Genomic DNA, 68,935 nt, shown 5'->3' on the forward strand with positions numbered 1-68,935 from the left:
GTCAGCACATGTGACATGACACAGACTTGTGTGACTTTCCCATGTCATTAATAGTAAGTCAGCAAAGTGTACAAAGATTTACTGGATTACAGATGCCAGACACAAGAAATCCAAATTGGAAATAGTCAATACACATCATAAACTAAATCACACCACGACACTAAACATACCTCCACTCTTCAACCCAATGTTCCTTTGATCGCAGATTTCACTGAAATGTGAGGCAGAAAAAATGTTACCATATGTTACAGAACAGAATGAAACAAGAGATTTTTCACTCATTAAAGATAATAGTATACATCTTTTATGAAAAACAAATGCATAATTTTTGTTTGTCCCTGCTTATAGGAATTAATACTTGCTAACCGTTTGCTTTCAAATATTGACACGTTGATTGATATACTTTCTACTCGAGACTCACACAAACACATTTTAATGGTGTAGGATTCAATTCTTTCCCAGCAGACAGGAAGACAACGGTCAACTGCCTACCATTCGTTCCATAACATGTCATTTTTTTTGGATGTTTCGCTAAGTAATTTGTATCTGTTGCATAAAGAACTCGCTTGAAAAGTAAACATAGAAATAACTGCATCGTAATTTGGCATAAATGATTGCTTGTGAAAACAGTTGTGACACTAACCTTTCGTAAAGTTTTGCATTTCCATACAGAAAGCGGCACCAGAGAAACATGGTGAGGATGGTGAACGGTCGAAGGACAGCCATCGAGGTTTAACTTTGATTAGGAAGTAAATAATCGGTTGATTATTTTTCATTGGCATAAAAACACCAAAATAATTGACACAATCCTAGAACAAGCTTTTTATTAAATGTAAAGAAACTTGTATCGGGGAGTAATGAAGGAAAACGCAAGCAGCAATCACCTAAGAAGTTGACTAAGAGCTGCTGTCACCTCGAGAGAGGTCAAGAGGTCAATTTGGTCAAGTGATACAACACAGAACGAAATAGAAGCAGGATAGACTGACAATAAAAGCAACAATAGCATAGAGAATCTTGTTAACGGTGAGGCCAGACAAAGATCCTATATAACAGTTCATGTACCTTCATTTTCTTGTGTGTTAATCGTAAAGTTACCCAAAACATTTTAAAGACTCACAATGAAATGAAGACCACTGTCTAAGAGAATCTGGCAAACACTGTGTGAGCTGTTGTCAACCTACAGGCGATGTCTTCAGCAGCATCTCCGATACCATGACGTCACGTGGCTGTTGGCTGCACGAGCGCGCATGTCATTATTTCTTCTTCCGGTTAAAAACTGACGTCAGTACGCACCGCCAGTCCACAGGGTTGATATGAAGACACGGCACAGCAGACGACACTCTGGTGTTATCGGGGATTAGGAGAAGTGTGTCTTCCTGATTTATTTGCAAGTTTCAAAAAACCGGATGTGAGTCTGATGAGTTTAGCCGTGATGCTTTTCTGGAGATTCTGTGTGCTATGCATACAATTGTGTATTGTCACATTGTGTTAGTGTGTTCAACGAGAGGTTGGGACACACACACACCTCAGCTATATAGCTCTCATTATTTTTTATATCAATGTCCAGACATACTTTGCTTGCACAAAATTACTCATCGGACCACAAAATCAACAAAATGGCGAAAGCGACTTTCAACTCCAACTAAGTAACCGTATTTGTCTGCTTTGAGCCTGGTTATTAATAATAATACAACATGCAAACCTGTAGCAGTGGCTTGACTTGATGTAAACACTATATTTCTGTACACCGCTAGTAACAACGCCTCTTGTTCTTCCCAACGCGGTCACGTGGTACCACGAGGATCCTCCTAGACAAATATGGTTGCATGCCGAGTATTAGACATTTTTAGACTCTTAGCCTCCTCTGGCTCTCCCTGCTTTACAGTATACTATTTACATCAAAAATTTATCTGACTGCTGCATTTGGTATTTTTCAATGATGCTAACATAAGTGATGCTTTAACAGAACTATAATCTTAAACCCAGTAATCTGTAGTGATGATAAATTACCATCTCAATATCTGGCAAAAACGGAGAGATGTTTTTGCCGGAGCCATGGAATGGTTTGAACACGATGTCCATCTTCATCGGCTGCAGCTTTGTCCAACATGAAGTCGCACTCAGCTGATGTTTACAGTGTTTCTCTTGTCCATTTCTTCGTAAGATGTAACTGGGATTAACAACTCTAATCCAGGTCTAAAGTTAAGCCGCAGAATCTTTACATCCTTCCATCTCAACACTAACTCCAATGTGTAATGGTAAGCAAAATGTGTCCACAGCTATCATCAAAACAAAACAAAATAACGCTTTAAAACAAAAAACACGATCCATAATTCAGTTAAACTTTCAGAAAAAAATTTTTGCTTACCTACAACCAGGTCCAGTGTATCCAGGGTAGCAGTCTTCTCCAGAGCATTTGAAGAAAGAAAAGTAAGATTATTCCAGATAATGAGTCAAGCAGAAAAGGAAACAGGTAGAAGCATAAACTCGGAATAAAGATGCAGCGAGTTCTGTTCAGACCTAACACGAATCATGATCTTCTCCTCTTCTTTAATGTTTGGCGCCGTGACAGTTGATGACTGAGGATCGACTTCTGCCTTCACCATCTTGGCGAGCGAACATCGTTCTCCCTGTCCACCATCCCTCCATGTGATGCCATTGTGTAGATTCTATTGTTTCTCTGTCGACCGTATAACCTTCACTGAACAGTCAACACATCTGAGTAAATGATTAGTTGTGCATTTAAAAGGTGCCATGAGATACAGAATTGCTACAACTGTTATTGAGCAGTCACCCCTTGTAGCATGTCCCAACAGGAAAAGGCACAAACAAAACTTAGGACAACATTGGTGAAGGGTAGAAGGATTAACACGAATGTTATTTACAAGGTAAGTAAATAGTTTGCTCTTTACCAATGTTAGAACAAGACACTTCATTTGCGTGAATTCATATCTAAGGAAGCTGACAAGTTTGTAAGAACAAAACTAAATTTCACAGACAGACAATTTATTAAAGTTGTTTTAGTTGGAATTAATTGGTTTTAGCTTTGTTTGTTTGTTTGTTTGTTTGTTTGTTTGTTTGTTTGTTTGTTTGTTGGTTGGTTGGTTGGTTGGTTGGTTAGTTGGTTGGTTAGTTGGTTGGTTGGTTGGTTGTTGGGGTTGGGTTGGGTTGGGTTGATGTGTTTGGGTGGGTGGATGGATGTGTTTGTGTTGATTTTGGTGGTGGTGGTGGTGGTGATGATGATGATGATGATGATGATGATGATGATGATGATGATGATGATTGATGATGATGATGATGATGATGATGATGATGATGAATAACAACAACAGTCGGTGAAATCATTATTTCTTCCGCTGCCGTAAAACTTCGGTCTGTGATGACCTTCCATACGAAGGCGACTCGCGGTAAACATCGCCATTCTCGCACGCAAGTGAACACACCAACGTCCAAGGCTCGATCTTAGCTACAAAATAACCTCCGTCTTGATCGTAAACATTCTAAAAAGCCAGTCGGAAAGAGAGTAGATAGACCATAGGTTGCATGCCGTCCACACTCTGTACAATATTTCGTACTCTATTTTGATATCTTTGTACCAACACTTTTCTCTCTACTCACTCTTTCCGTCTGGCTGATAAGGATCTCTTTTATAATTTGATCACGCATTGGCCCCACATTGTTTCTCCTTGTTTTATGGCTTTGGTTGTTTCTAAGTAATCGTTCATGGACTCACAAGCCATCGAATGAAAATATATCAAATAGTTAAACTTTTAGGGTTGCCATACTTCACAAGAAATAAAGTTTATTTTTCTTTGTTAATTGAGTCTTACCTGTACCAAAATCAGTAGTTTGGTGTGTAAAGAATGGTGCTCTTGAAAACACTTTAAATTTAGAAGTGTAGTTAGAGAGGGAACTTCTGTAGACGAGTAATCTACCGCCGATGGCTTGGTGGTGCAGGAAGTGTTTTTGTAGACGATGTTGTCGAGATAGAAGTTTGTTTCTTGAAACCACGAGTCTTCTATCTTCTCTCCTTGAAACTGTATCTGAAGAGAGGCGGTTAAGATGGGATCAGATCAGTCAAAATATAGTTAGCACATGTGTTCGTGTAAAATCATACACACACACACCATCGTCCTTAACCAAGACACTTGCAAGATGACTGATTTGTTTCCAGTCAGCCTTAGTGGACCTGTTCTCTGGTGCTGCTATCTGTCTGGAAACAAACTAATCAACTCGAGAGTCACCGTCTCTTCCTTTTGTCTCTCTTTCTTTTTTTCGGTCTCACTAGTAACTAAATTATTTTTGCTTTATGTTGTGGTAAGTCACACACATTAACATCTCTACCAGTTGAAATAGTCATGAAATGTCAAGGTAAGTCTGAAATTTTTCCTGGGTTATTCATGCCATTTATTGACTAACCTTTGAAGATGACCTTTTGTTTCTTTGTGAATCGTATCAACAAATATTGTGTCTGTTTGGCTTCTTATATTATCTTCTACTCTAACTATACTTGTGCCTATCTGAATTCATATACTTATTAATTAAATAGCCCATTATATTTTAATCACTGAACTGCAGTAAATAGTAGAAATACTTGTATGAACCATATCAAATTGCTGAAGAGTATCGAAATTTGGTTAAAATGCTAGAAATGATGATAAAATGTAGACATCTAAAATAAATTAATTACAAATAACGAAGCAAGTGGAAGAAAGAAATTTTCAAAAAAAGAAAAATAATAATAACCCTGATATGGTATTAAAACCTATTTACTTTTTAAAAACAGTAAGAAGGCAGGCCTAGAACATTATTTATTTGGGTTTCATTCAATACAGAACGGTGCATTACTCTTGTTAAGAACTTTGGCGGTATACAAATTTTAGCAAAGTTTATTTACCTGAAACTGTCCGTGTTGAGTTAAGGTGACAGTTTTGTTTACTTGGTACCAGGACCATTCATTTTTGTCACCAGAATTAGCGAACCACAAATCCTCACATGCTCTATTGTCGTGACACAGTTTAAGAGTCAGTCTGCCCCCGTCACGGTCATTAAACATGAAACGAAACTGGACACAGATCGTCGTGAAGTTGTCTTCACACATCCACGGACTGGTGAGAGTCGCTATGGCTCCTTCATACCTTCCTTTCATGTCGGCAAAAGCTTCGCTGTCTAACAACAAAGTCGATATAAAGACGAAAAATCAAGTGAAACAGTTAATATTAATTATTGTTAAAATGCTAGAGCTAATAACGAGCTAGCTAATGAGTTACTAAAGACAAGTTATTTTTTAAAAAAATATGTTATATCTCCTCTTCCTTTGCACATATCAACCTCTGCCCATGCAATGAAAATATGATAATTTGTAGGAAAAACGTTAAAAAACCTCGATGACCTGAACACCTAGTTATCGATGGTATAGAAACAAGAAATGTTAAGCCCATGCCATAATGCGATTAAATAGAAAAGTAAGATAAGTAGCGGACGATGTCACAGAAATCATCATTCTTGTTCTGGTAAATTTTATGGTGATGGCGGAGGTCCTCATGATGATGATGATGATAATTACTTTTGTTGACTTCCCATTTTGAGCTTGTCCAGTCGCACCAACGACCTTTATTAAATGTGCAACTACCTGCAAACAGGAAAACATCGTTATTTTATGTGTGACTGTTACAATGAAAACCTGCACTTCTCTACTTACTGACAATTAAAACTCAGCCCAAAGCATGGCGATTTCAATCGGCATGATTTTCATTTAATTTTAATAATTGTTTTAAATCAGTCTCTTTCCAACAATCTTGTTTAGTTAATTTGCATACATTATACACGGTTCTTACACAGCGTGCCTCTCATCTGATGTGTAAACATGTGTTACTTATGTGTAACCTTCACAGCATCAGGAAAGTAATATACAACAGCAATGTCACATCTAAACGACAGCAGCCACTGCATCATCACAAGAGGAAAGCATTAAGGAAATAACAGCTTTTGAGGCCACGTGACCTACCTCCGCTGTCGGCACCAGTGTAACCCTGATAGCAGATTCCCCTAAACGGTTCCACAGAAGAAAATTTACATTATATGAAAGAAGTATATCTATTTGTATCACTACAATCACAGAAAAGGAAACAAACACTGTAGACTTTTAGAAAAGTTACAAAACATGAAATTTAAGAATAAGTACCTGTCCTACTAGCTACCTGGAAACATGTAGCCTTCAAACAAACACACCTGCACACCTGCAGTTTATGTCTACACTCCCTAACCCTTTTCTACATTTGGCTTGAAACTGCAAGACTTCACTGACACTCTGTAACGTGTTGACTAATTACAAGTACAAGAACCAGATGAGCAGTTATCCTTTTAACTACATTTATGGACACTTCATGCCAAATACTTTCAACAAATATAAAAATTAAAAAAAATCCAACAAAAAACAGTATCAATATTAATTTTACGAGACTTGACCCGTTCTAGGGGTCAAACGTTTGTCACAGGTACGATGCTACTCAAGACAGACAAACATGCAGTAACAGAACTAAAACTTTTGTTTGTACCAGATGTAGAAATCTTAGCTTTTTTAACAGCTTTTAAAGTCAAAGTCAAAGAAGCTTGAGTTTGAGAGTTCTCCTTTCAATCACTCCATTGGTCGACATAACTGCTGATCACTGCGTAAAACTACAGAGTTGGTGTAACATGAACAATAAGTAAACTTGTTAAAGCTTCTTTGGACGCTGTTGAGACTTTCAAACAGGATGCATATACATGTACATGTAAACAGTACAGCCTAACATGTCTTACTTACAGGTCGAGGGGATCGAGCCAATCACGCGTTTTATAGACAGAATAGTGAAAGTATGTAGGAGTAGTTTTATAGCAAACTTTCCCAACCTGTTATTCACTGCAGCACAATTTCCGACCAACACGACGCCCCACAGCTTCAGACACACAATGAAGAACAGACTGAAGGCAGCCATTGTGGCTGGACTTTGATGAAGGAAGTTAAATGTTACTCAACTTGACACAAACAGTCGGCACATTGTGGAATGCCACCTAATGATTAATTATGAAGACAAACAAAACCTTCGGCAACATGGCTGTTGATGCCCTGAAATTAAAAAGGAGTAATGGAAACCAGAAACTACTTACGGCAGTCGTTTAGACTGAAGTTCTGAAAATTTCTACATCACTACAGTTATATAAATAATGAAACAACAGAATCCGCGCACCGACAGCCAACGAAAGAGATTTTTTTCCAGATTTGGGGCTAAAATTTGAAAGCCTTCTTTGTGGTACACTCTCTTCAGTTTTTAATATTTAACTAATCAACTCTCTTGTCCATTTTTTGTGTAAAATTTAAATTTTAAACTGTAATTGTTTACTATTTAAATGCGAACACATACTCACATAATGCACGTACATAAATAAATAAACATATGCCAATACACTTAAGAAATCGTAATTCATGGATGCACGCCCTTGGCGAGAGACAAATACTGTGCCCCGCCCACCTCCCACATCGCCTCCCAAAAGAGAACCTTTTATTAAAAAAAATATAGTAATAATTGTACATTTAGGTTTAACTCCCTTTTCTTAACTCAAAATTTAAACAATAAACATAACACATTACTATTCGTGATTGTCGTGGCCTGCCTCCGATTTGCATTGGCGAGCTCACATGCAGTCAAAACATTTACCAGTCATTCGACAAGTCTAAAGACAATGCCAGTTAATCCGTAAAGAACGACTTTTTGTAACGAATGAACATATAACCTAGCTAAATGTGCATCACCAGTACCATTCCTTCCTTCCACACAAGCTCATCCACTTAGTTTTTTCCCCGTTTCCTTCCTCCCTGCAGACCCAACCTGACTGTCACATCATAAAGACTACAGACAGAACTGTAACGGATCCGATCGCTAACAATTCAAAGACTCGTAAGGAAATCCTGGTGTCCAGGTGCTGCCCACACACATTTCAAAAGCTCCGTGTCAGGCCTTACAGAGTTTGTTAAAAATTAGAGAAGTATAGAGCCTACAAGCCTTAATACGTATTTATACAAATATTCTGTCAATAGAGCATAATAAGCTTCAGCTAACGGTAGAATGGGTGCCGGTGAACAAGTGTTCGTAATATGCAAGATAATGAACACCGCTCCAAGTCAGGGTAGATAATGTCTCCTCTTCCCGTGTGTTATCTCCCTTTTCATGTAGCCACTTCACTCTTATCTTCAATTCAATTCACCTCTTAGTAGGTTTCTCTGGTTATAAATGTATATTTTTTTTTCATTGTTTGTCATTAATCTTTCATTATATTTCTATCATCAGCTTGACTGTTATTGTTTATTAGTAAAATAAAGTGACCCGGCTGTATCAAGAAGTTTATGTTTAACAGTCTTAGCAGCAAACACATCTTAAATAATATTTAATCTTTGATACCAACGACACATAAAGTCAAGTAGAATCGTTCAACCACCAATTAATCATTTACTTTCTAATTTCAGTGAACATATCGTTAAAGAAACGTGCAAAGAAACAAAACACAAACCAGCTTTTTTAGAAGTCCATCAATCATTATTTTATTCTGGCAACTATAAGAAAAAAAATTCTGTCTCCCAGCTTTTGTAAATACACGCCATTTCTTGAATGTTTTCTTCTTGATTCTATATTCACGAAGTTCACAGAGGCAAAAAATATTATTGCATTATATTAAGTCTATGTCTTGAAAATTGCAAAACACTGAGTAAAATGATTACTTACTTCTAAGTTACCGTTTACAAATGCAGGTGAAGAACAAATGAATTGGCTTCGTCTTTACTGCAGGGTTGTATTTAATCCGTCCACCAGAGACGGCTATTTTGACACATTGGAGGCTAAGATTGCTGTACCCTGCAAACCACTAGTTGAACTAGTTATTCATTCGTTCATTCATACTATAGACTGTACTAGAGACTGTCGGTGTACTAAGCACCCGATGCCAGAACATCAAAACAACTTTGGACAGCGTCAGTTCATTCATCCTACAAAACAGGAATCCCGCGCCTGATTCTGGAGATTACTTCGAGATTTGATACAGGCATCATATGTTCATAGACTCGTATCCACATTCTGGTACACCCTCTCCATCTTCATCTCTCCTTCACAAGGCGTCAGATAACTCTCGTCCTGATCAAACTCCTTCCCCGGGTGCTCCTTAGCGTCCGTGTTTTGATATATCGTCTCCTCTGTCGCCTCAGATTGCATCGACGATTTCATCGCCACCAGGCTGGAGGTTTGCACAGGCTCACTGACCCAGTAGGGGTTGGCGCTGGCCATCAGTGACCCTTGGTTACCTTTCGGGAGGGTCGTGTCGATGTACACGATGTCGGAGTAGATATTCACTTCCGGTTCAGCCGCCGGCAGTTGCTGTATGCTGTGGATGTCGCGGGAAGGATCGGTGCTGTTGCGAGTAAAACCTGAAATCAGTTCGAACAATTGCACACTTTAGTTCACTACGCTCTACTACTATTATGTGTAAAAGCGAAAAATGTAAAGTGGTGTACCTACCTACACGGTTTATACGAGTAGTTCTTTCTGAGGAAATAATGTGTTCTTTTAAAAATTATAGGTAGTTTTGACAATGTGGATGTGGATGTGGATGTGTATTAGTTGACGTAACAACTTTTAGGGTAGCAGGATTGAACGATAAACATAAAAAGAATGAAACAGTACTTTCAGCTAGTCTACTGAGTAGTTTGAGGAATTCAGGTTATATGACAACAACAACAACAGCAACAACAACAGGCTATATGACAACATCAACAACAACAAAACAGATGCAGACATTTGCTATACTACATGAACTTTTCTTAGTGTCAAAAGGAACTACTGCAGTAAAGTAAAACAATAAATAGTTTATGTTAAATAAATCTGGTAAACAACGATGGGATAGAAACTGTATATAAAAAATGGAAAAAGCTCGAAACAAAATAAAGTGAAGGAAGATAAAGAAAGAAAACAAAAAAACTGGAAGTAATGACGATTAGATGAATGCAGTGAAAAGGAGAAAAGAGAAAATCTCCTTGGCTAACTTTGACGTTCGCTACCATCTGGGACAATGTGTTTGCGTACACTATACTTACCAACCATGTTATAGAGTTGATTAGAGGCTGCGATTGGAGGATTATTTTCAAGATGTCTTCGAGTAGAACGTTTCTTCCTGCATCGACATTGTTTAAAGATGAGAATTTGTGAAGTCGAGATTGTATTGTGTTTGTATTATTTGAAGATGGCAGTCTATAAAAATGAGTCTCCATAAAGATGAGATTGCACGAAGATGAGGTTTCATAAAGTGCGATTGTATAATGATTAGATTGGGAAAAACTGAGAACGTAAGAGAAGATTTATCGTCTTCTTTATATTCTGTCTGATTTTAGGCTTGAATGTTCAAAGAATCTAGTTCTAGTAGTAGTAATAGTAGCAGTGATTGGTGTAACACAGACTAATATCAACACGTAAAAATGTAAAAACGGAAACGAAAAGAGAAATCTCACAGACAAAAACAATAAATAATAGAAAAACAAATCAAAACTACAAATAAAAAATGCAACCAACAACAGTTAACAGATAGCTGAGAAGATAACAAGGGAAAGATGCTTGTTTTAACATATACACAACGAAACTATATAAATGTGCATATGCCAAAAATGCATGATCAGAAGCACAGCTAAAGTTACAGAAGTACTCTTGGAGTTATTTTAATAATGTTAGTATAACAAAAGAAAAAAGCAAGCAAGAGAAAGAGAAGAAGAACAGCAGGACCAACCCCCTACCCCCTAAAAACCGCACAAAAGTAACAATTATAAATATAAAATAACAACTAACAATAACCTCAGTTATATAGGAACAATCAAATGAAAAAACAATCTTAAAAGTTCAAAAATAGAAACCTCTCCTAAGCTTACCGAAACAGAGTCCTGTTACAGCAGGACATATTTTGAAGTAGTATCGGACGACTACAACGACGGCAGCAATGACCATGGCGCTAGCAACGACAGCAGCTGCAGTACCTGTCGTCACCGCGCTGTCCACTACATCGACGACAGTTTCTGCAATTTACCAAAAAGGACTTTACGTATAAATAGTTGTTCACGAGTCCTACATAGATCTCAGTTGAATGCACTCCCAATCGGTCGTACTTTGCTTGCGTTATTATGATTATTTTTTATTCATTTATTTATTTTTTGCTTTGCATCTGGAAAAAAAAAAACAGCCAAACAAAAAAGAATTGTGCTAGTGTTGTTCTCAAAAAATAAGCGTATAAAAAATAAGAACCAATAAGAAACCATTGCACAGATATTAGGAAAGTTATTGCAGCAAAACTGGCAACAAGTTTATTGTGTAATTTGGTCGCCCGGTCGGATAGATGATGATAATGATTATTTTTATTATTAGAAGTTAAATACCAATATCAAACAAAACCGCGATCTTGAACACAAAATAATCCTCTCTGAATCATAAACGTTTTAAAATGTCAGTCGGAAGAGAGAGTGTAGACCTCAGGAGGCCTGTAGTCGCCACTCCACACGGTCAATAATCTTTCGTCCTCCATTTTAATATCTTTGCACCAACCTTTCTCTCTCTCTCTCCAGATTCTCAACGTCTGCCTGACAACGGTATTTATCGCTTTAGCTGTTTCTAAACAATAATTCATTGACTCGCACACAACGTTATAAAGAAAATATATCAAGACGTTAGGCTTTAAGGGTTGTCGTACTTCACAAGAAATATTCATAAAGTTTCTTTTCCATGTCTCACCTGTAGTTTGATGTGATCTTAATATTAACACTGTACTGGATTTTCGAAATGTAGTTAGAAAGGGAGAAGTTGTAGACGAGTAATGTAGCGGTGGCTTGTTGGTGCAGGAAGTGTTTTTGTAGACGATGTTGTCGAGATAGAAGTCTGTTTCTCGAAACAATGTGTCTTTTATTTTCTCTCCTTGAAACTGTACCTGAAAAGAAGCGGTTATAACAGGAACAAACAAATTAAAATGTATTGTGGGACGTGCATATAAAACAGCACTCACTCAGTCACTCACTCTTGCCATCGTCCCAAACCAAGACACTTGCAAGACATGCACAAAAGGACTTTAAATATTTTCTAGTCGGCCTTAGAAGACTCCTATATTATCCGTGGACAAAAACACGCATTTGTCTGCCTTTGGGTTTCTTTTTCCCTTTTCCCCCGTAGGATAGCTCTGACTTGTGTCCTCAGTATCCTCAAGAAATAAGCTGTGAGTGTTGCATACTTTTAAAATCCATGGGGGTGTCATGAAACAGTCATGAAATGCCAAGGTAGGTCTCAAATTTTTCCTAGGTTATTCACGTCATTTACTGGCTAACCTTTAAAGATCACCTTTCGTTTCTTTGTGAATCGTAACAACCTACCTTGTATCTGTTTGACTTCTAACATTATCTTCTACTCTAACTGAAAGTATGCCTATCTGCATTCATATACTTATTAATTGAATAGCCCATAATATTTTAATGATTAAGTATTCAATTACATTAAATAGTACAAATACTTGTAAATACCATTTCCAGAGACATATTTCTGTAAAAACATCGACGGTTTGGTCAAAGGGGAGAAAAATAAAGTTTATTAAATATGGACTTCTAAAATAAATTTTAAAATAAGCAAGGTGGAAAAAGAAGGTATTCAAATAAATAGCCCTGATATTGTATGAAACGTATTCGCATTTTGGAACCAGCAAGAATGCTGTAATACTATTTCTTTAGGCTTCATGCAAAAAAAAAAAAACCGAAAACAAAAAAAAACAAAAACAAAAACAAAAAACACGGAATTACTCTCGTTTAAGAACTCTACCTGACGGTAAACAACCGGCACAGTTTATTTACCTGAAACTGCTCGTGTTGAGTTAATGTTACAGTCTTGTTGACGTGGTACCAGGACCATTCATTTTTGTCACGAGAATTAGCAAACCACAAATCCTCACATGTTCTGGTGTCGTGACACAGTTTAAGTGTCAGTCTGCCCCCGTCATTGTCATTAAACATGAAACGAAACTGGACACAGATCGTCGTGAAGTTGTCTTCACACATCCACGGACTGGTGAGAGTCGCTCTGGCTCCTTGATTCCTTCCATACATGTTAGCAAAAGCTTCGCTGTCTAACAACAAAGTCGATACAAAGACGAATAATCAAGTTGAACAGTTAATATTAGTTATCGATGTGAAAATGCTAAAAGTAAAAGCGAGCTAGCAAACGAGCTTCTAACAACAAACTATTTTTAAATAACCTCCTCTATATTTTCTCTTCCTTTGTACATATCAACCCCTGTCCATTAATGAAAGATAATTATGATAGCTCCTCGGAAAAACGATAAGAAACCTCGAGGTCCTGAAAACCTAGTCCTAAAACTTATAGAAAATCTAATAACTAATAGAAGATGTCACAGAAATTATCAGTGGTGCTCTGGTAAATTTCATGATGATGATGATGATGATGATGATGATGATGATGATGATGATGATGATGATGATGATGATGCGGGCGATGATGATTTAAATGAGGCACATTCAACACAATAAAAAGTGAAGAATTATACAAAAGAAAGGACAAATAATTTACTTTTGTTGACTTGGAATCCAGAGCTTTCCCAGTTGCACACATGACCTTTATTAAATGTGCAACTACCTGCAAACAGGAAAACACCGTTATTTTACGTGTGACTGTTACAATGAAAACCTGCACTTCTCTACTTACTGACAATTAAAACCAAAACATTGTGATTTCAATGAGCATGAATTTAAATTAGTTTTATTTATTTGTTTTTTAATCAGCGTTTCTTCAAAAATCTCATTTGGTGTATTCGCGCATAAAAGTAATATTTCTATAATTATGTGTGCTTATTTATGTCGCTGCGCGCCCCTGCATAACCCTTGCCGTACCCCTAGGGTTACGTGTACCTCCGGTTGAGAACTGCGGTTCTACATGGTTTTGTGTTTCTGATCTGAAAGTAGTCTCGGGACAGACGTGTATAAAATGCTTTACTTATGTGTAACCTCCACAGGAAAACAATATACAACAACAATGTCACATCTAAACGACAGCAGCCATCGCATCATCAGAAGAGGAAGCATTAAAATAATAAATATCTTTAGAAACCACGTGACCTACCTCCGCTGTCTGCGCCAGTGTAACCCTGATAGCAGACTTCCCTAAACGGTTCCACAGAAAAAGATTATATTACACTATGAAAGATAAAATATATATCGCCGTCATTTTAATCACAGATAAATAAATGAAACACTATAAACTTTTAGAATAAGGTGGCAGAGCACGAACTTTTGGAATCAGCGAATATATTTAATACCTGTCCTACCTGCTACATTTTAAAATACCCTCTACCTGTAAACAAGCACACCTGTACACCTGTACACCTGCAGTCGATGTCTACCCTCCCTCTCCCCATTTTTTCTTTGTAAGCAGCTGCTGATCATAATTCTTGTGCCATCCCCTTTTCACCTATGTGATAGCAATAGTTGATCATCAGAAAATCAGTTTTTACTCTGTGTTTGTGTGTGTGTTGAGAGAGAGAGAGACAGCATCATTATGACAATAGTAAAGTGTGGATATTAAATTACATTCTATTTTATCGATAGAATTTCGTTATATATGTTTTACATTGTTTGTAACGCGGAAGACTAAATCTCAATGTCCCTGAGAGGGTGAAAGAATGATGAGCCTTGAACCTTGAACCTTTCATATCTACACTACGTACTTACACAATTACGTCCACAGATAGAAAACAAGATAAGAAACAGGCAAACACACACATATTTTACACATACACAATCACAGTCGCGCGCGCACGTATACATCCACAGAGAGAGAGATTACACACACACATGCAGAAGACATAAATACACACTCGAGTACACATGCGCTCATACTTATGCACACACGCAAACGCACCAACCCAGTCACATACATGAGCAAGCATACACATGTATACACGGCTACACACATATTCACCTACACACACTCACACCCACACACACACACACATGTACACATATAATCCTGCTCCCTAACCCACACAAACGTGCAGTAACATAACTGAAATATATTGTTTACACCCGATGTAAAAGCTTCTAAAATACAAAAATCAAAAAAGCTAGAGTTCTTTTTCAACCACCCGATATAATTACTAATCATTACTGAAACTTTCGTCACATCTACAAGGCTGGTGAAACACGAAGGAGAAAACTAGTAAAACTCTCGTTGGACGTTGTCGGCGTCTTTCAAACATAAACAGTAAACTCTTACCACGTCTCCCTTTCTGAAGGTTGGAGAGTTCGAGTAAATCACGTGCTTTATCGACAGAATACTAACAAGTGTGTAGGAGTAGTTTTACACCAAAATTCCCTAACCTGTTATTCACTGCAGCACAATTACCGCCCGGCATGAAGGACCACAGCTTCAGACACACAATAACGAACAGACTTACGGCAGCCATCTTCGCTGGACTTTGATGACGGAAGTTAAATGCCATCTTGTGACAACAACAGTCAGCACATTGTGAGATGCAACCTTATGATTCATCATGGAGACGAAGAAAAATTTTAGCAAGATGTGCTGTTCATGTCAAGAAATTGAAATAATGGCAGCCACAGACTTCCGGCAGTCGTGTAGACTGAAGCTCTGTGTAGTAAGACGAACGTACACTTACCTTGCATCAGGTCAGGTCAGTCCCATGCCCGGTCCGGGCGTAGGGGGGACCGTCCGGCAGCAGCAACAGACAGAATTTTCCACCCGGTCCTGTCTTGAGCAGATGAGAGCAGGTCTGGCATCTCGCGTTCGGTCCATTCTTTAATGTTGGTGACCCAGCTTTTCCTCGGACGACCACGACGACGGCTCCCTTCGAGGGTTCCTTGTAGGATCGTCTTGGACAGGGTGTTGTGGCGGGTGACGTGACCGAACCAGGCGAGCTTGCGCCGCTTCACTGTTGCCAGAAGGGGCTCATGTGGGCCCACGAGGGAGTTTACGGTGCTCCGTACGTATGCGTTGTCTTGTGTTCGCGTACGAGATGCGGAGCAGCTTTCTCAAGCACTTGTTCTCAAAGGCTGGAGCTTCTTTCCGTTGCGGCAAGCAGCGTCCAAGTCTCGCAGCCGTAGAGTAGGATTGACACTACGAGGACTTGTACAGCCTGTGCTTGGTACTGAAGCTGATTGAGTTGCTTCGCCAGATCCTATCCAGCCTGACATTGCGGATGTTGCCATACCAATCCTGATACGGATCTCTGCTGTACAGCAACCATCTCTAGTCAGGGTGGCACCCAAATACTTGAAGCTGTTGACCTCCTCCAGTTTCTGGCCGTTCATGACGATGTTGCTGCTGCTGTCGGTGGTGGAAATAATCATTACTTTCATTATTATTACACACACACACAACACAACGCTCGACGAGTCCTGCAGATGAGGATGAGGATGAAAAGACGTGTAGGTGAATCGAATCATAGAGGCACAAGTTCAGAGGAATGTCACTGAGAGTTATAAAGAAGATGGCGGAGAAGACCTTTGTTTTCTCGCTCACGGCTATTTTTAGAACAGCTGCTTTTTCTCTTATATATGACGTCATTTTCTGCTTCAAGTGACGTGGAACAAATGACGCACACAAGACGTCAGACACGAGACGCATTCATACACGAGACAATACGAGACCCACACAACTCATTACAGTCTGAATATTTCTGCATCACTACAGTTAATGCAACAACAAAAATCCTTCACTTACAGTAATAAAATCAGGATTTTCGCCAGATTTGGGGCGGAAACTAAAACGCCTTCTTTATGGTAAATTATTTTCCGTTTTATTAATATTAAACTAATCGACGCTCTTGTCTATTTATTTTATGAAAATATTTTTCAGATTGGATATTTTTTACGCAAGCACATGTTCCCATAATACATGTATAGAAAACATACACCACTATACTTTTTTTTAAAAAAAATCATGCATGCCTGTATGGTTGTCTATGAATTTGATCTTGCTACATGCTCTTCTTTAATTCAAACTGCTCCAAGTTAGCGGTGATGACGTCTCCTGTCTGGTCCACAGGTTGACAATTATCTCCCTTTACATGATAGATATTTACTCTCATCTTCAACTCAAGCCACCTCTTGGTTCGTGGGTTTTCTGTGTTCTTTTAATTTTACATTGTTTTTATTTTACTGTTTGGCGTTCAGAAACAGTTTCTCAGCAGCAGCATTCATTGTGTATCGATAATCAGTTGAAGAATTATTGTTTACTAGCTTTAAAAAAATAAAGTGACGGCTGTCAGTATCAAGATGTTCATGTTTCGCTGTCTTCACGCCCAACTCCATACTTTAAGTAGTATTTAATCTTTTATACCCATAACATTATTCTGACCAACAGAAAAAGTCAAGTAGAATCGTCCAGTCTTCAATGAATCATTTACTTTCTAATTTCAGTGTACACATCACAAAAGAAACATAGGCAAATCAAAAACAAAACATGAGCTTTTTTAAAATCCATCAATCATAATTTTATTCTGGCAACTATGAGAACAAACATTGAGCACATTTTTCTTTGTTTCCCCAGCGTTTATAAATACACGGTATTTCTTGAATGATTTCTTCGTGCTTCTATATTTGTGGAGAGAAAAAAAACGTGGTTGCAGAATGATGTCTATGTCTAGAAAATTGTAAGACACGGAGTAAAATAATTGTTTACTGCATAGTCACCGTCAGTAATGCATGTCAAGAACAGAGTAGTTTTCTCTTTTCCTCGGGTTATGTTCAATTTTCTTTCCGGAGAAGACACAACAGTTTACTGTATCCTGCTAACCGCTAGTTGAACTAGTTATTCATTCATACTTGAGACTATCGGGGTACTAAGCACCCGATACCAAAAAGTGAAAACAACTTTGGACAGCCTCAGTTCATTCGTCCTATAAAGCAGGAACCCTGACTCTCAAGATTTGATACAAGCGTCATCTGTTCATAGACTCGTATCCACATTCTGGTACACTCTCTCCATCTTCATCTCTCCTTCACAAGGCGTCAGATCAAACTCCTTCCCCGTGTGCTCCTTAGTGTCCGTGTTTTGATATATCGTCTCCTCTGTCGCCTCAGATGGCATCGACGACGTCATCGCCACCAGGCTGGAGGTTTGCACACGCTCACTGACCCAGTAGGGGTTGGCGCTGGCCATCAGTGACCCTTGGTTACGTCTTCGGGAAGGTCGTGTCGATGTACTCGATATCGGAGTAGATATTCACTTCCGGTTCCGCCGCCGGCAGTTGATGTATGCTGTGGATTTCGAGGGAAGGATCTCTGTTGTTGTGGTTATAACCTGAAATTGAAGAGAGTTCGGATAATTATACATGAAGTCCACATTTGTTGTACTTCGTTGTTTTATAATTTGCATAATGCAGGACTTGCTCTTTATATTGTCGAAAGGACTTATTGCATTAAAACACTAGATGACAGTGTAAATAAATTAGGTAAACGATAATGGAAGAATTCATTAAAAATTAAGAAAAACTCGAAACAAAGTAAAAGGAAAACCGAGAAAAAAAAATAAGGCAAAGACCTGATGTAGTGTTATCTGAATGAGTGCAGAGAGAGAAAAAAAAAGAGAAGAGCTCGATCATTGGCTAACTTTGACGTTGGCGACCATCGGGAACATTGATCGCAGTTGTGTACACTATACTCACCAACTATGTTGTACAGTTGATTGGAGGCTGTAATTGGAGGATTTTTGTCATTGTACTTTGGAATCGAAGGTTTCTTCCTGCATCAAAATTGTTCTTAGATTAGAGTTTGTGAAGGCGAGATTTTAGGATGGTTTTATTATAAAGATGAGACTGTATGAAGATGAAATTGCGTAAAGCGAGATTGTGTGATGACGAGATAATGAAAAACTCAGAGTACAGTACAGATTTTTAGCCATCTGTATATTTTAATCGGTCTTGACACCTGAACCTTTTTTTTTAGCAATTATTTTTCTGCATGATCATCGTGATCCTTATTATTCTAACCGTCTTTTCGTGTGTCTGACAGCGTAGCTGCTCTCTCTCTCTCTCTGTGTATCAATATTAATGATCGATGTCCACTTTCGAATGCCACAGAAAGCAGCGTAACGCACGTATTAAAATAGAAATGATAGAAAAACAAAATCAAAACTGAAAACAAAAATAAATAAATAAAATGACACACACACACAAACGCAAAAAATAAAAAAGTACAAAAGACAAAATTAAAATATACGTACACAAAAACAGTAACACCAAAAAATTCTTGAATAACAAACAAACGAGCCATTAAATGAAAAAAAAACCTAAAATAACTTAATTTAGAAAATGAAAGCTTTTTAAAATCTTACCGAAGCAAACTTCTGTTGCAGCAGCCTCTATTGATGTAGTATCGAGCGACTACAGCGACGGCAGCAATGACCATGGCGATGGCGACGACAGCAGCGGCAATACCGGTCGTCACCGCGTTGTCCACTGCATCGTGAGAACTCTCCACCTCCAGGGCAGCTTCTACAATTTTCCAAAAAGGACTTTAAGTCAAAGGCCTTTTCACCAGATTTGAGGAGACGTTCTTTACCATGCGTCCTACACAGATTTCAGTTCGCCTACATTTCAAATCAGTCGTACTCTCCATGCGCACTTTTGTTTTTGCTTTGCATCCAGAAGGAAATATGAAAACTCTGAAAATCTGTTATTTTAATTACCTTGGAAAACATACCTTGTGTGGGTCCTTGAGTCGTAGGTGTGATGCCTGTGCCGTTGCCAGAAAGTGAAGGTCTGGTGGAGCTGTCAGGACCGTTACTTGTAGTTGTCGTACCGTTCAGAGATCGAGTGTTCCTCGTCTGGTTGCATGGCGTATTCGTGTAAGTAACATCGTCGACGTAAATTTGAGGACCTCTATGATAAAAACTTTTTTCTCCAGTGATACGAATCTGTTGACATATAAAAGCATCTCGCAGTCCTGGTTCTAATACAATTTTAGGAAACGGAGATTGTGGAATATTTTGTTTCTCTTTGTCGTGTTTCCCTACCTTCCAGTAAAGAACAATAAAGTCTTTTTAGTTTTTACATCCAACTGACCGTCATGCAAATGAATATAAGTTTCTTAAGGAGGAGCAGATAAAATTTACTAAAGAAACACAAAGAAAGTACCGGAAAAAACTGGGAAACAACGAAACGAGCAGATGACTGAAAAACTTAAGCCGCGGTTTAACCTCGACCACATTAAGAACCATTCAACGACACTAAGTAGAAAAATAAGGTTTAGTATTTTATTTCGCTAACGCAACTAAGCAACAGTCGCTGTCTAATATTTCTGTATAGAAACTAAGGTATACAAATGCAAATTAGCAACTCTTAGATTCAGGAACTGTTTCCCTCCATTGACATACAGAAGAAACGTTATTTATCGTATCAGGTTGTAACAAATAATTTGACATGCATAATGTCAAAATGTTTTGGTTTTGTTTTATCTTAGTACCATATGTGAATATTACAAGGCATATGTTTTCTCTTTCTACTGCTATATTGCCCTTTTGCCTCTCATCGTTCTCAACCGCTGTTTGTGTGACTTTTTTCGTGCATATGTATGTTGGTGTACGTGTGGGCGTGCGTTATTGTCTTCCTGTGCGCGCCACAGATCACTTTGAACTTACTGTGAAAGAGCCACTCGTGTCAATAGAGACGTTGACGGCCTGCCATTGGTCTTCTGTCCCTTTATCAGTTGACCACAGTGTCTCGCATGAGTGGTTGCAGCGCTCTATATACAGTTTCCTGCTTCTGTTTATTTTATATCGCATTCGCAGACACGCTGTTTCTGATGATGTCTCACACAGCTTTGGGCTCGTCATCCACGCCTTGGCGTTGCCCCAACTTGATATCCACTGTAGCTGAGCAACAGAACCTAGAGAACAGAATAACAAAACTGATTTTGTAAATCAAGTGACGATTAACAGCTCGGGTACGGAACATGAGCCCTTTACGTACTATCAGTTCCTCTTAGCGCTTACTGAAAGACAATTATAATTAACAGATAATATAATTACTTTTTGTATTATTTTAATTGTATTTGTAGACATTCATCTATAAATACATACCGTTCACGGTCCATTTCCCTTCTTTGATGCGGTCACTACTCCAGCCGCAGAGATTTACATCAAATTTGCAGTTGCCTTGTAAAACATCAAAAATAAAACATAAAAATTAAGTATGTAATCTATATCTTGCGTATATGTGAGAATAATTATTATATCGGCGGCAGAAAAAAGTTAAACTTTACCTTACACTCGCACACAAACTAAAGCTTTTAGACAATGAGCGTAAATAACTCATTGTGTCCATGACAGCGTATTTAAGGGGGTGCCGGATTTACCTGATAAAGCATGTACTTGTTTCTGCTAAGGGGCTGCCAGGGTAACATGACAAGTGTTTAGTTACGTGCCCGAACGAACCTTGAACCGACAGCCTTTTGCTCCATAGGGGCTCTGACTGTTAAGACTACAACAACCCACCCACTATGTTTTTAAGTGTGTATATAGATATGTTAATAAATATATACATGCACATAGCAATCCATACAATTCATATATATATATACATCTAAATAATAGAAATCATAGTGCATTCAATAGTCCATTTCCAAGAGGAGTTAAAAGGAAACTCCGGGACACCGTCTAACAACATCTTACCCTAGCAAATCCGTCACAAGTGTTACATGCAACACCAACTTCACTTCTGGAGACTGAGTATTCAAGTAACTGCCATCAAATTTAATCGCACAGATCGAATGTACAAAAATATTCGAATCTGGTCCGTGTATATTATTTCTTCTCCTTGTAGCCCACAAAACACACCCTTCTCTCCTGCGATCCCCCTCCCCATCAGTGCTGGATCCACACGGTCGTCGATGCTTTTCATTATATTATTTGACAAGAACAAGACTATGTTGTTGTTATTTACTTGCTGAATGCTGTCTTAAGATATACAGACTCAATCTGTAAGTAAGTACGGTTACACAGAAGCATGGAGAAATGATTTTAAAATTTACCTCCATTTTTAGACGCTCCCCAATCTGAGAAGCATGATATGGATCTAAAAAAATAAATAAATAACATGAACATTACTTAGTATTTAATTTCCGTTGACAACATGTTTCAAAGCGTAGAGCAGTACAAAACTAACAGTCCACTGTGTCAAAGTGATCTATATTTTAAGATGTTCGTTTTCTTATTGGACATTTAAGAAAGCACAAATCTTGTTTAGGTGCACGTTTGGTTTGTCTTATGAAAAAAAACCCAGCTAACTTTATAATTACTTCCACGAGAAACAAGCAATTTGATGGAGTTTTTCCTCACATAGGAACAGAGACAGCAGTAACGGTCTGAGACTAAACATCACATGGAACTACATTATGTGGTTTTCTTCTTACCTTGATCTTCCCATGCATCCGACGACAAGAAGTAAAACAATACACACAGTTTCGCATCTGCAATTCCTCATTTTGATTTGTCTAACTCTTGTCAGTGACAAACGGGTCACATCCCTCACAGAACCTTTGCCTCCTGTCTGATGTAAGTAAACTGGTTGCTGTAACACTACGCGCCTGTAAACACACTGGCCTTGGTGGATGTAGTCATTTTATTTTATTTTCAACTTGACTAAATTTCCCTTTTGAAATTTTGAATGCCTGAAATGGGCGTACAGCTTAATTACCTCCACTTAGCCTGTACCAAAAGAGGCTGTCTCGAGAAGATTGTGTGTTGACCTATGACCTTAGAGACGTTGTCATGGTCACGCGATCGTCATATCCGGCGGAGTGGCTGCACTGTGTGCATGAGTCCAACACACTTTCAAACCGGGGTGCGATTCACACGATTTAGGAAGTAGTTTCTTAGTAAACCAGTCGTGATTCACTTCTCGCGATGACAAGGATTTTTTTTCTTCCTATTTTGTCCTCACTTTTGCGCAACGACACACTTAGATGAGCACGTACATTAATGAGTCATGAGCGCATGCCCACGTACAGTTTTGCTTTTGTTTCACTGAAACTAAATACAAGAAAATACATCTCCATCCCTATCAATCTCCGGAATTTGTTCTTCTCATCCATTTCTAGAAAATAAGTTCGATTTTTTGGTGTTAAGGCGCCATTATTTGAAATTCTCAGCGAAAACATTAAATTTATTTTTATATTGTGATTGTGTCTGATTTAAGTTTTTTCCCTCCAAAAAAGTTTTAATTCATTAATTTAGTTTGTTCCTAACGAGGCGTTTTGTGACATGATTAAGGCCTTTCTTTGTTTGTCCTGTCGAACAAGTCAAAGTAACTGTAGTCTCCAAGGACAAATACGTCTTTTTCAGGAAACACTTCCGGGATGGAAGAGGGATAACCGAACAAACGAAAATCTGTGTCAAATATTTTCTTCAACGCCTGTCTGTCCGCATAAGGGACAGTACTGTATGCTTCCATCATGGCTTCCTTCGTGTTTCGCCTCAGCGTCGGGTCCCGTGCGGAACGCTGGAACGCCGCCATCGTGATGTTGACAAAAGCCGGGCCCTTGATCGCCACGATGTCTTCAGGCGGCACGGGAAATAACTCTCGCTTGCTGATGATGCCCCTGACTTGCAGGCCTTTCCACACCCGTCGAAGAGCCTCCTCCTTGTGCTGACACTCGTGGGCCATGACGTTGACAAGATGTGTGTTCCACAGATGGTGGAGGGTCAGGCGGATCAACTGGCGCTTGGTCCTGCGGTCCGCGTCTTCGAAAGAAGGTAACCTGCCAGAAAGTTGCCCAGCTTCCAAAATGGCCGCCGCGTCGTCTAGGAGACTCTCCGTTTTGCCGATAAAGTCGTATAACGGTTGGACGCGAGAACCTGTGTCGGCTTTCTCGATGTCTCGAGGTTTCAGGTTCGTGTCTGAGGTCGTGTTTAAACGATTTCCCCTTGGCGTTAGCAGCTTCCGGTCCTGAGCATGCTGCAGTTTCCGGATGAGCCACTGGCGCCGCGCCTGCATTGTGGCGGGCGTAACGGCGTCGCTGCAGAAGCCGCACAGGAAGGACTGCGGGACGAAGTGGGGGTTCCTCGGGAGGCCTGTGTCCTTCACAGCGTTCTCGCGCGGCGATAAAGTAGGTGACGAACTGGGCGAATGAGATGTTTGCGGGACACATGTGGTATATTGTGTGCCGTGCTTCAACTCCGGACAAGAGAAAATCTGCCATAGGGCGAGCGAACCTGAAATAAGAATAAATAAATACAGGTAATAGAAAGGTGGGACTGGGAGAGTGGGATTAAGGAGAGAATGAACACGACTTAGTAGACTACTGCAGCTCTCGACGAATCTTTCACGTAGCCCCATCTATACCACTAAAAACCCACTAAAAAAAGTTCATAAATATAAAATAATTAACTGAATTTACACATCACATACAAACACTCATACCCACTCCTAAACATATCTTATCTCAACGCTTTGTTTTGTTATATTGTTTTAGTTTTCATCTTTCTTGCAAACTTTTTTGACTTTCTGGCAAACTCACAACAACTTGCCTTCGCCAGTTGTCGAGGCGAGGCTGGAAGATCTTGTCCATGTAGCCTGAGAACAGGCGGGCGTAAGGTTCGCGCACGAACACAGCGGTTATTGTGTCGTCATCGATGACGTCACTGGCCGGCTTCTCGTGCCTGAAGGCCCGTTTGTGCACGTCCCCATAGTCGGCTTCAAAGAACGGGCCTGTCTGACAACAAGCAGGATAAGGAGCTCGTGAGAGTTTGTCAGCGCAAAGGTTAAGGGTCACAAGCATGCGTGACCTAGTCAGCAACACGTGAACTAATAAAGCAATTAATGTAGATTGGTACACAGACCCACGCCCGCACAACAAAAGTATCACTTAGGGGCGGGGGAACCTGAGTATTGGCTGAAGTAGATGATGATAATAATAATAAATTACAATAATTAATACTGTAAACAAAAAGGCGAAAATGTGTAATCGGGAGAGAAAGATTTTGTTTAGCTCGTTACAAGGCTTAAACAATTTGTCATCAAACAGCAGATGCGATATCAACAACAGAATATATGACTAATGCTCATATCTAATGCGCTAAATACGTTAGTTCTGTTCTCATCAAGCAGGAATTTATTTAAGACAATTTAACTTATTATTACCTTCTAATTAAACAAGATTTGGTAAAACATGTCTCAATCCACCATAACGGGTGTTGTAGTTCAACATTTTCAACAAGAATGCTGATAGAGACCGACATGCACTGAAAGAGCTGTTTCCCAAGTCTATTATATTTTATTTACTTAAATATAGTAGCATTGCCAGTTATCGTACCACACAACTGTCGTCCGTATTACAGTTTCCAATTAATCTCATTTTGAAATATTGTCCTTATTTTATGAGCTGTCAAACTGACCTCATAAGAAAGCATGTATATAGTATATGAAATTTGCATAGACGTTTGTTTTGGCAGATTTCGCATGCGCGATCACTAACACAAGATCTGACGCGAAGGATACCCGGCAAGGAAGTCGTGCACCATTCTCATTCGGGTATAGTGGCGCCGATTCATTCCGATTTTACAGCACTCCTATAGTGACGACCATGTAATAATTGTACTACTAATGCTACTGCTGCTAGTCAGCGGGGCTGTTACCTCCCTTTAATTTTCGTCGGTCGAAGCCTGACGTAGTAGTTTCCCTTTGCCTACACTAACATTGTTATTGTACAGAAATGTCAACTACTGCCAATAGCACTTTTTTTAAAAGAAATCTTTATCTGTCTTTTAGGGCATCGCCTAAGCCACTAAAATCTCTTGCTGTCGGACGCAAAATTATTTTGTAGCAAAGATGTGGTTTCTGCAGATCGGCAAGATTTTAAACAAACAATGTCTTACACCCTAAACTTAAGAAACTCTGACAAGTTCCACTTTAGCAGATTTTACACACCTAAACTATTGAAGGCATCTTGACGAGAAAATATTGATATTTAAGACTTGAGCCACATGATATAGATGGATTTGTATAATGCTGTGACCCACCATCACCACCCCACTTTTTACATAGTCACCATTTCTAGACCCAGCTCATGAAACGATATTCTTGTATAATAGTGAACCCCTTACACACACCTATATATATATACCTAGTTTTTAGTATGCATACTTTTACTGAATTATGCGAGCTAGCAAAGTGTGATTACAAAATCTGTGTATACAAATCAATTCACTTTGTTGTCGTGAATGTACAACAGAACTTGCTTCCAGAAAGTCGACCCGCTCTTGGGGATGGGACACATGGCGAGGTCTCCCACCCGAAAGAGTTTTCGCGGAGCTTTGACCGGCATGTGGTCGTGGATGTGCTTCCGCTGGCCCTCGCAGGCATCCACAAGCCGCTGCTGTCGTTTATAAAAGACTTCCAGGTGCGTGACCTGCGCTCGTGGCAGCTGAAAGGAAAAACAAAAGTTTGCTGCTTATTGGCGGGTGACCTTTTTTACTGTCCGAACGTGTCGCTATTCTCTTCCAATCGTCCAAATGACACTCTTCTCTTCCTTCCGTCTATGCGTCTGATTTCATTCTCTTTTCTTCCATCCATCCATCAATTATAGTTTTTTGTCCGTCCTGCAGACTACAGTCCTTTTCCTTCCTTCCGTCCATAAGTTTTATTTCTCTCAATGTGTACTTTTACATGAAATTATTATTATTTTTTTTTTTTTGGTTGCACAGGTACGTCGTCGGAATAAGTGGCCGTGTGTGCATGTGAACGTGCTGTCTGTCAGTTTGTTCGTGCATGGTAACTTCACTCACCTGTCTCGTGTTATTTCTCGCGGTAACCACACTGATGCTCACTGAAATGAACACAGGATGAATATGTTCATATAGTTAAAGGGTAAATTGTCGACCCATAAAACCTCAATGTGCTAGATTTGTCTAATAATGCATTTATTTTACTAGAAAAAAATAGCATGCGTCTGGTTGAAAAGTTTTACAGTCCCACCAAAAACAAATCGAAACAAATCAAATCATACCAAAACAAAGGGTATCCTCTTTAAACATTTGCTTTAAATCATGTTTGTTTATTTGTATACCTGCGAGTGCTACTTGGACAAGCTCTTTTTCCCTCTTTAAAAAATGCTTATAGGAAAAAAACTGACGAGACGAAATTTCATGTTACTTATACACAATAAATGTATTGTGGCAAAGTTTAAAGAAAGTATTAAGTATTTAACTGTGAAAGTTTTCGGGTATATTTTCAACTGAAACCCTTTGCACGAACAGACTTACGCGCGATATTGTATCTTACCTGGTGTGTGCACAAGGAAACAGATTTGCAGGATAAGGGAAAGTATGCCAAGGAAAAAACAGAAAAATAAGTTTTCTCCGTTGCCCACAGTAACAACGGCGCTAGAAGAGGATAAGAATAAAAATATTACGACTCATGAAAACAGGCATCAAATTAATTGTGTTCTAGTTGATTTATATCTTTACGTTTAAAATCTTTGTTATTTAATTAATAATTATGATAATCACTCTACTTCTATTAGTAATGCTATAATGGCAATGAGAATATTTTCTGCAACCTCGATGGCGATCAGTATTTCCACCACTATAAACACAACACAGAGCCAGTAAAACGCACGTCCAGAAATTTCCATCAACAGCCAGTCGAGTTTTCTGCTTTCACATCCTTTCTAAATATTCTTAAAGCATTTTCTTAGATTACGCAAGTGTCTAAATTCGAGTTTGTTTTTGTTGTTTTTTCTTCTTTAGCTTGACACTCTGTTAGATTGACAGGAGCTTACCGATCTGTTTGGGCTGAGTGAAAATCGTGATGCGAGAAACATGTCGCAAGCTTCACTGGGATGCATTGGTGCAGACAGTCATTTCAACATGGCGTCTCAGAGAGAGAGGAGAACAGACTATGACATCACTTGCCGTGTCTACGTAAGTGATGCGCTAACGTTGTCGTCATGGCTTTTAAATGATGTCAGAGCAACGTCTCAAAAGGTTCCCTTGACAACGACGATGTAAATAGAGTATGTAAATAGTCGCTAAAAGTATTTGATCCGTGACAAGCAGATGATTTTCAAGAAGCTCCGTGGTAATACTTTTTGTTTACACTTTGAAGAGGCACTAATTTCTGTAGACAGCCATTTTGAATTTCTGACTGCAGTTTCTCATATGTACACTACATACCCTGCAAATAACATGAATTTGTTTTAAAGTAGAAGATGAGGCATTAGCCAAATACACATAGCACACGCGCATAAACTCCTTCTTTGGTTTTGTCTCTTTTATTCACTTTCTTACAGTCTCTTCCAGGTCTTCGAAAAGGTAAAAAAAAATTGGACAACATCTTTATGAGTGTAAGAGATCACAGTCTCCAACCAGCTCCCAGAACAGAACATCAGACATTAACGTTAAACTCGTCAACAGTGTCAAACAAAAATGAATCAAAGATGTCAAAATACCGATAGTCCGGTAGAAGAAAGTTGTCTTCGGGAGGAAAAACGTTGGAGTTGCTGGCGTCGTACCGAAATACATAAAATCTTTCCACAAGACACCTCGCAGGGCGTTCCGCAGGTAAAACGATACAGTACTATAAGCTTCCATCATGGCCGCCTGGTAGTTCGACGTCCGGTTTTGGTCGCTGAGGGATCGTTGAAAGGCTTCCATGGCCAGCTCCATGAAGACATCCACCGTCACCTCCTGGCAGTCTTCCTCTGTGAAGGGAAAGAACTCCAGGGAGCTGAGGCATCCTCGCACTTGCAGCACCTTCCACAGGCGCCGCAGAGCTTCATGGCGGGACATGCAGGCACCGACCTTAGCCTCGTCCTCCAGTTCATTCGCGAAGGTGTAGCGGACCAGTGCCTCCATCTCGTAGCGGGCGAATTCGTGGGCGAAGTCCTCTGGGGTCAGGAGGCCGGAGGCGTTCAACTGCTCCAAGATACCCAGCGTGTCAGACGCGAACGTCTCCTGGTGGCCGACAAAATCGTAGTCGCGGCGGCAGAAGCCGCACAGTTGCGTCAGCGGCGCGAAGTGTTCGTCGCGGGGCTCGCGTAGGTCGCCAGTCTCCAGCGCCACGTAGTACTCCACAAACTCCTCGAACTGCACATCGTGTGCGCAGGCTAGCTCGTGCGCCGTGGCGTACTTCCGTGTGTAACGTAGCACCGGCTGCGCGTATCGGATCCAGTTGGCATGTCGTGGCGTGAAGAGCTTGTCCAGGTAGCCGGCGAACAGTCTGGAGTAGGGTTCTCGGACAAACACTACGCTCTTGACGTCACCGTCTGACGGGGGGTGTCTGCAACGAGGCCCAACTTGAAACAAAACTTAAGATTGGCTAACTGTAAACTAAGTAAATAGTTGAGTATGAATGTGAGTTGTGAATGATAATTGGATGTCATGAGTATTTGCAGTACAAGGTGAGGAGTAACAGCTGGCAGTTGGTGTGCGTATGGATATGGAAGTAAACGGTGGTTGAAAAAGAGTAACAGTACTGTAACTTGAAAGTACGGTTAGTAATGGGACTCCTTTCAGATGGGTCAGATTGTCGAATGTATGTACTTTGCATAGTTTATTTAATTAAGAAATCATTTTCTTATTTTCTTGTACTTTGCTTCGTACATCGTTAAGATTTTATTCGGGAAGACCAGAGATATGGTATCTCGTGTATTTCCGAAGACGAACAGAGAAATATTCACTAAAAGGTTTGCATGTTAGTCCATCAGACGTTGTAAAAATTGTATTTAAAAGACAAAAGACACACGTGCGCATGCGCACGCACGCGTACGGTTCGTTCACTCACTTGTAAGTCATGTCAAACATGTACATGGTTTTCGCGTGAATGTCGCCATAATCCACATCTAGAAAGGAAACGTTCAGCTTCTGGTCGATGTAGTAGAGGATTCGCTTCCAGACTGTGCTGCCAGACTTGGGCATTGGACAGTAGGCCATCCTGCCAGCCGTCATGACGCCGTACTGGAAGGGGGGCATCAGTGTGGAGGTAGGAGGATTGATGGCGCATGCCTGCTGGAGTCTTGCCTTGCGCTGTCGGAAGACCTCCATGCTGGTTGGCTGGTCTAGCATCACGTGGACTGTGGATGCTCTTTCAGACTCTTTTTCCAGATCGTAGTCGGTTTGCTGAAGAGTCCTCGGAGCTTTTTCTATAAACGTATCAGAGCATGTAAGCGCTTTGATCAAGGGAGGAATTTACTCTTAACTCCATTTAATTTGTTTACAGCTAAGGCCGCAGAACTATTAAAATAAAACGAAAAGATGACAAGAAACAGAATGCCCGTATGAAATTTTATTTTAGTTCTTTGTCCCTAGAGAACTCAAATAAAACGTGAAACTTAACTCAGTCAATGAGGGTCACTACTTTTAAGACGAACAATAACAATTAAAATGTCACAGGGACAGCAGCGTTTAAAATGTTTCGTGTCCAGTCCGAGATCATTGCTCACTGAATGACAAAAATGTTCAGGTTTTGGCACAGGATTCTATGGAGAAAGGTAGAAAGAGTCAACAAAGCACAGAATTTTTTTTACAAACAAAAGGAAGGTAATAGTTCTTGTCATGATAGGTAGAATAAGGTCCAGTTTATATCACTTAAAGCTGTCTCGGTTTCGCGACTATTTCTCTCATCCCGGTCGAACCATCTGTAGCCATTTTATTATTACAACGGGACTTTCATGCCTACAGGTGCAACAGCAACAGCGGGTGCGGCAAACAAGCAGAGTGGAGAACTAGTCCTTGAGGTCAAATGTTTTGCTATTTATTCATTAACAGCACAGATAGAGACATTGATTTTTGTGACACAGATTTATCAATCGCTTTCTAAGAGACTAAACTAGAAACCTCTGGAACATCTGTTACTATAGAAAAAATACGTGTACATGATACAGTGAGTTCAACTGGCTTACGTTAGATCGCCTTGTGCACAAACCCAGGATAGCAATGCGTAAGTACACTCACATAGATATGCATGAAGACCATCATAAACACAAACATGCAAACACAAAGACACGCAAAAAGAAACATAATCCATACACACAGACATGCACCCCCCCCCCCCAAAAAAAAAAAAACAAAAACAAAAAAACAACTGTCCCTGGCTCTTTCTCTGCATGCGCGCGCCATTGTCGAATGTTATGAACAACAAAATCACATATTCAACAACCTAGACGAGGTTAAGAAGGTCAGGTCCTTGAAGCGAAAATTCTTCTCTAGAGAAGTCCAGCTTATGGTCACTCACCGCTCGGCGGACTGTTCATGCGGGTCAGCAGCAGAAGGACTGGGGTGGCTGTGGCGATGACCAGCAAAGCCACTGCACCACGTCTTCGTCGCAGTCTTGGGGACATTGGCTGTGTAATCGACTCGCTTGCTGTAGTTGTTAGTGTATAACTACTTACTGCGGCGGCTATCTTAAGCTAATTTAATTTGTTGGCTAACAAAGTTTGTGTTCTAATACCAGGAGTGTTCATGGAGCTTTACCATTTACAAAAGTCTTGAAACCGGAAGAATGGTGCAGACAGAAAACACACTACGGAAAGACGAAATATGATAATCGCGTATGTAGGAGTTTTTCACTACACAAGGAAATAATAATTTTAAAACGCACACACACAGAACTGCCTGCACTGTGTGACAGATCCATAAAAAAAAGCAGAATCGCAGAAATCTTGAGCCAGGAATTGAAATGCTGACTAAAAGCTGTAATGTACATTAAAATAAAGAGATAACACATATAATGTCCCCGAAAGTAATCGTCGTACTCGTCTATTTGCTTTCCTTTTTATTTATTTTCAGTCACAATATGGTGTGTGGAGATCAGTAATACTTGTCAGACAAACTTAAAGTTCCTGCGTAAACAAATGTTCCAAATGACGAACTAAAATTGGGATGTCAACGTTTTGTGTTCTATTATGTCCGGCAATTATATTTTATGTAAAGGGATGTTTTATTATTACAGTCAACAGACACAAAGAGTTGTTTAAAAAAATTAATAAGGAAATGTTGTATAAAACTATTATTATAATTTTACAAGCAGTAAATATATCGATACTCACCGCCATGCAAGCGATAAAAGCACATTAAAACTAAAACACAATTCATCGACAGACGGTAAAAGGACGAGTAACAGCTTCCCTGCCACGTGTGCTACCTGCGCACATTTACGTCCTACGTCCAACCGACACCTACCCACATGGTCCCACCAACCCCCAACCATCCCTAACCCCAGGCCAAATGTACGGGAAGTGATCACGTGACCCATTGCGCACATGCGGCATATGTCCCCGAAAAAATAGGATGCTCCGTTTAGTGATGTAAACCTTAGTCAGGTTGGGGAGGAGGCGAAGTTTTTTGGTTGTTTATCTGGTTTACGGCTTCAAGTCTAGCACAATGGAGAAAAAAGCCAGTTTAATAGTGAGTTTAGTCAGCAGAGGTTTATTCGTACGTGAAAGCAGAAAGCTTTTCTCCCTTCCCTCAATTCTTTTCGCTGTGCTAACACGCGTTCATGGAGTTTTAAAGATCTTAATTAGTTCAGAAATTGTGCAATAAGTAATAGTGTGGGATGGTTAGTTTTGTCTCAGGAAGCAACAGCTATGCGCCAGAGTCTTAACAAAGGCATCTTTATATCGTCTGCGTGTACTCTTAATCAAAACAGCGCAGGTGTAATTTAAGCGTCAAATGCTGACAGATAAGTAATCAAACTGGCATACGTCAGTTCTGATTACATCAGCTTTAGGTTGAAGACATGTCAAATTGCAGCAGTTCACTCCATCTCGGTGCCAGATGACCATGTGCAGTGCCACGGTGTGGACGAGCACCAAAAGTTCAAGAACTAAACTCGTTTGTGTTACCGACGACGTGGACAGAATAAGATTGTCCAGGTAATCCGATGGAGTTTTTTTTTTTTTGTTTTCTATCGAGTTGTGACTGTACCAGAAATCAGCTTAACAGCAATGAGCTGTGAATGAGATTTTTGTTTGTCTAAGGACGACAGAGTTCAAGCTGATTGCAAGACCACTGAGTCCCGACATCAGTCCTCAGCCGTCTCTAGGAGATGACTGTGCTTCCGATCAAAGGATCATTATCGACCGACAGCTCAAGAACCGGAACTTGAATGTTGAATGTGACAGGTCATCTTATTTGCGACCTCAGTCTCGGTGTACGAGAACTCTCGCAAATAATCGAGTTATAACGCATGGTATACCCTCTTTTCTTTACAGTATCTATGATAGAATTTTTTTTTCCCCGGGGCGGGTGGCGGGACAGCGGTGGGTTGTTGGTCTTTTCTTTATAGATTGTTCGTTTGTGCCGTACGTTTATGTGCATGCATTCCTCAAAATATATATAGACGTCCTCCTTTTATGTATGTAATAAATGCAAAAGCTCAGATAAAACATAATGGCATAGTGTGGTGAAGAAGTAAGCCTCAAATACAGCCAAAATGATGGTCTTTTCGTTTTCAATTATAAAATAACACAAAAATGTAATAGGACAAAACCAGTTACTGCTGAAAAAGAAAGGGAGAGAGGCGAAGGATTTTGTATTTAAAAAAAGAGAAAAAAAAAATTGATATCAGTTTCAGATGATTTTTGTGGACATGCTGACCCATCAACCACGCAGCCTGCATTTCTCGACCGTATGAAAGTCAGATTTGCTCAGTTTAAGGCATCAGTTGTTCCCTCCTAATATCTCCAGCAACAACACAGCCTTTGTCCAAAGGTGATGGAAAGTGACTGCCGTTCAGGATGGTGTTGACGTGCAAAAAAGTGAAGACTGTGTCTCAGAAAAATAAGTTTTGTCAATAGTGTAATTCTGGTTGTACCATACATTATTGGCTGCTATTGCAGATACATGTTTATTCATTTTTTAAAATATGCTAAGCATATTTAATAAGTAATCTTTGTCCCAAGTATTGTGCACCAGGACCATGGTTCTTTTCTGACACTAAGCTGCTGCAGTTTACTGCATTGGAAACCATTAAAGGACCATGCTATATCTGCTTGAGTCTATATCTTTCAAATGAATGCGTTTTCTTTCTTTGCCTTCAATACTGAGAAGGTCAGAAGCATTAACCTAAACAGGACTAAGTTATGCACACATATCTCGAATGTATGTTTGCTTTCCAAACAGTATTGTATTTAAAAACATATTTTTTGAAATGTAGAGAAAGATCTAATCACTTCTAGTGTAATACTCTTCAGTTTCCTGTATGAACACAATCTCAATTTTAAAAAAAGGGGGTAATGATGAGTAAATATATAAAATAATATATAATAAGCACAATTTTATCAATTATCACTCATTGCAAAAATCGTTTCACTTTCTTTCACAAACTATTTTAATCAGACTGGGACCTCATGTAAAAGATCAGATGTAATTAAAAGGCATTCATCCTTATTATTACTACTGTCATCACCATTTCATGAGCCTGGTTTATTTAGTAGGAAAGTGCTTTCACCTTGTGGTGATTTTGCACTATGGGGGAAGGGGGAACGGGAAGAAAACAGAGTACCTCGAGAAAACCCTGACACCCAGCCTTGTGGACAGGTACCACATACATAGAATGTCCCAAACTAGATTTAAACTTTCAGCCGCTCATTGCAGTCATGACAAGCGAGTGTTTTAACAACTACACTACTGTGCCCCCCTTTTATGAGCCTCATGCACAAAAGATTATAAAAGGAACTCACAACAGCTAAAAAAAAATTTAAAACAACGCTTGTGCCACAAACCTTTTCATCCATGCTGAAATAATCCCTCCTTCAAAGAAAGAACGCCTGCTTGATCTCATAAAGTAAACCATTTTTAATACTATGTAGGATTACCTCTTTCCCCGTTTTCTGACTGAAATGAAGGTATGCATTTAACACGTGATTCATCAGTTTCTGCTCTTGTCAACATTAGGAGAGTCTGATTTAGAACTCATCAGCTGACTGCCATTCTGTGTCCAGAGGTCCAGTGCTTGGTTGACGATTATATCCCCACAGTCTTCAGGAATCTGTAAGAGTCAACAAGATACTGTAATGTCTCCATAAAATAGTATGCACAACTTTATAACTACTAAAATTCCTCATTGAAAATAATTGATAAAGAAAAAAGCGTACCCCTATCAGAAGAGTTCAATGGGAAAAAATATTCAAAGGAAAACTTAAAGTAATAAAACGAACAATCTATTTTTCCATGAAATATGTTTTATTTTTCTGATATGGTGAACACAAACATGATCAAGAGAGATTTTGTTGGACAGCAATCCCATCTGTTGTGCATCCAGACAGTGCCTTGTAATCACTTGCTTATATGATGTAATTGTTCAGTTCTGCTTCAACTTCTTTCCTTGGATGCTTTGATGAAACAACAAACGATCATATTTAGATCCAAAGTCTCACGTCCCTGATCGGGGTGATCTCCCTTTTGCTAACTGGTTGAAGATGACTTTCTACTGCATCGCATTCTCCATGCTGATCTCCACCTACCTTGATTTCTACATTCTTCCTAAGAGAAACTGGCTATCACCACATTGTGTGCTGTTGTGTCACTGTTATATCACCAATTCATCGTCATGTTTTGTTTCTTCATTGGACTGCTGATCTTCCTGTGTTTGTCTTTTTGACAGGAAAGCACGCTGTACAAGTGCACTCTTATTACTGTAAAGCTCTTTGAGTCCTGCCGTTGCTGGAAAAAGGCACTGTATAAATGTGTTATTATTATTATTATTATTATTATGTCCTCACGCTGGATGTGATAAGAATGAACTAGAGGAATTCATAGCTAAGCAACAATAACTATGTTCTCCACTCTCGAAAATGTGCAGATGCACGTACGTGTCTCAGGTAGGCCACCATCTCCTCAGATGACTTCATACTCAGCAGCGGGCGTCGAAAAAAGATCAAGATGCTAACAGCAACGTAGACAAGTACAAATGTGGATCCTCCAATGACTTTGTCCCACACTCTGAAATGTACATTTTCTATCATTATTATCTTACAGTTTATTTTACATGTGATATATTGCTATATTGCAAAGTACTGCTACTTGCTCTAATACTGCTACTAACAGTCAAAATGAGGTTGTGCCTAACTGGCATGACAGCTCTTATGCTCCACAATTGTTTTCTGCTACCCTTGATGATAAATTTGGTGTTTACTGTTTGATCCACTACTAAACACTTTGCATTTCTAACTTATATCTATGATGATTTTCTTTATGAACAAGAACTATTTCCAGATATATTTATGGCACTTTGGAGCTTCGTCGTTTCAGTACTTTGCCCAGTTAAGAATGGCCTAGGTAAGTTTTTTTTCCTGACAATATGCTACTACACAAATGTACTGGTATTACTTTTATTTGTTATATTACTGTTACTGATATGCTTGATTCCAATTAAACTATTATATACTATGATGTAAAGAAATATTTGTTTGTTCTTAAATTTACCTTTCAAATGAGATGTCTGGCAGAACACTAGCAAAGCAACACGTAAACCAATCTATCAAAGGGAGAGAAGTCAGCACATAATGCTCTTGCAGATGGTGACAGAGTTTGTGGTCAGGGTCCTCCTTCTTCAGGCATCTGAGTGTTGCTTCTGGCTACAACAAGTTGGAAATGAAAAGTTTAATGGCATATGAATAAGAAATTACTCAATTTTTTTTAGTTTGCTTGATGGTTTATAATGAATACATTTAAAAATATTGGCAAGCTTATAGCCTAAAGGTGTCTGAAAATGGAGACATCCACTCTAGCCACTTTGATATATGAATAATACAGTCAACTCACAGTTGACCCAGCTATATACATAACAATGAGGACTAAGAAAGCCAAAACAGTAGGAGAAATAGGCATCACCCTCACCAAAAACTGGCCCCAAGGTAGATCTGGTCTCTAATATCTCAATCCCCAGCACCCAAAAGGTTTAGTGATAACCTTCACAGTTTACTATTTTTATACAAAAAATATAATCTGATTTCTTGTTTTTCTTTAGTGAGTTTATGGACAATATAAAAAAAACACATAGTTTCAACTTACGTAACTTCTTAGCGTGTCTCTGAACTTTTCTAAGTGCATGAAAATCGAGATGAAATCCAATACCGATCAAAATCAGAATCAGCTATATTGCAAACTGCATGGGCAATAGCCACAAAGCCCTTGTTCTTTTCAGACACCATCTAAAACAAATATATTGAAACATTAGTTATTATGATATAGCTCTACAGTGTAATTTTGCAACTAAATACATCTGCAAAGTTCCCCTTCCTCGATACATTTTACCTTTTTATACCATAAAATTACAATTTTACTGGCCTTGATCATATGTTAATGAGGTATTGGGAAATCAGCGAACCTACTTTTGTGACACTGCAGGAAATAAGATCTTGATCGCCTACTAAAACCAGATAAGAACTATAATGTTCACAGATTTTTATCTTAGGAAAAACAATATATTAGGCCCTTTTACTTTAAAATAATTCTGTACTTGGCTTAGCGTTCCAATAAAAAGTTCCTGCTTGCCATATCAATATCTTGAAAAGGTAGCTGTCCTCTCTCCAGTAGAAAGAGCTTTAGAAGGGTAACTTCAGGTGAAGCTATGTCTCCTCCTTTGTTTAAGAGTGACAGCCCTTGTTTCAGATCCTTTAACTGTTCCTTCCTCTGTGCTAGCACAAAGTCGTGTGAGCTCTGGTGAGGGGGTAGAACTCCTGTATGAAACAACTTTGAATCATTATGATCATCAATTAAGGCTGATTAAAGAAATACAATGTCTCTTAGAAACATACTGTAAATGGAAGCGGTAATGGGGAAAATTTTAAACAGGTGGTTATCTCAAGATGTAATCATTAAAGAGAGGAAAAGTGAGAAGATGGAAAATATACTTTCATTCAAAGATCCCCCCCAAAAACAAACAAACAAACACTGGAGGATAACAAAACTTTAAAATTGTTTTTCATACCTTTAAAAGATACATGTTTGTCAGATGTCTCTCTCGCTCTCACACACGCGAGTAAGAGTAAACCAAACTCTTATCCGATGGATAAATCGTTATAAACTTTAACTGAATAGGAATATTCAGGCATGAAATTTAAGCAATCGATTTTCTAAGGTTTTACATCTCCACGGAGACAGATTTAATTTCGTATCTCACCAAGAAGAATTTTCCACACAAGTGTTCTGTAAACGGCCGGCAGAGCAAATCGAAGGCAAAAGAAACGAAGTTTTTCAAGATTAATATGCTGCTCTTTCAAAAGAATTTCAACAGATTTCTTTTCTTCAACTGTTCTAAATCCGAATTTCTCATAGTAGTAGCTTCGGAAGTTCCGTTCTTCTGCTGCCATTGTTTTTGTCAGCCTTGAAAATAACACAGAGTGATGTCCCCTGCGACTCAAGCAGAGCAATCTCAGACGCCACACACGAAAATCCTGTGATACAATTCACAGTTCTCTTAATCTTGTTTTTTTTTTTAAAAAAGCTTATAAATTAACTTTCATCAAACGTTCAATGAAACACTGTCTCAAACATTTGTGAGATAACAGAGTTTTCTGAACGCAGCCATTTAGCAGACGACAAGAATTCCTTCATAATATCTGCCGAAACTGGTAGAGCAGGTTTTGTCACAATGTGGAGGCGATATATTTATCAGCAGTATAACTGTTTTAGAATCACATTACCGGTTGGGCAGTCGCTTCAGGTATAACATAGAGATAAAGTTCACTCATAACTATTTGGGCAGCCCGTTCCACAACGACGAGAGAAGGATCATATTTACTATTGTCTGAAAAGGTAAAACGACAAAATAAAGATTTTCTTTCATTTTCGCTGTTTACAAGCAGAAGTAATATTTTAACAGCTTATTTTGCGAACTGTAACGGGGACATTTGTGTATTTTTTGCTAAGGCAAATTTTGGTCAAAAGTATTTTATTTCAAGAGCTTGGAGAGTTATATATATATATATTTTATAAAAAGCATTACTTGTAATACAAGTTCTTGCTTATAATAAGTTACAATATCCGTTTATTAAAAAGCTCGTAATTTGAATCTGTTAAAGTAAAAAGTACAAGGCCAACTTTCAAAAGTCTGCATCATCTGTCACAAAATATGGGTACCGTATGTGTATGTCCACGATGTCCGTTATTTTAGTTGGGTGTATGCCATAAATAGGTATTTGATTGAGGGGAGTGTGTGTGATATTTACTAAAAATGATCCAGGAACTGAAAGACTATGAAAGACCATGCATGCTAATGAAAATACTTGTTCAAAATTTAGAATTGCAGAACTATAGCCATTTGAAAAAGACAAATTGTCGCACATATTCCAATTTCTTTCATGTCGTGTGTCTGAATTCTTCCATTAATTGTAGTTAAAGAAAACACTAAAATAATATATATATATGTATAAAAAAATCAAGTTAATAATTTAAATAAGAGCTATGCGTTCATTCTTTCAGATTTTTTTGGTGGGTTCACATGTGTTTTTCCTTTTATATAAAATAAATATCTAATAACATGTTTATTTGAATTTTAGGTTGCAGCAAGAGATTCTGCTCACCATGGCTTCTGGGATCTATAAATGCATTCAAATAGTCTTTATCATATGTAATTTTATTGGGATCGTAAGTATTGCTGATTATATTTAATTTATGTGATTATATTATGATTAATTGCATCTTATTATTTTATTATCATACTAAATAGCAGTTAAGATGAAATATGTTAAATACCTTAATGACTGTATTGCTTGAAATATCAAAATAGTTCTTTATAACATACTTGCTTATAACTCTGCTTAATTTCCTTTTACAGGGGAGGGGGGGAGGGAGAGTGTTGATCTCTTATCACTTATCTTAGCCACTGTATTTTTAAACTGTCATAGTACTATAACACCTAGAAGCAATGTTGCATTTCTTCTTGTAACTATTTCTAAGAGCAATTTGCTATTAAGCTTTGCAGAACACAAGTTACAGCCATATTTTTCTTTTCAGCTTATGGGAATAGCAATGGTTGCTGTTGGAGCATACCTGTTTGTGACCAAGGGCAATTTTCTGAACCTAATGCCAAAGTATGAAGATGTCAACATTACTGCTGTCATGATTGCAGCTGGTATTATTGTGTTTGTTGTTGCCTTCATTGGATTCTGTGGCGCATGGATGGAAAGCCAATGCCTACTCATTATAGTATGTAGTTTGATTTTTGCTTAGAACTTTCTTTTTTTTTAAATTAAGGTACACACCAAAGTGTCATATAAGGATAATCAATTAAAGCAGCAGGCTAAGCTGAAAAGAAAAGAGCCCCTTTTTTCCCCATACAAATACCTGAACTGTATCGCTAAGATGCAGACTGTTTAACCACACTCCTTGTGTTGCATATGCATGAGATGAATAAGTATGCCCATTTTAACACTTTCCCTCTTATCTTTTGTAGAGAGTACATTTTGTAAAATCCTGAAAAACCAGTGTTTTATAAAGAGATTAAGTGTCATGTTTTCACTGTCACTGGTGCACAAATTTTAATGTTCTTTAAAATGTATGTGTTCATTTGCAGTATTTTACAATGGTGTTTGTCATCTTTGCTTTGGAGATTGCAGTTGGCATTGTTGGTCTTATATACAAAGATGATGTGAGTTATCTTTAAGATTTTTTTTTTCATGGAAATGTTGCTCTTCAATTTAGAAGACAAGCACATACACATGTATGCACACACACACTGTAAAATTTTTTGTACTCATATTTTCCATTTTACCATTTTTCTCTAAAGCATTGCTGACAAATTTACAATCCTATGCCAGTATTTGTCTTTTATAACACTCCTTACTTTGTATTGTCTTTTATTATTGGCCTGTTTCTTTCTTTCTAAAAAGAAATCCTTCCACATTTGCTTAATTTGTTTGTCTGTACACAAAAAATTAAGATTGATGAGGAAGTCAAAACCCAGCTGTTGGATGGGCTGAAGACTTCGAAACGTTGGCCTACTTGGGATGCCATTCAGTCTGAAGTAAGGAAGCTTGTTGTGATGTCTCTCATAATAATGTCTTAAGAAATAAGGCAGCACTTAAGGAAGTATTATTGCTTTGTGATAAATCTACTGAGAAATTTCCCTTCATTGTGTGATTGTGTGCCCGCATGTGTTCATGTACCTAGGCTTGTATGTTTAGCTGACATACTAACTGCCTGTGCAAAAACAATTTTTCTTTCAAAAAAAAATCTGTACATTTTTATATAAAAATTTTAGTTTAATTTTAATTTTTTAATTCAGATTTAATTAATTAATTCAGATGTTTTGGTTGCTATTAACAACCGATAAATCACCTTTTTTAAAAATTGAAACCCTACATTCCATGATATCAAGAAAACAATTGTTAACTGTATCTTAAATTTTCACTTGCTGCAGGATATACCATCCTGATAAATTGCCATTGCTTTTGTTCATAGTTCAAGTGCTGTGGTGTTGAGAAGAAAGATGACTGGTATGCTATTATGAGCAATACCGTGCCCGATTCCTGTTGCTCCTATGAAGACTGTGGCAAGCGTCCCGAGCTTGCTTATGACAAGGTATATTTCTTGATAGCAAAAGCAGATGAGAGAGAGAGCGTGTGTGAGGAGAAAGGGACAAGTAAACATGCCTTCTTGCATTTATTTGTTGCATATGACTAAATGAACAAAGAATGAGAAATCCTGATAGTTAATTCCCTTGTATTACTTCTAATGTTGTTCTAAATGCTTTTGTGCGATTCGGGCAGAGTAAGCATTCATAAAGCAGTAATTGTAAGCTAGACATAGAAGTAGATTGACAGTCAATATTTATAAATATTTATAAATGTTCTGTATTTTTATTACATTATTGCTAGGTTTTTGTCTTGTATTTCCCCAGGGCTGCTATGAAAAGGTGAAAAGTGAATTGAAGAACAACTTCATAGCACTGGGCATTGCTGGGATAGTGCTTGGTATTTTGCAGATTATTAACCTTGTTATCAGCATGGTTCTCATATGTGCCATACGCAGAAGCAGAAATGTTGCAGTATAAATGTCAAAAAAGTAATTTTCCTGTAAATCATTTTATGGTTCTCACCATCATTACTTCATGTTCTGTTTTATAGTTTGAAGACATCCTGTCTGTGTGAATGGTTAAGTGTCAAAGAGTGAATTAAATTTGTACAACAATGTACATTCTTTTCATTGTTGTTAAGAAAACTTACCGTATGAAAAGTATGGAGGAGTGTTGGAATTGTGATATTTAAGCTGATATGGTTTAGGTTCTACCCCACAATATTTTTCTCTAGAATTTGAAAAAAGCACTGAGTGCTGTTATGCCTTTAAATGGCAGGATTGGGGTACACATGCTCAGATACTCACATGAGTATTGCAAATGATGTACTTCTTAGTTGCTAAGAAGACTGGATGCCTATAAGTTTTTCAGCTCCTGTTGTTGTTATGTTGCAAATGAAATGTGCAGTGGAGGTCTTATTTTCTTTTTGTAAATCAATTTATTGTTAGATTATACATTACAAGGTTGTGTTCCTAAATCAAAAAAGCAGAAAGGACTATAGCATATTTCATGTTATTATCAATCATACTGTTTATTAATTCTGTTATTTAACTAAATTGCAGGTTTTGGTTATATCATGTAACATATTGTGTGCAGCATATGAATCTCTTTAACTTCATTAGATAACTAACTTTTGGAAACATAGGAAAAAGGTTCTTATGGGATTATTTAAAGTAGTAGAGCAGTGATGATTGTCATTTTAAGTAGGGACTGCTATACCTACAGTACAGATGTACGTGTATCAAATGTTGCATGATTGAAGATATTTTGTAAATATTTTGAGATATCTCCTTGAAACATACTTATCAGATGCTGAACCCATTCATCATTAACAATTTTGAGATGCTGTAAAATATTCCATTTTGACCTGTAAACAAATTCAAAAATGAGGGGTTTTTTTTTTATCTGCTAGTGCTAAAAATACTCATTCAGCATACTAGCACATGACTGGCAGCACAGTTAAAATAAGCTTAGCAGTCTTGACAGTTGTAATATTTTAAAGGATTTTTGACTGCTTTGAGTTAAGAACATTTAAATTTTCATGAATGTTTGGTATTGTTTGGGATTTTTAATAGTCTATTTTTTATTGTTGAAAAGAACATTCTGCTTAGGAAATTCCTGCCAGTTTTTGTTTAGACAGGGGGCCCCCCTACCTGGAAAAAACAGGTCGAACATGGTCAACATATTAAAACTATGGGCAATACAGCTGGATCACTAATATAAATGCTATCAAACATATACGATTTAGTAGACTGTTCTTCATTAGCCTAGTGCAGTCTATGTACCGGCTGCTTGGAACCACCCTAAAAGCGGACTGCCGTATATGGAATATGATACCATGCTAAGTATGTGTTGTGCAGGGATTTCTAAGTTCACAGTCTCGTCTATACTGGATCTGCCCTCGTTACATTTCTTTTGCTTGGTTAACATAAATGTTTGCCTGGAGATGGAGAAGCGGGCAGATCCAAGGGAAGTAACTGTTGAAAGAACTTTGGGGTTTGAATTGTCTCCCCCTTCATTGTCTTCAAACGAAGTCAATATTTTATATTTATTTTCTATTTAATGTCTTTTCGTCAGCATGCAATTTGAACGAGAAATGATTTTTACTTTTTAAATTCAGTGTTGTTTTTTATTGTTCGATAAACCAGCAGCATATGATGATGTGCGTTTGTTTTATCCAGACTTGATTACTGCAACTCCTTACTTGCTTGCCCTGAAAACCTTCACAAACTCCAGAAAGTACAGAACTCTGCTGCACGTCTGTTAGAGCTAGGAAACGGGACCACATCACCCCTTTCCTTTTTTTTTTTTTTTTTTTTTTTGCACTGTCTACCCATCCGTTCTCTCATCCAGTACAGACTGTCCGTGCTGTCTTTTTCATTTCTTTTCTGGCACCTGCCCTGATTATTTCTCTGAACTTTTCCTTTACGTCCCATCTAGTCAACTCCACTCCGCGTCTGATGATCGTCTTCTTACTCTTCCTGTCACCAGAACAACAAATTATGGACACATGTTATTGTGAAGTGAAACAATGGAACTCTCTTTCCATATCCGGCACCTACACACTATTGAATCTTTTAAACGTGCACTGAAAACGCACCTCCTCCGTAAACATTACTCCTAACACCCTTTCCCACCATGTTAGTCCTTGTTCACATAAGGAGCATGCTCCTTATGTGTGTATGTGCTTGACAAATTTTGCATTTATTATTATTATTAGTTTTTCAAGAGCTTTACGATCTGTTTATGTGAGGTCGAGATTTTCGGGTCACAATGCATCCATACAGTTTTAAAAGTGCGTTGTTTAGCACTGATAAATGATGGTCGTCCAGAAATAATAATGTTAACAATCAAAGAATATGTTTTGACCTCGTTTTCGAAGCTCTAGAAATTCAGGTACTACATTTAGGTAAGGACTATATCAATAAACCACCTTTCGCATCCAGATGCTGTCAGAAAGAGGCGGGGAAAGATTAGAAAATGATCCTAGCCGCGTAGTAAGGTAACAAGGTATGAAGATAAATAATATTTTACACGCGCCTTCCAGAAGTTGCAATGGAGGCTACAATGTCAGGGGTGGTTATAATGCCCTCGACGTCTTTTGTTGCGCACATAAATCAAGTAGTGTGAGATGATTGTGTGCTGGAGGCGAGGTGAGGGGGGTGTGGCGACCGTTGACACCTCGTAAAATCAGCAGTGTTCTATATTAATCACCAAATTTTTCACTTCGATTATGGCTCGGTTGTGGGATGTATTTAACGCTCTCAGCTTGGGTTACTGTTACTGCTTTAGTGCCTGATCCTTCTTCGGGCACACAATTGAAACAACAACTACCCCTCATCCCACGTCACGTGGTAGATCACTTATCGGCACGTGCAGAAGCTGCATGTGTGGCGCTGACCAGCCAGGGTCTCATGATGAAAAATGATGACACTGTCAGGACAAAGGGTCTACAGATTCGGTGTGGTGTTCGCATCCTTACGCTCATCGTATCCAACCGAACACCGCAAGACCACAGCAGTAAAGTGTAACGAGGGGCAGAGCATCTGTCGAGTGCAGAGTAACTGCCCTTTGTTCACCTCCGTGGCGGCGCGCCGCGCGGTGACACTGGCACGTGCGGAGGGAGTCGCGGGGGCTTCCCCTCGCTGCCAACTGTGTCATTTGTGTCACAAGCGTAAGCAGCCCTCATCAAGCAACATAAGGAAGCCGCATGAGGAAGGAGGAATCGACCCTCCCCATAAACCTCTGCATGGCAGCCCCTTTATTCTCCCCGCTACTTGCAGCAATTAAGAGGTGTTTGCGTGTGTGTGAGAGAGAGTGAGAGTATGTGTGTGTGCGTGAGCACGTCTTTGTTATCGTCTGTAATACACACATGTAAGTTCGAGCATGCGCATATACAGGTAGGTCTTGATGCTGTGTTTTGCTTGGTTTTCATACAGGTCAGCATAGTAATTTATTTATCCTTCATATTTGTCCTCCTACCGCCACTTTAAAAAAAATTCGTTACTTTTATTCCTCATCATGTTCTTTATTTCTTTTCTCATAGCAAACGTGCAGTCCCTTGACGCAACTGTTAGCGCTTGTCACCAATACAGTAAACAATAAAACACCAATATCCTCCCACTCCCTTCTCATAGCGAAGATATCTTTTTCTCTGAAGTAATAGCCTTTGAAAAGAGAATATAACCGAAGATCAAAATCGTACAAGACGCAATGAAAACTATGAAACAAAACAAAAATTAAAACAAAACCTAGAGTGAACCAGATAGATGACATTCAGCAGACTTAATTAAAGTAAATTACACAATGGTATACTGCGCCCAGCGTCCAATCACATCTTTCCTTACATCTGATATTCAGTGATCAGCTGCACAACAAAATTATAATTTTAAACAAGTTTAGGCCTGAAATCTACTTAGATAATCAGTTTTCTAAAAGCACAGCGCACAACACAATTTTAGAACTTTTTCACTAAAATTGTTTGTAATAAGATAAAACTGTTTACCAAAATTTTCGTACGCATCGTGCAACGCATTTATATACAAAGGAGCGTTTGTTTAAAAAAAAAAAAAAGGTTTCTGAATTTGGCTCCTTTGAACAGTTTTAAGTTTTAGAAACATGTTGTGAAACTAGCCTCAGAAGTTTGTTCCCGCCATGATTTAAAAATTTAAGAGAAACGAAAAGAGAACCTTTTCTTCAGAGAGAGAGAAGGAAAGAGTTTGGTAAGGATCCCCAAATCCCAGATTTCGTCTAGTCCTCGGTTTCATGTTAATGGCTGCCAATTCCACCTCATTTCTCACCGCGGTCGCCCCGGCGGCAGGGCGAGAAATTACAATTATCACGGCGCATTGTCAGTTGGCCGTCATAATGCTGACGAACGCTCCGCTGTTGCAGCGCCATATGCGGATAACGTCAATTTGACGTTTACCATAGTGTTTGCTGCGGCCCTAATGGAGGAGAAACGTGTCTCCCAAGGCCCTCTGCTCCCCACCCACCAACAAAAAAAAGAAAGAAAAAACCCCAAACTGACGAAGTTGCAAAGAAAGGTCCACTTGAAAGTTGTGACAGTCGAGGGGTGCACCATGTGACAGCACAACAGGGTACGACATTATTTCCAGTTCTTCTCCATCCCCAACCTCCCCGCGCTGGATCGTGCAAGCACGTGCATCGCCTTCGTTGGTCCTAGGATTTTAAAAGTACAGGAGAGGGTGTGTTGGGGAGGGTGGAAGGAAAGGGGGTAAGGGGAAAATGGGTGCCGGCGTTGTTGTTTTATTTTGTTCTTTTCTGTTGTCTACTCTGAGGCTGAAGGCAACCTGTAGGAAATAGTCCAACTTTGTGTCAGGAAGCCTGAGATGAAATCTGAACGCACAAAGAAAGAGACCCGTAGCGGCTGGGGTAATTTAAAAGTTGTGGTAGTGTCGGTACTTTTGCAAGAACCAGCGGCACGCGCTTTATGACGAGAGCAGATTAAATTAGTGATTAGGTCCTCACTTTTTCCTTTCCTCTCCTTCGTTCAGTTTTCTTTCCTTTCTTTTCCCACCTCTCTCTCTCTCGTGAAAGAATGAATGTTTCTATAGCGACCATTTTAAATTAGTGATGATCAGGTCGTATTTTTTTTCTTTTAATTTGTTCCTTTTTTTTCTTTCTTCAGCTTTTCTCCCCTCTCTCCCCCCCCTTTTCGGGCTTCCTTTTTTTTATTATTTCTTTTTCTTCTTTGTCTTTGTAGAGTTATGTAGATTTCCTATTTACTCGAGGGACTTGTAAAATTTGTGTTTTTGCTCTATACGTTTTGTGGTGAGGCATTGAATTACAATCTTCCCTTTCAGTGGGCGAAAATAGTTGAATTTTCAATTACATTGATTATATGTATGTAGGAGGATTGGTAGGTAAGTAGGAAGGTAGGTAGAGAGGCAGGTGCGTTTATAACCCGTTATCTTTTTTGCTAGCGCCTATCAATGGCATGGAAGCACGTATTTTGAGATATTCTCTGAAACGACCGCTGACTGTAAAATATCAGAGTCGAAAGCTGATTTAAACAACAAACTAAAGTTGGGGTGGGGTGGAACTTCATGATTTTCGCCTGTAAAAGGCTTTAAAAAAGGACAATACATATATATATTAAATCTTATCAGTTTTTTCTTTCTGTCTGTCTGTTAAATCTTGCAACAGCAGCAGCAGCAGCAGCAGCAACAACAACAACAACAACAACAACAACAACAACAACAACAACAACAACAACAACAACAACAACATTAAGTCGGTGGAGATGAATTCTTTAAACCACGAAAAAAAAAAAAGAAAATTAAGAAAGCACTGGAAAGAACAAAAATTAACCAGCGCTTGAAACCGAAACAACTCGAGCACGTCACACGTGCCTCTTACAATTTATGAGCATATAGCAGTGGACTTTTCTCCACCCCTCCCACCTCCCCCTGCCCATGTGTAACTCAAGTTGCAGCGGTGCTCGGCCACTCCAGAAGAAAGCCATCGCGGCTTAAAGAGATCAGGGGTCTGGAAATAACAACTGCAAAGAAAGGTCGGAAAGCGAACAGAACTGAAACCTTTTTTTTTTCATTATTTGAGCAATGGCGGAATAAAGACGACAACTATCGTGACAACTGTGCCCAACTACAGCAAACAACCATCCTGAGAGAGGGAGAGAGTGCGGTCAGTCGCCGAGGCTTGTATCTCGGCGTGGGCCACTTTGGCAAGTATGAATGCGGGCGAGTCGTCTTGGCGCATGCGCGGACCGTCAGCCCTCGGCGCGCACGCGCACGCGTGCATTATTATCCATAGCGAGGCTGGCGCGTGCTGGCCCATAGTGAATAAACAGCAGGCACGCCCCTGAGTGACATACGCATGAAGAGAGAAGATTTTAATCAAGTTATCAGCTTGCAAGACATAATGATGCTGCCATAGGGGAAGGCAGGCCCTGTAAGATGTTCTTTAAACAAACTGGAGTGGTTTGCAACGCTGTGGATGACAAATGTTGATTTGTTGTTCTTATAAGGCGAGGTCTCCATTGTCGTCGTACACAGCGTCGTTTTCATCGGAGCTGCTGTGGGGCTGCTGGAGTTTCGAAGGTGGTGAACATGAGAGATGAGAACAACAGCACTAACACAAAAAAACCAAAAAAACCTACTACGTTACAGCGGATACGATCGTAAGAGTAACAGGAAGATGAGGAGCAGGAGGAGACAATGTTACTAGTCTCAAGTATTTTTTTAGTCTGGACTTTTTTTTAAGCAGGAAGCAACGACAGTTCTTAATCCCTTTTGAAAATCGCTTTTGAAGATGTTCCTCACTAACGTGTTAACAGGAGCTTTTAACATTTTTACTTTTAACATTATTTTCATTCCTTCATCCTTAATGGGTACAAAGAAATTGATATTATACACAAAAAGTTGTTTACCCGTAGAATTTTCTCCTACAGATGAACGAATGTAAACATACGATAGTATTATACAGCAGCCGTAAATAAACCAAACCAAACTTTATCCAACATCACCAAACCAAACGAAACAAAAAAAAAAAAAAACAAACAAAACAAAACAAAACAAACAAAACAAAACAAAAAAAAACAAAACAAAACAAACCAAAACAAAGAAAAAAAAAAAGATAAAACAGCAACAAACAGCCAAATGGAATCAAAACCTAAACACAACAAACAAATGAAAAAGCGAGTTGCATTGACACATCCTGCGCATGTGCAGAATGGAGACTAACTTTTGCAGACGTGGGTATTGTGAGTTCTTCACTCGCTATCACATGGTGGTAATTAAAGTTGTCAACACAGCCGACGAGAACATGACTTTTATTTAAACTGTCGTTTTATTAGGATACTTCGGCGAAAGCAGATCTTGCCCTATTTATAGCTCTATGTGGGGTTACGGTTTTGCCCATCTGCGACTTTGCAACTTTATATTTAGACACTTTATCTGAGAACAGAGAAATCCTTAATAATAAATGACAAAGACCAAGAGAAGAAGAAAGAGAAAGAGAGGAGAAGACGAACATCAGCTTATCCTCGCCATTATTTTTAAAGACTATTTCAGGCGAGCGTTTGATCCCCACCTGCATGAGGGCCTGACTTCGTTTCCTTTGCTTCCGATTTCCACCCGGTGTGCATGCACGTGCTGGCGTGTGCGCGAGGGCACGCGTGCGGGCGCCTGGGATCTCAGGATGAGACTGCTGACTGCGTGGTCCGCCGCCCAATCCATCTTCTTCTACCATCTCGGACATCTGGACTGGCCGCGTCACTCGGCCGCTTGTCTCGAGTGTTCCTCCCATCTGTTGTCTTTGCTCTGGTGGGGGACAAAGTCAACACTGTCGCCGGCGTGGGCTGCCACAAGCACGTGCAACAATGTATCACGGCCGTCGAGCTGCCCCCCTCTCCCCATGTCACCTCCCTTGATGAGGTAGGAAATCACCACATTTATGATGTACTTTCCCCAGAGGTCGTGCGCGACCTCACCTGTTGTTGACCCCTCGCTCACCATACTCTGTTCGCTGATGAACTCCACCCGAACGCAGCAGACTTTCTACCACGTGATCCTTGTTTCATCTGCTTTGCTAGACATTGTGCTCGAAACCGTAAAGCTCGGATGCATGGTCATTGTCAAATAAATAGCTTTATTCATTAAAAGATATAAGATTAATAAAATGTAATAAAAAATGTTTATTTTATCTACAAGATATACATCTTTGAATATCACATTTCTCACCTGGGTTTTGGAAAGAGGATGACATCTCAATTTGTTGTTTTTTTTTCAAAGTGTCGTAACAAAGCAATAGCTTCGTTGACTGGACGACAACGCCTCATTTGCATAAGCAATGTTAAAAGTTCTCAAAGCCTTTGGTGGGGTCAGTAGCTTGAATTTAAGTCAATTCACAGATAATTTTCTTTATTAAAGAAAGACTTTCCCAAGCTCTAAACACATAAAGTAACCTTCACTTTCGACTCTAACGCCTTTAGTTCTGAAGCAATATAGTCACGTGTTTAATCACCTGACGTGTTTAGACTCACATGACTTTACTGAATAATAAAAGTCAGGTTAAGTGCATAATTTTGGTCGGAAGACCTGAAAGTGTTTATCGATTTTAAAGGAAATTTGAAAACCAAGATGAAAAGATGTAAAAGAGACTAAACAAATGTGTGCTGGCATCGGGTAGGGAGCGTAGAATGGAGAGGAGAAAGAAGAAAAAGTCTATTGGTGTTGGCTTAGTTTTCCTTGAAGTTAATCACAGACCAGCTTCATGGATGAGCTGAGAACCAGGGGGAGGGAAATCTGAAACCACACACCAGACTGCGCTGTCGTCGATGCTTTGTCATTACGCTCAACCGCCTTTCGACCTTCGCAAACTTTAAATTTTCCTATAACTGCTTAAAACGACCGCTGCCAGGAGTCAGAGAAAATACAAAGCTCATACAATCTCATATTCTCACACCTCTTTCTTTCAAGGTTCGCTCCCTTGCCTCCCACTGCACATGGGCGGAAGTAGAGGACAGGTTCCGCTCAGGTGCATTGCGGGCCGACATCCGATCAGCTGGCGCCATCTACGGAAACGCAGCTTTCCGGTCACGTGACCGGGCAAGGTGAGGACCACGTGCACATGGTTGCGTGCGTTTTGCGCGTGGGACGGTGAAAGGGTAGGATTGTGCTACCCCAAGGGCAGGGCAGTCCTATTCCGAGTCTGACAAGGTCACACACGCCATGTTGGGTGATGACACCAATGTCAAGGCCGTAGTGTCCTTGGAGCACGTGGTAAGCGAACTCACCTTGCCCAGGTGAGAGGGGCCGCCAGGCATGCGCAGATCCGGTGTAGCGGCAACAGGGAAACGGCGTCGGTAGAGGGTGAGCTCAGGGATCAAAGTATTTAACAGGATGGAACCGCGCGTGGAATTGTTTGAATGTTTTAGCTTTGTTTTTTAAATAATGTCATTCTGATGTTCGCTTCTTTCGGTACTAAATTATTCTCGAAAGTTCTCTCTACGTCTGTTGACTCTTACTAAGTTTTATTAAGTATGGGAATAAGTAACTGAAATTTAAATTCATTTAATAAGCATTTAACAAATAAATCCTCGTGTTTATGTAGTACCTTGAGTGAGTCAGCTGAACACATTTTTAATTAATTAATGCCCTTTCTCTTTACTCCACTTTTTTTTTAAACTGCACTGCAAAATTTTAATGTGAAATAAATGTAGAACCAAAGTCTGAGTGGAGTGCCATCGTTCTTGATGTAGTTCTACCCGGGTACAAAATCTAGGGTAAGGCTTCATTGTTCTTGATGTAGTTGTACCCGGGTGTGAGGATGATGGCACTGTCACTACATCACCTCTCGTTTTTTCTCTCCAGTCCTCACATATGGCGCTGTCTTGGCCAGACGGTTCCAACCCATGTCTGATGGCACACTACCGGGTGGTGTATTGTTACATCATCGTTCTGCATAGCCCCCATTCCCCACACCTAGCCTCTCGTGCATGCGCAGTCAGCATGCATGAGTGCGCGCGCATAGCGCCGTCCGTGCCCGGCTTCTGTGGGGCTTCGCGAATCACGTGACTCTTGTCAAGATCTAGGGCTTTCTTTTTTCTTCTTTCAGTTCGGAGGCAAGGTGGACGGGTGCTTGAACAAGAATGGCGGGTATAGGGGTGACCTCTGGCCTCCAGGCACGTTGAGAGGCGATCTCATGCACGGAAGGCAGATATGATTGTTGTCTGGCTCCCTTGTAAGGTTTCGACGCTGCAATTAAAAGAAAAGGCAAAAGCCACCATGCCACCTCGCCAGGTCTCGGGTAGAACTTATAGCGATGTCGTGTGCCACATCCCGCATAGGGGTCACTCGCGTGACAGGACCTTTCACCTGCTACAGAGGAGCGAACGTCACCTCCTGATATGAGGATCTAGTACCAGGGCTTCTTAATGGTTTACTGTCGAGTCTGGCAGTTAGCGACCTCATAGTGCACGTGCGAGCTGACAGGAGAACAGATTCGCCGCTAGTTCACAGTGCGCGTGCGCACACACACACAATCGCTTTCTCTCTCTCACACACACACAAGACACACAGAGACACACTCTTGCTCTCTCGTTCGTTCGTAATATATTTTTTCATACGCATTCTCTTTCTCTCTTACACATTCTAGACATTCTCTATTTTTCTTTCTCTCTCTCCCTCAGGAACATTTTATCGGTCTGTCTCTCACACACACACAGACATACTCTTTCTTGCTCTCTCATTCTTTCGTGTATATTTTTTCATACGCACACGCATTATCTTTCTCTCTTACACATTCTTTCTAAGACATCCTCTACTTCTCTATCTCTACCTCAGAAACGTGTTTTCTTTCTCTCTCTCACACACACACATACACACACTCTCTCTTGCTGTCTCATTCTTTCATGATACATTTTTTTCACACGCACACCCATTCCATTTCTCTCTTAGACATTCTAAGACATTCTCTCTCTCTCAGAAACACTTTTTCTTTATCTCTCACTCACACACACTTGCTCTCTCGTTGTTTCATAATATATTTTTTCATAAGCATTCTCTTTCTCTCTTACACATTCTTTCTAAGACATCCTTTTTTTCTCTCTCTCTCTCTCTCTCAAAAACACCTTTTTCTTTATCTCTCTCATACACACAGTTGCTCTCTCATCCTTTCATAATATATTTTTTCATACGCACCCGCATTCTCTTTTTCTCTCTTTCCCTCAGAAACACTTTTTCTTAATCTCTTTCTCACTACACACACTAGCGCACGCACGCACAGAGAGAAAGAAAGAAGGAATTAAACGGAGCACAATTCCCTCAAGCCTGCCGTTAACTCCATTTCTCCACTCTCTCTCTCTCTCATGCACGCTCGCTCGTTCGTTCGCTCGCTCCCCGACATCACGTTCGGAGTTCAGGGGCTTCCGAGCCAGCGCCAGCGTCACGCGAGCCTGCACGTGTCGGCACGTGCTGCACGTGGGCTGAAGTGCGCCTGTCATTAATTACGCTCGCCATGGGAGCGGGATGGGGGAGGCGCCTATGCAAATGAGGAGCACGCGGAGATGAGAGCTGACGACGAGCGCACACAGCGCATGCGCGGAGTGAGAGAGCGAATGAGCGTGAGAGCGTGGTCCTTTCACCTCCTGAGCTGGAAAATCAGCGTTGTAATGTTAATGTATATCGCCACTGACATCAACATGCACATGTATAATTAATTCCCGTGATGTTAGCTACACGCAGATCAAACCTACAATGGCGAATGAGAAAATAATTGTGTTGAGGAGTTTAAGTGTATATATAATCCACTAAGAGGTGTGCGCGCGTGCGTCATTGCTTACCTTGAGAAAACCAAGTTTTAAAGGGAGTCTACCACCTGATGTCAAGTTTTGTTGCGATAAAAAAAGGAAAATAATTATATCGACGACATTGGCACTCAGACGATGATAACAGTTTTTCTACAAACACCGTTGGTGATACTCTGGCACCAGAACATTCGTCGGTGAACTACTCACTTCCTCCCCACTATCCCCACTTTTTTTTTAAATTCATACACATTATATATTATATTTTTCGAATTGTATATATGTGCATACATAGTATATAATATGTATTTATCGTATAGACGTATATCATATAGTATATGCTGGTGAGTTGGTTGATGGGTACGTGTGGGTGTTACCCTCTATCATCGGAAGAAGCAAGATGTTCAGTCTCATTCTCACAGTCGAAGTTAACCTTCCATGTTTTATTCTCTCCCGCTTCCTGCTATCGGCTTGCGTTGAATGCGGGTCGGGTGAGCAGCAAGACGGTTAACAATACAGCCTGTCTTTGTAAGGTGGATGCGAGGCCAACAAAGAACTTTCTAAAAAATGCAGCGGACCTGCCGGCGCCTGACTTTTCTTACCGGCCTTTCTCTGCAACAAAGGCGACTCCATCCAAAGCCAAGGCGACGACATAAAATATAGGGTGTACAATCTACATACATTTACATATCTCATCTGACATGGACTATAAAAAAAAGTTTTGTCTCCAAGTGATATAACTCACCACAAAAACCAGTCTACAGTTTCCATGGCAAAAAAATAAATAAATAAAAATAAAATAAAAAATAAAAAAATACGCTGATTACAATTTTAACCCTATTCACAAGTTTTATTACTTTTTCCAAATCACTACTGGGAGTTGATTTATTAATTATTTTACGAGGTAATGTAGGGTATACATCTTTCCTTTGAAGAACAGATATAATATAAAGGGAAGTAAGATACATGTGAAAGAATTACCTCCCGTGCCAGGATTCTCGCATGGGGCAAAGACTGACTGACTACCGGTGAGCTACCTTGCCGGTCTGTCAAACTGGATGGGGTGCAGGCAATGCCGTCCCTTTCTCACGTGTGTGCTCTATTTGTTTCGATTTTACACCTCTCAGGTATGATTGATGATCTGGAACATGTCTCCCCAGGGTGTTTCTTTTGCGGGTGCTTGAAGTGTAGATTGCGTTGCATTCGGTTAATCAACAGTGGAGGCTGTTTTCCCCCCAAGAAAACCAATTGCTTATAAATTACCTTTCGGCTAAAATTATTCATCGGTTTTTTGTAACAGAATAATTGCCGGTATGTTTGCCAGAATGTTTGCCGGTGTGTGCGTGCGTTCGTGCATTCGTTCGTGTGTCGATGAGAGCACAAAAAAAAAAAATGAAAGAGAGTCTGAGAATGACTTCAAACAGGTTAACAAGACACTTGAGTGCTGTGATCTCTGTGAATATAATCACATCCAGCTGTACTCGAGTACCTTTAGTAAGTTGATGTTATCACCCTTTACTAAGTCGCCGAGTGTCTGTACAGTTCTTCTCGCTTGAACAGTCTTAGGAGCAGGTGCAAAGACAGTTCCTGGGAACCGAACTCGGGTGGGAAAACACCTGCTCTCTCGCTCCTTGACACTCGGCCAACTAGCTGTGGGACGTTAACTGACGACAGGAGAAAAAGAATAAAAATATATGAAAATAAAGCTTCGCTTTTAACAAGGTGTACCCTGAGCCAAAGCAAACAGAAAAAATTTTTGGTTAACCTAGCCAAGTAATTCACTCAACATCTGCCTTTTTGTTGTATTTGTTGAAACTATAAAGATAACAAAACCCTATAAGATACAATATATCGATATTGCAATCTGTTATAATTTTTTTTTTACAGTAAACATTGATGATGCGCGGAACTCACGAGCATTGTCGTCTGAAGATCCTACAGCCTTCGCCATTGTTTCTTCTCCGTCACTAGCTTCCCACCCTTTCCCCTTCTCTCTATTAATGACATCCATTACTAAACGAGTGATGAAGACAATCGACCAGCAAACACACAGATGAGAAAAGAAATCACAGAATTAAGCAACGAGGAAAAGAAAGAAAGAAACAAAACAGTAAACTTTCAAGAAAAGACAAAAATAGATACTTGACTGAGGTGCAAGGGATGTCCTTTGAACTCGCCTTGAAGAGGAGTTGATAAGGTGCAGGGGAGGGAAGGCGGGTCTAGAATTCATTAGTTCTGAAGACTGCTCTGTCCCAATTACGTGCCAACAATCGCTGGCCCGTAAAGCTACGCTCGATAATTCTCCTTCCGACTGCCTGCAGACGTAACATCACGTGGACAGCTTAAATATTGCAGCCACGGGCGGTCTCCGGAGCGCTCGGCTTCCAAATCGCGAAGTTGGGCGGAAATGAGAAAAGACGAGGTGGGGTACGAGTACGATGAAAGGGGGAGACAATGCGCAATGGAGGCTTCGCTGGGCAGATAACTGTGTCGCCTTGTAGTCTGCTTTTCAACAAATGACCACGTGCGCAAATAAATGTACTTTGCGACAGGTTTTACAGGCTCCTTTCTGTATTTTCCCGTATAGTGAGACGACGTATGGTGGTTACGTTGCATTCACGTCGGTGCCACGTTTAAACGAAAGGTTGATTAAAATCGCGGATGGGAGGTGGGTAGCAGTATGAGGAGAAAACACACACACATCGAACTCTTTTATTACTGTAACAATCGAAACAACACGTTGTTGGTTTTGATAACACCATCGTCCTCAGCAACAACAGCGACAACTACACGGGTTACGCCTCAACGACGGCCTCCTAAAGTGCTGCTGCTGTTTCATGTGCCGCGGCTGTTGATGCTCGACCCTAGACTTTGAAAGAAGAGACTTCTTGGAGAATCCGAGGGCTAATGCACGGACCTAGCAGCGCACGCGCGCTCCATCTCCAGAGCACGTGCAACCCGAACGCCATTGTTCCGCACTTCCGCCCCATCCCGCACGTGCTGCTGGGAAGGCAATGGCGGGCGCCAGGCTGGAAGCTCGCCATCAGCCAGGCTTGTCCAATGCCGGCGTGAAATGTTATCGCGGCCATGAGAGAGGGAGACAACTCTTTTCAATTTATCTCAACACTAATAGCAACACGCTTCTTGTATCGATGCAAAGCCACTGACTTGATCCCGTGGAATGATTCGAGAAGGTTCTTAGATCCGACAGTGTATTTTGTTGTAGTGGTGAGAGAACAGAGTGAAAGAGAGAGAGAGAAACAGTTTCCTCCAATCTTGAGAATGATTAGACAGTTCAAACAGAGTTTAAATGAAATAAAGAAAGTGTTAAACCTTAACTTTGTGCTTGAAGTTCGTCATATGTTCCTCAGTGTACATCAAAGTATTTATATTAATTAATTTATATTAAAATATATAATGAAGTAATATTTTTATATTATAATTTTTTAGTGAAGTTGATATTCTTGGAGAATATTTTTCTGTGACCATAAGTTGAGCAGAAGAGTCCAGCCAATGAAATTTTTTTGTCGGCAACATAAAACTTGAGCCCCTGAAAGTTAAAGTTTAAAAAAAGAAACTCGCGGCAGAAACAAAGACTTGCTAAAATTTTAAAACAAAGAATTATTTTTAATTGAACACCATGTGCGAAAAATATGACCGTGGCAGGGAAATGACCATTCTCAGCAAGACCGGAAACGGGAGGGAAACCTGATGTTGGGGGAGATCACTCCATCAAAGATTGTCAACGGGGTGAAATAGAAGAGATGGAAACCCCCATCCGCCCCGGTCCATAAAATTATAATAATGCAACCAATTTTGGGAGAACCGCTTTTTTCATGGACTGGGTGCATCTTGAACCACGTGTCCTATGCGTCATCGCCAATCGATGCCAATAATAACAACACCCAGAAAACGGTGACCGGCGTAACCATAGAAACGTCGACATCTCGCTTCCGTTCTCACGGACAACGAGACGTTCGGTGTGGGAGGGGGTGAGAGAGAGACAGAGAGCGGATCATTAAGGCCGCCATTTGATGTTCAGGTTTTCGATGCCGGGCCGCTTCCGGTGCCCGCAAATGAAATGTAATTAAACAAGCGTAGCGCTTACGGACCTTGAGGTCATCGATCTCGGCACCAAGGCGAGGGTGCGCTGCAGTCCTCTGGTTTATGACGGTTGGCGACCTTTGGTGGTGACCCCCAAGCAGTGTAATAGCGGCTGTGCGTCTTATAGGGCTAAACAATGGATGCGATTGTTTTTCGAGGCAGGCATGGGAAGTTTAGTTCGTTAGTAATGAAATGAACTGAATCCCGTTATAACTTGATGTAATGCGGGATTGTGGTCATCAGTAGCTTTGCTTAGTAACGGAAGTTAACTCCTATTTCCATGTCTACAGTTTTATTTACACTTGACATTGTTTGTGTGTTTAAGAGTAAAGCGCATGCACAAGTTCCAGTTTGTGTGAGAAGGGTTTCATGTTGCGCGTGTTCGCAATTTATAAAGTTTTCAATAGAGATTTTATTAACATTGAAGCAAACATAAGAAAATGGTTTTGTCATCTGTGAGGAAAAAAACAGTTTCGTTTCCCAATGAGGGAATGGATGACTGTACTGTTGGCTCGTGTTGGTCATTAAGTTCAAAGGACGTGGCCCACGTGCTGCCTTTGTCAGCGGCCTCGGGACCACTACGACAAGCTAAAACCCTTTTTTTATTATTTCAAACAGATTAGTCAATTACTGTTCTGAAATTCTCCCTCACAGCAACCGCTGCGCCAGAAACGCATCTCGCATTATCTCGTGGAAGTAAACAGTGGTAGAGATCAATTCCAATTAGACACCTGTCTGTCGTATTGCCTCCAACGGTAGAAAAGTGTAGAAGAACCCCCTTTCCCTCCATCTCTACCCCAACCCTTGTCTCTGCATGCGTCGTTGCGAAACCCATTCACGGGTGACTAACACGTGACTTTATTTTTTCAAAAAAGTCACGTGCTGTAACGTGGAACGACGGGCCCAGTGGCAGTCCGAGGAAAATGTCTGGAAATAGTTGCTCCAAAGACTTTCTGTTAGAATTTATTTTATTAAGCGATAGAGAAATGCTTTCATGAATTCGCACCTTTTTAAATTTTAGCGAGTGCGGGCGCGCACACACGCACACGCACACGCAAACGCACCAATTTTGCATTTCTACCATCTTACCTGTCTACCTACATCGCCACCTGTACACATTTGTCCATATCTTAATCTGTACCGAAAGTCAGAAATTTCTCTGAAAACCGGGCTCTCTTTTATGAATTCGACGAATTAAAATTTCTCAAAAAAAAAAAAGTTTTATTGACATTTTGTCGTGGAAATTCAACTCAGCGGCTGCTCCAGCTTCCAGCAATCGACTTACTTTAGGTTCACTCCCAGACTAGGGTATGGGGGAGTAATCTCTCCCATTCTGCGGGGGGTCTTTCTGTTTGAAATCTCCAAGCAAAGAAATTGTTCCAGAAGTTTAGGCCCGGCACTCGAAAAGTCAAACAAATCGACGTTGTGTTTGTCAGGAAGACGAGGGACGGAGAAAAAAAGAAATGAACATTGGCCCTTGCACCAGTTCGATTCCAAAAGCAAAATTAAGTTCGAAACACACTTAGCAGTTCAAACAGCCAGCGGGGTCAAGTGTTAGTTCCGGGAGCGGAGGTGTGAGCGAAGAAATACAATCGTCGCAACAGCGGAGGAAAAGCGCCCCCCTCCCGTGCCTTCAATTGTACACAGGACTAGGAGAACTCTTGCGCACAAAGATTTGTTGAATAAGGCCCGGGCAACTTGCCCAACTGGAAGCAAAGATTGTATCTGGAGGGAGACACTCGAGGCAGCCCCGGTACAAACGCAGAAGGGATCGCTGAGACATCTGTGTACTAACAAACCCTGGGACCGTATTGGCGAGAGGAAAACAATGGCCACCATATGCCGCTGAATTTGTCCACTAACAGGCCGGACAGTTGCTAAACACAGGAGGGAGGAGGCTAGGCGTCCGCCCTCTTATTAATGGACAAAGTCCTTCGCCCAAAAGAAGTGGATCGTGCACCAGGTTGTAAGAAACTGAAGAGTTATCGGTCGATGGTCTTCGTTGAGTACCATGGCGTCCTGTTTGCACTTGCGTACTTGGCTTGTTTGTCTTGTTGCTGGCTTGGTTGGCTGGATGCTTGGTTAGTGGAGGAGCTGAATGGGGATGGGCTTGTTGGGTTGACCTGTTGGATGAAATGGATTGTTGCAATGTCGGAGTTGGTGGTCAAGAAATGTAAGGATGTTGTCAAACATTCGACCATATGGATGAGCACAGCTTACTAAGGCCACTATGGCGACGAAAGTCCGCCGGTGGCGTAACACCGTGAGGTCCAGTGTCACGTGGGTTGTCAGGTGATAAAAATGTAAGGCGCAGGATTTTTTACCTGTGAATGTTTTGAGAACAATAGAAAAAGATGGACTGTGCCCTCTTTACACCCATCCTCCACCCCCATCCGTTTCCAACCTGCGAATTATTCCAACTTTCCCAAGGGTTCTCGGTCGGTTGATGGGGCGAGGGCTCAACAGCAAAACTGCCCCTTGTGTGTCCGAAGCACCCCTCACTCTGTTGACCCAGTGCTTAGGCTGAAACTTGAAGAAGGCAGAGGTGGGATGGTGGAAGTGGGGAGGAGGGAGGCATTCAGATCTCTGTCAAGCCCTGGCATTAGAGACAGGATGCTCCTGGAGGGTCAGACGCTGTGACCCCAGCAAGGGGCTGCCGTCTGTCAAGTTCACGCTTTTGTCACCCATTTGCCCCAACTGTGGCCATGTGATGCTGCTCAAAGATGAGGAGTTCTCAGCTGTACAGAAGAGATTCATGAGCTGAAGACAATTTTCACTACAAACAGCTTGAGACGATAGTGTGTCGGTTCGAAGTCACACCGCTGCTAAAGAGGAAACGAAAATAAATATCGTAAATTCAAAGTGCTTCAAAGACAGATCGATAGCGAAAATGAAATGAAGTTGTCTATTAGATACCGCTTTTATAATTAACAGGATTTTTTTGTTTATACAGAACATCTCTTTTATTCTTTAAGTACTATAAAAAAACTATTAAGTAAACCAATGTACATGTTACAATATTTTTTTATTATTTAATTCTAAATGATCTTTAACAGTAAAGAAAATAATGTCGACTGTTTTCGATAAACTTTCTTTAGTTTTTCTCTTAAATAAATCAGACTTAAAGTTCTTACAAAATATCATACGGATTATCGGAAATTTCGTCGTGTAGAAGAAAAATTAAAATATTGTAAAACAACAAGATAATAAATAAAATAATTAATTAATTAGTACTTGCAAATTAATTTTGTCAGCATGCTCATTGTGATTTTAGTTTATGGTCGCTGAGAAATACAATGAGTAAAGATTAGTGTCAATAGAAGACAAAAGTGTATCAAACATATCATGTAAATAAGCGCTGTCATACGCGCGCGCACAAACACACAAACTGTCTCTCCAGCCAACAAACACTCTCCTCAATGTTGTCCATATTTTCTCGCGTTATCATCTCACTTCATCGTCTACTTCAGACACCCTTTCCCCCTCTGGCCATCCCTGTCAGCAAGGACTCAGCCAGCAATGACCATATGGACGCCAAGTGCGCTCCTGTGACCATGGAGGCATCTGTTGTGACCCCCACGCAAACAGCGAAAAACTCGTTGACAGAACAAAACCATCAACAGAAGTGGCTTTCTCTTCAACCTCCTTCTCAAAGCTGCTGATGACAAAAGGCACCTGTAAGGCCGGATGGCACGCATTCTGCCTCGGGGACAGCAAGAATACCTGGTTCCCTCTCCCCGTCCCCATTCATCGTCTCTCCCGACCATCGACGCCAAGAACATCAACTCTGATAAGAAAAGCAGTCAAGGGACACTAACCGATTTCCTAGAGGGAAGAAAGATAAAGCTGTGGTTCGGAAGAGGGCGCACTTCACCACCTCTTGGTGAATATATCTTGACCCCGACCACTATCACTCTAGTCACTCAAACACAATGTCAGTATTCGGGTTAAAGGTTAAAGCTGCTTCTTCAGGTAGTCATTCTCAGGCGCTTGTCGCAGGGCGATGTAGTTTAAATATATACCTTCTGATTTCAGTGCACATTAATTAAACGCCGAAATCTTAAATTCTGCTTATCTTTTAACTTGTTTGGACGTTAGTGAAAAGCAATATTCTGAAGAAAAAGAAAAGGAAAGCATGCACCGATATAGGAAATTAATTTAGGCGAAGACTACACGGCTTGCTAGTATTTTAAACACATTATTACAAATACCATTAATCGAACTCGCATTGAAATGTGCAACAACGGACTTCTACCATAGAGCCCCCCATACACGCCCTCACCTTTACACAAAGACAAGGAAGCCTTGATGTACACGGAATGTGATTAAAACACCCGGTATCATCTTGCAGTCGGACTAAATACGGGTGGATACGTTCACAAGTCACTCGTTAAACAATATCTCTCTGTAAGTGATGGATTCGACTTCGTCGCATACAATACATGCGGGTTGAGCTCATTTATTTTCTCTTTCTTTTTTCCTTTCTTTCTTTTCTCAGGTTGTCTAGGAAAAACGTAAAAAGAAGCAAAGTTACTAAAGATAAAAATATCTTTTCTTTAAAAAAAAATCCAATTATGAGTTCTGCGGGTGGTTATTGTCTCCAGAGTCCTACCCGTGCAGTTTTTCAGCAATTATCGGTTATTTTCGCCAGCAATCGCCTATTTCCGGCAAGTTCATTCTCCTTAGTATTGTGTTTGTTTAGTTACGGGGGCGTGTCGAAGATTGGGAAGAAAAACGAAAAGAAAAAATAAAAAGGAAAAAGGAAGAAGAGAAAACAGAGAACTGCTGGACTAGGAATTAACCCTGGCACAGCTGTCAGTAATCTTTCTTCAACAAACGACACGCAATGGCGGGCAGAGGGGGGCGGTTAATTAACGATCTTAACGCTTACCAACCGTCTTGCAGGTAAGGTGGCTGCACACGACCTGTACAGCAGTGCAAGCAAGTTCATGCATGTGCCAGAAAGAAAATATAAAAGTTTGTCAACTGCATGTCGCAGCATGCTGCATGAGTAAGTGGCATGGCAAGAGCTGTGTGTTTGTTGTTAACCTGTTGTTAAAGGTAATCGTCGTTAAAACTTCGTGAGACATAATTGTTGTTTACGCCAGAAGATAAAAATTAAGAACTATTTCAAGATCTGTTCAATTTTGTGTCGCGAGACTTGCCGAAACCTGAATTTTTGACAATGAAATTATTGAAGGTTTAGCCTCAAGATTCGCCAGAAAATTCACGAGTAAAAAAAAATCTTTATCATTAACGATAAAGCATTAACAGTGTTATAGAAAGTGGCTTTTCTGTTATGTCCTTCATCCTTCTCGCTATGTGTGTCACTGTTATGACTACTTTGTTTCACAGATTTTCGCTTCATTCTCTAATATATTTGCTGGTATGTGAGAAAACCTGCCAAAAACAAGAAAGTTACAAATTAAAAAAAAAAAAGAATAAGCACACGGCATTACGAACTCTACAAAATGCATCATATTTGCCGCTGGATTTGGCAAAATAAATAAATGAAATAAAAATTTAAAAAATATACGACGCAAAATTAAAAGTATTTAATTCCTTTCAAAGAAATCTTAGCCGTATTCAAAAACAAGATACATGTATTTATTTTTATTAATCATAATGATGAGTAAAAGCTATTCAAGAGGAAAAGCAAAATATGTTTACAACTGAACCCAAGACAATTATTTAAAAGTTGTTTTGACTAAGATATATTTACAGATAAGGACATGCACATTTTGTCATCTGGCAAAATAATAAAAATAAAACGATTTTAATCAGTTGTATGTTTAAAAAAATAAAAGGAAGAAATGAAAAATTAGAGCAGGACTTTCTAGCTTTGAAAAGAAATTCCTGCTCTCCTGACACAGCCTCTCATTTGTAATCGGTTGAACAACTTTAAGGCAAATAACCGAAATTGTAATGTACTGAAGTAGATAATACGATAATTATAATAAAATATTTAATATAAATCATAAACAATAACAAATAATGTTATTATGAATTGCGTGCTCCTTTATTACCTCACAGAATTTCTTGATCTTTTACAGGTACACTTTTACTTTATTTCACTTTTGAAATCCATTTAATTCTCTTGATTTGTATTTTATATTTTTATTTGATATGAGCAACTATACTACAGCTTCAGGGCGGTCCGGTGACATAACGGTTAGCGCCTGTCGCCAGTTCAGTGGAGGCTGGCTGTCCTGGGTTCAGTTCTCGTCTCAGGCACGCTGTTCTTTTTCTGCACGTGGCTTCTGTTCACAGGGCTGGCTGATATAGCCTTAGTTACTGCTCGAGGTAAAACACCAATTCCCCTCCCCTCGAGGAAACTGAGGTCTCCTCCACCTCACTCCCTGAAAAGGTCAGAGGACGACCTTTCATTTTACCTTTAGGAGTTGGTGCATTGTTATGTAGATAACTGTCTTTTCCAACTGTTTTTGTACCTTGTCGTTGACAAACCCCAAAAGAAAAGTCGAGGTGGAAATGTCACCCACGCTCTTCTGTGCCGAGGAATCGATGAACACGAGGACACGCATGACAACCCTCTCCCACCCGTACCCAAGGAATCGATGGACGCACAAGGAGACGAACGAACAGCGAACTGGCGTTGAACTCGTCCAGACTTTCATTAATTACATCTCCAACATGCTTCCTGTCAGAACAATGACACTAAACCTTTCTCAGAAGCTGTTGTGGAGGCCATGGGAATACAACACGGACAAGTTAATCTAACCGGTATTTAAACCATCAAAACAGGGGATGGGTGGGTAGGAAGCCAATTTTCTTTCCACATCGGTGAACGCTTCAAACACAACGATACATTGCAAAGTTCATGTCTGAGATCCGAATTCGGTATTAAAACAAAAACACCTCCCTCCCAAGAAAAAATAACAACAAACAAGAGCACTCGAGTAATTATCTAAAAAAAAAAGTCTCCGAGGGCTGCTCAGAATGATTACTGGGTTCAAATCCCGGTCATGGCGACTCAGAATGGTAAATACCTGTGGTTTCGCTATCTTGCCAGTGCCACGTGGTACTCTCTACCCACAACCCACCTAAAATCAACGATCGGTAGATTCCTTGTCGTTTCTCGCCTTCACTCTCTCTCACCTTATCTCTTTATTTTATTTTATTCTATTTTATTTTATTAGTCGCGCTGTCTATTTGTCAATCTCTCGGCGAGAGGTTTGCATGCATAGTTCAAGAAAGTGTTTTCCCCGCTTGGGGAAATTTATACATATATGTGAAATAGGTATATACATATGTATATGTCAATATGTGAGCGCGTGTGTATATGTGTGTATTATACATATATGTTGAACTCTTCTTACTCCCCACAGGCTCCTTTTTTTTTCACGTTCACCTCTCCTCTCTTCACTGTCCTTTTCGGTGTTCTCGCGAGGGAACTCTAAGCACACGGCAGTGTTTGCTTTATCAGCCCTCAGTGACCCCGCAGACTTCAACATTTCTCCCTCCGTGACCCTGCGGCGGCGCTATAATAGATGCATCCGACCTTAAGATTCCCTCGTATAACTGTAGTCGCACACTCTTCACGACACCCGACATTTTTAATTAATGAAAAGAGACACCTCCCTCCCCCATCCCCACCACGCCTCCTTCTCTTTTCTTAACTTCATGTATGAAAAAAAATTAATTTTCGGCTACATTTTACAACTTGGGGTCGAGTGCACGACATGACCTAAGACCTGAAAGGACACGTGATACGCAGCAATGAGCTCAGCTCACTATATTTTATGAGTGAGTTAATTGACTTCTTGGCTTTAGACATTTAAACTAGCACCATCAGACTTGTTGTGGGGCCAGCCCTCAGGTGGTAGATGGGTTGTTTTCAAAGCAAAGGTTGTGGGGTCACGTAACTACTATAGCTTCAGGGGAGACAAGTCATAAGGTATCCTCGTGGTGATTTTATTGTTGAAAAAGTTCACCTGATGAGGTGGAGCGGCATTTAACATGCACAAAGCAAAGACAGCATTATGTTTCTTTCCAAAAAAAAAAAAAAAAAAAGTCATCGCTCCTACTCTCAGACACACAACTGGGGCTTGAGAACATCCATCACCGATTATACCAGTCCCGAATGTACTTGAAGTCAATTGGGCAGTAAATCCATCAACAATCCCAGATTCCGGATGTGGTCCTCAAAGCAGCAGATGTGACCAGGAAAGACCACCACAGCAGGTCTCGCCATGGTCGCCCACTCCATTCTCCTCATCCGCTCAGTTCCTGTCACACGAGTGTGACACTGCGCACCTCTGGCTCGACCTCAGTGCGTGGACACTCTCCAAACAGCGCCCTAGCTCAAATTTGAGCCTGGGGGCATTCAGGATGCTGAATAGCGGCCAGCGTGCGTAGGAAAAATCATTTTCTCCAGCGCATCTTCATCATCGCACTTCGCGGAGCACGATTAGCGCGCGACACCTCTGACACGAAGCGTGCACGCGGCGCCGCGACGCCGACAGGCGCATGACACTGTCCGACACCGACCAATCGCGGCGTCCCTCTCCTCCTCTCCCCCCTCAGCACCTAGTCGCCTGCTCGTCCCCCGGACCTTGCGTGTCACGGGCAGCGCGTGGTCTGGCTGTTGAGTCCACCACGCAGGTTGGGGCGGGGGGGAGGATTAGTATCAAAGGTTGGCGACAAAGGTGGGAAGGTGGGTATAGGGTGGGGAGGGGAGGGCATATTTCCGCCGGTTTAGCCTTATTGTCATCAGCTCGGATTTAAATCACGGATGAAATGTCGACCCCGTCATTAAACTGAGTGTGCGTGGATTTCTCTTCTCGCTCGCGCCTTCTCGTGAGGGTCGAGGGTGGACAGTCACCTGCGTGTTAGGCCTCGTTCGGCCCGCCATTGTTCTCCCCATCTGCACTTTTCAAAGCCCACGTTTGCGCAAAGGGCTCAAAATTCCACTCGCAGGTCCAGTTACAAAATGTTGTTCCTTAATTCATTCGATGGACCGAACCGCATCCCTTTCTCGCCCGTTAATATGTAGCCAACAAGAAATTGTAAAATATATCATTGTAATTAGTTATGTCTCAAATATAAATGGAACAGGTGACTAGAAAACTTTTTCCACTTCTCTCAGGAAATAAGAACGAAAATAGTTCGATCAGTACTCATAAAAACAAATATTCAAATATGAATTTAGGTATGATATATGGCTTCACTATTCCGGAATCTGCATTTGCTTTATGATACAGGTGCAAAGACAGGTCTATGAACAGTTTGCAATGTTCACTTCATATGCAGTGACAACTGCAATAAACTTCGTCATGAAACTTACTTTGATCTAAAATTAAATAAGTTTGAAACTCAATTTTTATATTTTTTTTATAAAGTTTAACTGAGGATTAAATTATTCGTGGGCACACATTCCCGGATGTTGTTGGATGAAAATTGAGCGAAATATGGTCAAATATATTCATGTGCAGACAAAAACTTCACTCGTTGCTGATGAGTTTATGGAAAAATATCTTTCCATTGATAGCACATCAAAAAGAAGAAATAAATTTGTAGTCAAGCACGCAGTTTTATATCCCCAAAGAAATCTTTTAAAGTTATGCTTATAGTTTTAATTTCCAACATAATAAGATGAAGTTCTCCCAAATAGCATTAATTTTCTGTAAGTTTTGATGACAGAAGACCTTTGCTATTTTTGGTTATTCTGATATCAAAAGTTTAATTAAGGGAAGTTTATACATGTCTACTTTTCCTGTGGTAGATAAACTTTTCTGGTTGTAACACTTCCTAAAGAAGTTTATTTGTTCTGTAATAGTTTTTAACAGAACCTTCGTATGGTACCTGCTCGATATCTCTAAAAAAAAAATCCATTTAAATAGTTCTTGATTGTTCTAAAAAATCCCATTTAAACAGTTTTGCAGGTGCTATAATTTTAGTCAATGAAGGCACCATACCAGCAGTTCCAAGCACAGGACAATAAGCAAGCTCTTTCTATTTATGTCACCGAATCTTTTAAGGCTGATCCCGAGTGAAGAAATACTCTTTCCTCAAAAACTTTAGTTAACTCTTGCTTACATGTTTGCTCAAATGAGTAGGAGTGGGAGAGAGATGCGGAACAAAGGAGGAGAAGGAAGACTCGGGGAGATATATTGTGGGTTTCATAAAACAGACCTTTAGAAAAAGCGGGTAGATACTGCGACCATAGCCCGCATGAGCAGCAATAAAACACGGCTATACAGGACACACTGCAGAGTTTTTAATGATGCAGGAAACAGAGAGAGAAGGACACAAACAAGAAGACGGATTTAATGATTCAGTACCTTCTGAACTTTAAAACTCAGTAAGCCACTCTCATCAGATTAATAGCACATCAAGCAACAACATAAAAACCGCTGGGGTTTTTTTTCGGCCATCAAGCTGTAATACGTGTTTGGATAAACCCTCGGTACAGTGACGTCACGCAAGGACATCGTAAAGCAGTCCTGACGTAAGCAGCAGATCCCTGTTCAGGGTGGAGACTTGTCGGGTTAGAATCTTTTGTTCATTGCGATGTAAGTCGACGGAACAGCTGCGGGGGCGCGTTGGGACAGCAAGGTCGGTAGAAGAGCGCGGAGGGCGTACAGACTGCCAGCTCCTCCCGCTCTACTGGAAAAGTTGGAGTAGGAGGGATGCTTGTTGACGTTAATGTCACGTGGTATGCCGTGGATGTTGTCCTTTCTCACGCGCCGCACGACGTTTCACTCCCTGCGCATGTACCGTGACGTATGCGCGTGGATGTCGGTTCTTTATCACCGGTCACCGCGTGCACGCGCTGACCTATTCACAATTATTTGTTGTTGTTGTCGCTTTTTCTCCTTGTTATTTCCTGCTCAGTTACCAGAATGCCGAGTCCAGTCGCTAAACACTTCTGCTGCGGCTAAATAAATCTTCAATCAGTCTTACTGGGTGGCGCTGTCACTTTACGGCTCG

General features: G+C 40.2%; 8 protein-coding genes across 12 annotated transcripts; 2 read left to right on the forward strand and 6 right to left on the reverse strand.

The window, feature by feature from the left end:
- Nucleotides 1–3,243: 3,243 nt before the first annotated feature.
- Nucleotides 3,244–15,707, reverse strand: LOC112560621. 3 transcript variants are annotated; one of them, XM_025232562.1, is made up of 5 exons: nucleotides 15,511–15,707; nucleotides 14,178–14,218; nucleotides 13,629–13,694; nucleotides 12,896–13,167; nucleotides 3,244–4,043 (listed from the first exon to the last, which is right to left on the reverse strand). In XM_025232562.1, exons 1-5 carry the CDS (start codon nucleotides 15,606–15,608, stop codon nucleotides 3,816–3,818), a joined length of 705 nt encoding a protein of 234 aa, XP_025088347.1. In that variant the 5' UTR covers nucleotides 15,609–15,707; the 3' UTR covers nucleotides 3,244–3,815. The 3 variants fall into 3 exon arrangements, with proteins under 3 accessions (XP_025088347.1, XP_025088346.1, XP_025088348.1); XM_025232561.1 differs by having other exon boundaries at nucleotides 15,434–15,707; XM_025232563.1 differs by lacking the exons at nucleotides 12,896–13,167; nucleotides 13,629–13,694; nucleotides 14,178–14,218; nucleotides 15,511–15,707 and adding exons at nucleotides 4,898–5,169; nucleotides 5,567–5,632; nucleotides 6,008–6,048; nucleotides 6,892–6,988.
- On the reverse strand, nucleotides 9,005–12,018 carry LOC112560622. The gene is made up of 4 exons (XM_025232565.1): nucleotides 11,796–12,018; nucleotides 10,943–11,086; nucleotides 10,121–10,197; nucleotides 9,005–9,454 (listed from the first exon to the last, which is right to left on the reverse strand). Exons 2-4 carry the CDS (start codon nucleotides 10,969–10,971, stop codon nucleotides 9,087–9,089), a joined length of 474 nt encoding a protein of 157 aa, XP_025088350.1. The 5' UTR covers nucleotides 10,972–11,086; nucleotides 11,796–12,018; the 3' UTR covers nucleotides 9,005–9,086.
- Nucleotides 15,708–18,370: 2,663 nt separating the features above from the next.
- On the reverse strand, nucleotides 18,371–23,589 carry LOC112558824. Its single transcript, XM_025229512.1, has 7 exons — nucleotides 23,514–23,589; nucleotides 21,156–21,230; nucleotides 20,715–20,962; nucleotides 19,778–19,991; nucleotides 19,410–19,569; nucleotides 18,687–18,818; nucleotides 18,371–18,377 (listed from the first exon to the last, which is right to left on the reverse strand). The coding sequence occupies exons 1-7, from the start codon at nucleotides 23,587–23,589 to the stop codon at nucleotides 18,371–18,373; spliced, it is 912 nt and encodes a 303-aa protein (XP_025085297.1).
- On the reverse strand, nucleotides 23,486–27,946 carry LOC112560674. Of its 2 annotated transcripts, XR_003098564.1 has the most exons (6): nucleotides 27,854–27,946; nucleotides 27,355–27,455; nucleotides 26,859–26,899; nucleotides 26,282–26,497; nucleotides 24,593–24,787; nucleotides 24,165–24,287 (listed from the first exon to the last, which is right to left on the reverse strand). XR_003098564.1 is itself a non-coding variant. In XM_025232685.1 (3 exons), the coding sequence occupies exons 1-3, from the start codon at nucleotides 26,396–26,398 to the stop codon at nucleotides 23,633–23,635; spliced, it is 957 nt and encodes a 318-aa protein (XP_025088470.1). In that variant the 5' UTR covers nucleotides 26,399–26,434; the 3' UTR covers nucleotides 23,486–23,632. The 2 variants fall into 2 exon arrangements, 1 of the variants encoding a protein (XP_025088470.1); XM_025232685.1 differs by lacking the exons at nucleotides 26,859–26,899; nucleotides 27,355–27,455; nucleotides 27,854–27,946 and having other exon boundaries at nucleotides 23,486–24,287; nucleotides 24,603–24,787; nucleotides 26,282–26,434.
- A 439-nt stretch (nucleotides 27,947–28,385) lies between these two features.
- LOC112560627 (carbohydrate sulfotransferase 13-like) lies at nucleotides 28,386–32,158 on the reverse strand. The gene is made up of 3 exons (XM_025232573.1): nucleotides 31,306–32,158; nucleotides 29,857–30,214; nucleotides 28,386–29,352 (listed from the first exon to the last, which is right to left on the reverse strand). Exons 1-3 carry the CDS (start codon nucleotides 31,409–31,411, stop codon nucleotides 28,410–28,412), a joined length of 1,407 nt encoding a protein of 468 aa, XP_025088358.1. The 5' UTR covers nucleotides 31,412–32,158; the 3' UTR covers nucleotides 28,386–28,409.
- Nucleotides 32,159–32,548: 390 nt separating this feature from the next.
- On the forward strand, nucleotides 32,549–34,058 carry LOC112560279. The gene is made up of 3 exons (XM_025232016.1): nucleotides 32,549–32,944; nucleotides 33,050–33,261; nucleotides 33,640–34,058. Exons 1-3 carry the CDS (start codon nucleotides 32,847–32,849, stop codon nucleotides 33,747–33,749), a joined length of 420 nt encoding a protein of 139 aa, XP_025087801.1. The 5' UTR covers nucleotides 32,549–32,846; the 3' UTR covers nucleotides 33,750–34,058.
- A 786-nt stretch (nucleotides 34,059–34,844) lies between these two features.
- Nucleotides 34,845–38,424, reverse strand: LOC112558825 (TBC1 domain family member 7-like). Its single transcript, XM_025229513.1, has 6 exons — nucleotides 38,197–38,424; nucleotides 37,569–37,753; nucleotides 37,121–37,225; nucleotides 36,498–36,649; nucleotides 35,885–36,014; nucleotides 34,845–35,061 (listed from the first exon to the last, which is right to left on the reverse strand). The coding sequence occupies exons 1-6, from the start codon at nucleotides 38,384–38,386 to the stop codon at nucleotides 34,942–34,944; spliced, it is 882 nt and encodes a 293-aa protein (XP_025085298.1). The 5' UTR covers nucleotides 38,387–38,424; the 3' UTR covers nucleotides 34,845–34,941.
- Nucleotides 38,425–38,512: 88 nt separating this feature from the next.
- On the forward strand, nucleotides 38,513–43,749 carry LOC112560278 (tetraspanin-9-like). 2 transcript variants are annotated; one of them, XM_025232014.1, is made up of 7 exons: nucleotides 38,513–38,831; nucleotides 39,575–39,662; nucleotides 40,032–40,223; nucleotides 40,591–40,665; nucleotides 40,957–41,040; nucleotides 41,478–41,597; nucleotides 41,917–43,749. In XM_025232014.1, the coding sequence occupies exons 2-7, from the start codon at nucleotides 39,600–39,602 to the stop codon at nucleotides 42,067–42,069; spliced, it is 687 nt and encodes a 228-aa protein (XP_025087799.1). In that variant the 5' UTR covers nucleotides 38,513–38,831; nucleotides 39,575–39,599; the 3' UTR covers nucleotides 42,070–43,749. The 2 variants fall into 2 exon arrangements, with proteins under 2 accessions (XP_025087799.1, XP_025087800.1); XM_025232015.1 differs by having other exon boundaries at nucleotides 38,513–38,739.
- The last annotated feature ends 25,186 nt before the right edge of the window (nucleotides 43,750–68,935 follow it).

Source organism: Pomacea canaliculata, linkage group LG3, assembly GCF_003073045.1.
Source record: "Pomacea canaliculata isolate SZHN2017 linkage group LG3, ASM307304v1, whole genome shotgun sequence".
Lineage (NCBI taxonomy): Eukaryota > Metazoa > Mollusca > Gastropoda > Architaenioglossa > Ampullariidae > Pomacea > Pomacea canaliculata.

Bases quoted from the DNA above. Each gene is read 5' to 3' on its own strand.
- LOC112560622 (XM_025232565.1), bottom strand. From the start codon at position 10,971: ATGTCCTGCTGTAACAGGACTCTGTTTCG. The intron at 10,198-10,942 runs GTAAGCTTAGGA...ATGTCGATGCAG, and splicing joins TGTAACAGGACTCTGTTTCG to GAAGAAACGTTCTACTCGAA. The intron at 9,455-10,120 runs GTAAGTATAGTG...AACTGATTTCAG, and splicing joins TCAACTCTATAACATGGTTG to GTTTTACTCGCAACAGCACC.
- LOC112560621 (XM_025232561.1), bottom strand. From the start codon at position 15,555: ATGGCATTTAACTTCCGTCATCAAAGTCCAGCGAAGATGGCTGCCGTA. The intron at 14,219-15,433 runs GTTAGGGAATTT...GGAACCGTTTAG, and splicing joins TGTGCTGCAGTGAATAACAG to GGAAGTCTGCTATCAGGGTT. The intron at 13,168-13,628 runs GTAAATTATTTG...CTTTGTTGTTAG, and splicing joins TGGATTCCAAGTCAACAAAA to ACAGCGAAGCTTTTGCTAAC.
- LOC112558824 (XM_025229512.1), bottom strand. From the start codon at position 23,589: ATGGCGGCGTTCCAGCGTTCCGCACGGGACCCGACGCTGAGGCGAAAC. The intron at 20,963-21,155 runs GTATGTATTTAT...TCTGTTCTCTAG, and splicing joins AGGGAAATGGACCGTGAACG to GTTCTGTTGCTCAGCTACAG. The intron at 18,819-19,409 runs GTAAGATTTTAA...ATTTTGATGCAG, and splicing joins TGCAACAGAAGTTTGCTTCG to GAAGAAACCTTCGATTCCAA.
- LOC112560674 (XM_025232685.1), bottom strand. From the start codon at position 26,398: ATGCCGGTCAAAGCTCCGCGAAAACTCTTTCGGGTGGGAGACCTCGCC. The intron at 24,788-26,281 runs GTGAATTGATTT...GCTTGTTGTCAG, and splicing joins TGTACATTCACGACAACAAA to ACAGGCCCGTTCTTTGAAGC. The intron at 24,288-24,602 runs GCAAGTTGTTGT...TTCTTATTTCAG, and splicing joins CGCCTCGACAACTGGCGAAG to GTTCGCTCGCCCTATGGCAG.
- LOC112560627 (XM_025232573.1), bottom strand. From the start codon at position 31,411: ATGTCCCCAAGACTGCGACGAAGACGTGGTGCAGTGGCTTTGCTGGTC. The intron at 30,215-31,305 runs GTGAGTGACCAT...ATACGTTTATAG, and splicing joins CATGAACAGTCCGCCGAGCG to AAAAAGCTCCGAGGACTCTT. The intron at 29,353-29,856 runs GTGAGTGAACGA...GCCTCGTTGCAG, and splicing joins ATGTTTGACATGACTTACAA to ACACCCCCCGTCAGACGGTG.
- LOC112560279 (XM_025232016.1), top strand. From the start codon at position 32,847: ATGACCATGTGCAGTGCCACGGTGTGGACGAGCACCAAAAGTTCAAGA. The intron at 32,945-33,049 runs GTAATCCGATGG...TGTTTGTCTAAG, and splicing joins GACAGAATAAGATTGTCCAG to GACGACAGAGTTCAAGCTGA. The intron at 33,262-33,639 runs GTATACCCTCTT...AATTGATATCAG, and splicing joins TAATCGAGTTATAACGCATG to TTTCAGATGATTTTTGTGGA.
- LOC112558825 (XM_025229513.1), bottom strand. From the start codon at position 38,386: ATGGCAGCAGAAGAACGGAACTTCCGAAGCTACTACTATGAGAAATTC. The intron at 37,226-37,568 runs GCAAGCAGGAAC...TATTTGTTTTAG, and splicing joins CTTTTCAAGATATTGATATG to ATGGTGTCTGAAAAGAACAA. The intron at 36,015-36,497 runs GTAAATTTAAGA...TGTACATTTCAG, and splicing joins CCAGACATCTCATTTGAAAG to AGTGTGGGACAAAGTCATTG.
- LOC112560278 (XM_025232014.1), top strand. From the start codon at position 39,600: ATGGCTTCTGGGATCTATAAATGCATTCAAATAGTCTTTATCATATGT. The intron at 41,041-41,477 runs GTAAGGAAGCTT...TTTTGTTCATAG, and splicing joins GGGATGCCATTCAGTCTGAA to TTCAAGTGCTGTGGTGTTGA. The intron at 41,598-41,916 runs GTATATTTCTTG...GTATTTCCCCAG, and splicing joins CCGAGCTTGCTTATGACAAG to GGCTGCTATGAAAAGGTGAA.